Source organism: Myotis nattereri (genome assembly GCF_964212035.1).
Source record: "Myotis nattereri genome assembly, chromosome: 5".
NCBI classification, from domain to species: Eukaryota; Metazoa; Chordata; class Mammalia; order Chiroptera; family Vespertilionidae; genus Myotis; species Myotis nattereri.
The window spans coordinates 106373591-106443650 of record NC_138080.1 but is presented as its reverse complement, the minus strand read 5'-3'; the positions used below and the strand labels follow the sequence as shown (position 1 = coordinate 106443650).

The 70060-nt window shown below is 57.1% G+C and overlaps 1 protein-coding gene across 1 annotated transcript; it reads right to left on the bottom strand.

Annotated features, from left to right (window-relative positions):
• Positions 1-32024: 32024 nt before the first annotated feature.
• MSX2 (msh homeobox 2) lies at positions 32025-36792 on the bottom strand (the record flags this gene model as incomplete). Its single annotated transcript, XM_081090672.1, has 2 exons — positions 32025-32449; positions 36414-36792. The coding sequence occupies 2 exons, from the start codon at positions 36790-36792 to the stop codon at positions 32025-32027; spliced, it is 804 nt and encodes a 267-aa protein (XP_080946798.1).
• Positions 36793-70060: the final 33268 nt, after the last annotated feature.

Here is a 70060-nt window from a genome sequence, read left to right as displayed (position 1 = left end):
CACCTCCGGGACCGTGGACCGGACACGGTGGGCCGCTCCGCGCGCGCTGAGCCCGGGTACAGAGGGCAGGCAGTGGCCAGCTGACAGGGGGAGCGAAGTCACTGCGAACCGGGAAAGCCCGCATCGATTGCAGCGCCTTGTGAGGAAGCCAGATGTGTTTTCTCCTTTGTTTGCTGTTTGTGTTGTTTTTTTGAGGATGAGTCTGGAGAGAAGCTACACTCCAATGAAAATCGCAACAAAAGAGTTTTCTTAAATTATAGCCCGTTATTGTGCTTATTACAACAGCAGGAAGTGCTTGTTGCAACAGTGAGTTGAGTTTTTGAAGTATACACAGAAAAAGTTAGTAAGCCCACCCCCCGGCCCCTGCAGGCCCCTGCCCTTCCACGTGTTTTTCCGGGACGGTCCAAACACATCTGCCCCATCACAGCAGCAGGAGTGACGTGTGGGTGTGCGTACACCGTCAGCCCCATATCCAGGGGTTCCCACCCGCAAATCCAAGCAAGCACGGATCAAAACCACTTTTTACAGTTACATTGGTGCTGGCCTGTGCTATGAGAAGACCCATGGTGGTGGCATCTGAACTGAACAGGTACAGAATTTTTCCTTGTCGCTATTCCAGGGGTGGGCAAACTTTTTGACTCGAGGGCCACAATGGGTTCTTAAACTGGACCGGAGGGCCGGAACAAAAGCATGGATGGAGTGTTTGTGTGAACTAATATAAATTCAAAGTAAACATCATTACATAAAAGGTTACGGTCTTATTTTTTTTTTCGTTTTGTTCATTTCAAACGGGCCGGATCCGGCCCGCAGGCCGTAGTTTGCCCACGGCTGCCCTAAACAATACAGTATAATCACTATTTACGCAGCCTCTACATTGTAGTGGGTTTAGGAAGTAAAACACAATGACTCAGAGTACGCAGAGGGTTGCGTAGGTGATATGCAAATACCGTGGCATTTGATATAAGGGACTTGAGCATCCATGGGTTTTCGGGGTCTGCGGGGACCGGGGTGGGAGGGTCCTAGAATCAGTCCCCACAGATGCCAGAGACAGCTGTATGCAGTGGATTCCTGAAACCACGGGTGGTCCGAGGCCCTACGTGTACGATGTTATTTCCTGCACACATGCCTGTGCGAACGCTTCCAGCTGCTCTTCGGCACCTCTGAGCTGCCAGCATCTTGCATTTGGGGGCCGTTAGTAAGTAAAATAGGGCGACTCGAGCACAGCCCGGTGACACGCACCAGCCCTCTGATAACCGGCGGCTGCCGAGTGCCCGGCCGGCAGGCCGCGTCCCCAGTGCGGGCGGAGGGGTGATTCACATTCGGGGCAGCACATTGCGGGTGAGGCGAGGTCTCATCACGCTTCTGGAATTGCTTCTGGAATTGCCCATGTATTATTCTCGGACTGTGGTTGGCCACAGGCAGCGGAACCCACAGAAAGCAGAACTGCAGATCAGGGGGAGGCCTGTGCGTCTTGTCTTGCTCTGTGCTGGACTCATAAAGTGTGAGTATCTGTACAGACGGAGACGTACACACAGACGTCTCGTCTTGTCCTGCTTTCCGCCAGCAGACGCACCCTCATGCAGGAAGCTGCAACCTGGAGCAACCCGGCAGCCTCAGGGCGGGCCCTCCGCAGCAGGTGGACCTCTCCCCGGCCTCCGTGTCCTCCTTCGTGTTCTGTTTGTTTTGTTTTTTTGAGAATGAGTCTGGAGAGAAGCTACACTGCAACAGCCCCAGGGGGGCCCGCAGGCACGGGCTGCCTCCCAGGTTGCCCCAGGCTCTACCCGGGGGGGGGGGGGGGGGATGATAAGGCACAGGAAGGAGGCCCAGCCAACAAAGTGGGGATCAATCATGGCGTTTGGCTGCTTGGAGATGAGCGAGATGAGCGTTCCTTCTCAGGTGAGCACGCAGACAGCGGGAGTGAGCAGCCAGCTCCTGGCAGGACGGGAGCCCGGAGGCCAGCCTGGGCCAGAGCCCTTCATGGTTTACCTCTCTTTTCTTCTGACTTAGATTCTCGCTTCAGGGGGACATGTCTACCATAGGAGGGACCCGTGACTATGTTCACACGTACGGCGGCGATCCGGGTCTGAGGCTTCCCGTGCGAATCTTGCTGTGCTAAGCGTGTGAGAGGGATTTACCTTTGGGGCTGAATGGGAGCCGGGGTGACACTTGCAAATGGATGTGAATACCGGAGACTTGGCCCTGAGCTCCGGAGAGGCAGGCAGCAGCGCGGGCGCCGTCATTAAGAAGGCATCCGTTCCTTTGCTCTTTTTCAGAAAATTCTGACCAAACGCTCTTCTTTCTCAATGATTTGCAACAGTCATTTTTTGGCCAGACCCTTTTTTAAATTTTTAGTTTATTTAACTAGAAAAAGGGACTCATTTCTCTCACCCGTTACCCCTGCCTCTGGCAACCAGGGATCTGTCCTCTGTGTCAAGCAGTTGTTTGTTTGGTTGTTGTATTTTTAGAGTCCACACACGTGGAATCATAGATCTGTCTTTGCCTGACGTATTCCACTCGGTGTAATGTCCTCGAGGTCCACGCATGTTGTCGCGATTTCCTGATTTCCTCCTTTTTGACGGCGAATCACATTCCATCCATCCCTCCCTCATCGGCTCTGAGGCTGTCTCCATGCCTTGGCGACTGTAATAAGGCTGCAGTGAACATGGGGTGCGGATCACTATCTTTTTGAAATAGTGATCTCATTTTCTTCCGATAAATCCCAGAAATGACAACGCTGGGCCATGCGGTGGTTCTATTTTTAATCTCTTGAGGATGGACCCGTTTCTGAGGCTCCCAGGGCACCGCCCGCCTGACTCCTTGGGGGAGTCTGGGGTGAGGAGGGCGGGGGCCAGTCCGGATTCCCGGGGGACGCGTGGGGCGGGCGGTGCAGAATGTAGCGTGGAGGGCGCCTGCGCCTCCCTGTGAGCACACGCTCTGCTCGCCAAGCCCACGCTCCTGCGGGAAGAGAGACGTGTAAGCCCCACGCCCGGGGGTGAGCGCGGACACGACAGGACCCGGGCGCGACTCAGCCCCGAGGAGGAGCTGCAGCGCGTGGGCATCGCAGGCAACAGGCTCAGCTGAGAAGGTGGGAGCGCAGGCCCGGCCCCTCCAGTGGAGGCTGAGAAAACACGGAGCGAACAAACGGACCAGGACCCGGAGGGGTGAGGCCGAGGGTGAGGCGTGTGGAGGGGTGAAGCTGAGGGTGAGGCGTGTGGAGGGGTGAGGCGTGTGGAGGGGTGAGGCGTGTGGAGGGGTGAGGCGTGTGGAGGGGTGAGGCCGAGGGTGAGGCGTGTGGAGGGGTGAGGCCGAGGGTGAGGCGTGTGGAGGGGTGAGGCCGAGGGTGAGGCGTGTGGAGGGGTGAGGCCAAGGGTGAGGCGTGTGGAGGGGTGAGGCCGAGGGTGAGGCGTGTGGAGGGGTGAGGCCGAGGGTGAGGCGTGTGGAGGGGTGAGGCCGAGGGTGAGGCGTGTGGAGGGGTGAGGCCGAGGGTGAGGCGTGTGGAGGGGTGAGGCGTGTGGAGGGGTGAGGCCGAGGGTGAGGCATGTGGAGGGGTGAGGCTGAGGGTGAGGCGTGTGGAGGGGTGAAGCTGAGGGTGAGGTGTGTGGAGGGGTGAGGCTGAGGGTGAGGCGTGTGGAGGGGTGAGGCGTGTGGAGGGGTGAAGCTGAGGGTGAGGTGTGTGGAGGGGTGAGGCTGAGGGTGAGGCGTGTGGAGGGGTGAGGCTGAGGGTGAGGCGTGTGGAGGGGTGAAGCTGAGGGTGAGGCGTGTGGAGGGGTGAGGCTGAGGGTGAGGCGTGTGGAGGGGTGAGGCTGAGGGTGAGGCGTGTGGAGGGGTGAGGCGTGTGGAGGGGTGAAGCTGAGGGTGAGGCGTGTGGAGGGGTGAAGCTGAGGGTGAGGCGTGTGGAGGGGTGAGGCGTGTGGAGGGGTGAAGCTGAGGGTGAGGCGTGTGGAGGGGTGAGGCCGAGGGTGAGGCGTGTGGAGGGGTGAGGCCGAGGGTGAGGCGTGTGGAGGGGTGAGGCCGAGGGTGAGGCGTGTGGAGGGGTGAGGCGTGTGGAGGGGTGAGGCCGAGGGTGAGGCATGTGGAGGGGTGAGGCTGAGGGTGAGGCGTGTGGAGGGGTGAGGCTGAGGGTGAGGCGTGTGGAGGGGTGAAGCTGAGGGTGAGGTGTGTGGAGGGGTGAGGCTGAGGGTGAGGCGTGTGGAGGGGTGAGGCGTGTGGAGGGGTGAAGCTGAGGGTGAGGTGTGTGGAGGGGTGAGGCTGAGGGTGAGGCGTGTGGAGGGGTGAGGCTGAGGGTGAGGCGTGTGGAGGGGTGAAGCTGAGGGTGAGGCGTGTGGAGGGGTGAGGCTGAGGGTGAGGCGTGTGGAGGGGTGAGGCTGAGGGTGAGGCGTGTGGAGGGGTGAGGCGTGTGGAGGGGTGAAGCTGAGGGTGAGGCGTGTGGAGGGGTGAGGCGTGTGGAGGGGTGAAGCTGAGGGTGAGGTGTGTGGAGGGGTGAGGCTGAGGGTGAGGCGTGTGGAGGGGTGAAGCTGAGGGTGAGGTGTGTGGAGGGGTGAGGCTGAGGGTGAGGCGTGTGGAGGGGTGAGGCTGAGGGTGAGGCGTGTGGAGGGGTGAGGCTGAGGGTGAGGCGTGTGGAGGGGTGAGGCTGAGGGTGAGGTGTGTGGAGGGGTGAGGCTGAGGGTGAGGCGTGTGGAGGGGTGAAGCTGAGGGTGAGGTGTGTGGAGGGGTGAGGCGTGTGGAGGGGTGAGGCGTGCAGAGGTGGTAGAAGGCGGAAGGCCCTGCCTCGGGGGAAGGCGGCCTCATCTCTGTCTGACTACGGACCGAGCTGTCCAGTCCCGGCCGCGCCGGCCCCAGGGGAATCCTAGGCGGCACCTCGCCCGCCCCGCGCTCAGCCCCGGAGGCGGCCTTGCCCCGAAGGTTGTGCGAGGCCCTCACCATCAGCGCGGGGAGCTGTTTCCACTTCCCCGGCAGGAGGGGCGGCCTCGGCGGCCGCAGTGGGACCAGCATGAGTTACACGCCGTAAACTTTTGTGGCTGCTCTCACCTCCGCGGCCTGACACTGAGCAGGCTCACGGGAGGCGGCTCCTCTGGGCAGCGGCACCGGCTGGGAGGGGAGGAGGGAGGAGGTAGAGGGGGTGGGGGGATCCCCGTCAGGGCCGCCTGGCTGGCCTGCGGTCAGGGTGGGCCTGCACCGTCCTGGGGAGCGAAGAGCGTGTGCGACAGAGAGAACCAAGTGGCCGGAGAGGAATGAGGGGACGGACAGGTGTCCCTGGGCGGGGCTCCGTGAGAAAGGACGTGGCGCCCGCTTGCCGTCCTCTGACCCCTTCTGGGCACAGAGCGGGCTCGGAGCGGGCCCTCTTCTCCTCGGAGACCCAGGGCACCCTTCACCCCCATCGGAGGTCACGTGCCCCCCCAGGTCGCAGGGGTTCTCTGCCTCCAGCCACCCTCGCCAGCCATCCATGAGCACCCACATGCCGGCTCCTCTGGGCCCCACGGACACAGCACTGAACGCAGCGGGGCAGCCTCCCCCAAGTCCAGGTAAACACCCCCCAGGTGAGGGTGAGTGGGAGACGGACGGGACCCAGAGATGACAATGCTGGGCCCCATGGTTCTCTGCACCTTCCTTCGCCTCCGCTCCCTCCCTTCCTCTCCCTTCCTCCTCGCCGGCAAGGCGGCCCCGGGGACGCTCCCTCGATGTGGAGTAACTTGCTTCTCCCTGGCACCCGACCCCTAACCCGTGTGCCCAAAGCCAACTACGTGTCCCAGGCTTAGCCTCGGGCCCCACATTTAAGGTGATGACGCAGATTCCAAGGTGGCTGGGATTCTGGGTAGGAAGAAACGTTTCATGTTTAAGGAATCCACACTCAGCTCTGAGGAAAGCTGAGTCAGAAATGTGTGAGCAGCCTGGCAGGCGTGGCTCAGGGGTTGAGCATCGACTGATGAACCAGGAGGTCACGATTCGATTCCCCGTCAGGGCACATGCCTGGGTGGCGGGCTCGATCTCCAGTGTGGGGCGTGCAGGAAGCAGCTGATCAATGATTCTCTCTCATCAATGTTTCTATCTCTCTCTCCCTCTCCCTTCTTCTCTGAAATCAATAAAAATATATTTAAAAAGGAAAAGTGTGAGCAGCTCAACCAGGCAGTTGTGGGTTGCAGGGGTGGGTGGGCCCTCTCATGAGACTGCAGTCAGACATCAGGCAGGGTGACCGTCATCTGAAGGCTCGACCGGGGCTGGGAGATCCATTCCCAGTGAACAGTCACCACGGCTGCTGGTGGGAGGCCTCAGTTGCTCTCCGTGCAGACGCCTCCAGGGGCAGGGTCCCTGGCTTCCTCCAGACGAGTGTCCTGCATCCAGAGGGACCCTGCAGGGCCTGGGATGACCTGGCTTCACAGGTCACACACCTCATTCCCGCCATCTTCTGTTGGCCACACAGACCGGCTCTAATTTAATATCGGAGACGACAGAAGGACGTGAGTGGCAGAGGACAGGCGTCACGGGGCTGGAGGCACCATCTTGGACGCTGGTCACCACAACCGGCTGGGAATCTGTCCGCGTTCTTTTCCTGTTCACTCCCTGTCGATCTGGCTTCCCTGCCATCCCCTCCAACTCTGTAGCTCTGTCCATCAGTTCCTGGAGCTCCTGAAAGTCCTTCTCTTTTCCTTCCTCGCTGTAAGGCTCATCTCCTCCTGCCTCCGACAGTTAGAAATAAATTATACACTTGGTCATAATAAACCGGGGATCTCACACCCACCTCCGTGTAGCCGTGGTGCCATAAATCTATGTAAAACGCCTGCTGCGGCACCTGGCTCACATTAGGCGTGCAGTAAACGCTAATGGCTCTTTTTATTATTGTTATTCTTATGAACTCCATCACCATCAGTACAGTCAGGCCGTTATAAGCCGCCTCGTGCAGAGCCTGGCCGGATCCTCACTCCTGTCCGGAGTGGGGCGGTGGCCGGGTCAGTGAAAATCAGCATTTCCTTTCCCCCACCTTGTGCCTTTCAACACAGGCTGTGACATTCAAAAGAACCCATCCTCTCTGTCTGTCAAAAAGTGTGCGCAGCTCAGATGGGCAGTCATGACTTGGGGGGCCGGGGGGGGGGCGAGGGAGTGTGTCTCATGAGATTGCAAGGTCAGCCTCCCCGGCCTTGAAAAGTAGTCTTGGCTTTTCCTGGCGTCCTTGAGGAGGAAGCAGGGAGGGATGTCTTCCAGGCCAAGCCCATAGCCGCATCTTCTACCAGCTCCCTCCAGGCATCCCACTGGAACATGGAAATAGCCACTATGAACTGGCTGCTTAAAAACACTGTTGCCCTGGCCGGTTTGGCTCAGTGGATAGAGCATCGGCCTGCGGACTGAAGGGTCCTGGGTTCGATTCCAGCCAAAGGCACATACCTTGGTTGCAGGCTCCCCAGCCCTGGTCGGGGTGCATGCAGGAGGCAACCAATCGAAGTGTCTCTCTCACATCGATGTTTCTCTCTGTCTCTCCCTCTCCTTTCTACTCTCTCTAAAAATCAATGGAAAAATATCCTCGGGTGAGAATTAACAAGAAAAAATCACCGAGTCCCACCCAGAGGTGACTTCCCATGTAACACAAGCTCCCCGGTGCCCACTGGGCCATTCTGCTCACGGTCCTGTGTGGGCACCAGCCATGCAGGGGGAGAGGACAGAGGCTGCAGGGAGCCGGGGAGACATCGGCAATGGTTCCCATGGGGGGCTGTGACAAGCGGGGTCACGTCGGGGTTGGGACAGCGTATGATAGAGAGAAGATCCTTCTCAATGACAGCGCTTCAGAAGAGAGCGGATGTGAGTAGCCACCGATTTCAGCGAAGCTCAGGGAAACAGACGAAGTCCTCAAGTGGGCTGGAAAAGCGCGCCTCCCGAGGCTGCACGCGGAGCCCAGCCCGCTCCCCGGGTCTCCTGGAGTCCCACCTGTGCTCCGCTGCGTGTAAGGTTCAGACACCCACGGTGACTTTCATTCCACTTTCCAGATAGCGGCGCCGGCCGGCACACTCCTGTCTCCCTCTATCTGCTGTGACATTCGAGGCCCTGCTTTAGGGCATCCCCGCTGGGGGCGCTCCTGCCGCTCTGGTCTGGAATGTGGGAGTCTCCTTCTCCTGACGCAGTTTCTCAGGGCTGTGCCCTCTGCCCGCCTCCGCCCACGGCGCCCACAGCCACGGCGCTCCCTTCTGCGGGTCTTTGTGGAAGGCCTGCTGCTCAGGGGCCTTCCTGCCTGGGTCTCCTTATGTTCTCGCCTCTCACCTCCCCCGCCGGGCTCAGCAGGGCCCAGTGCCCTGAGTCCACTCCAGGTTCTTCGGAAGAGAAACGTCTTAGGTCCCTCGCCACTTCCCCCCGCCCCCCGCCCCCCGCCCCCGCTTGCAGCCGTTTGCAGACTCCAGGTCCCAGAGGAGCCCGGGGCTGTGTCCCTGTTCTCCAGTTCGGTCCTGGCTCTCGGCCTCGCTGGCTTGTCGTGAGGTGTCTGGCCTTAAGTCCAGCTCTGCGCCCGCGTTCACAGGCCCTGGTACCGGGGCTTCCCTCCTGTCAGTCCCGGTCTGAGCACAGCGCACCCTGCGGGCTGCCCCTGCCCGTCACTTCCCTCTGCGGCATGTCCCAAGGCAGATGCTCCCGGACCAGCCTCTCTCAGCTCGGTCATGGTCTGGCTCCTATCACAGTTTCACCCTGTTTCTATATCTGGCAAAGAAATGGCTTGGAAAGTCAGACCTGGGGGAGACTATTAAACTGAAAATAAATTCCTTATGGGGAACATTTAAGCCTAAGCCGTTACAAATCCCAGCTCTAGGAAGGAGGAGGGCTAAGACCTTCTAATGCCCTGACAGTTTAAACAGTCATTAAAATCCAGCCTGATTCCCAAAGCCACGACTTAAAGTCCTCGCGGGGGGACTTGCGAGAGAGGAAAGCATGGGCTTCTGCGGTGGGGCAGTTATGGGAGGGGGGAGCGGAAAGAAAGGGGGTTGCTCCTTCTCCCAGCTCCACGGAGGCCCATCGGGGCAGCCCACGGGGTCCCCAGCGCCTCACACAGAGCTGTCGGGCTGTGGGAAGGTTCCACTGTGAGCACACGGCCCAGAACAGCTGAGAGCGAAGGGAGAAGGGGACAGCGCAGGAGGGTGACAGGTGTGCGCCTCCGGGCACTGCTGCTGGGAGGCCCCCTGCTAAGGAAGGAGCCAGCCCCCGAGCAGTTCCCTGATTGGAACCTGGAAGGGGCAGAGCTGAGAAGAGCTGCCGTGTGGTGGGCCTCGCCCTGTGCCCGCACCGTCCCCTCACCCCCTGCTCACCCTGCGCAGTCCCTGGAACCACTGAGCCAGTAATGAGCATCAGGGACCCTCGTTTCTGTATCTGTTAAGTGGGGAGAAGAGGAATGAGGAACCCATCTGCCTGGGAGGATTCTGGGAGGGTCAGGGGGGCAGAAAGTGGGTGATCCGCCCAGCCATGCTGGTGCAGGGAGACGAGGAGGTGGAGGGCGGGATGCGGAAGGACTTGGAAGTCGTTGCCCTTGGGGCTCAGTCCCACCCCATTCGACTGAAAGTCATTTTTAGCCAGATCCTGCCCCTCCTCCAACCAGCTGGTACCTACATCCGGGGGCTCTGAGAATGCAAGGACACCCATGCTAAGTGCCCTAGAGGCCGGTGCAGAGCTGGGAGGAGGTCCCCCCCCCCCCCACTGGGGGCCCCTGACCCTTGGGATACTCTCCCCACGTGAGGATACATGGTCAACTGTCGGGACTGTGGGGCTCATCCCCTGGCTTCAAACCTGCGTCCTGTATGCTGAGCGGGCATCTGGGATGCCCAACGGCACGTATATACATCGTCTAAATCCTGTCATCATCTTGGAATTCATATGCACTGTGCCAGTATGTTAACAACCGGCACAAGTTATTTTTTTGAAAAACAAGTTGTCAACGCCAATATTTCAGAGGCAGTGGAGTCAGTGACACTGGGTCCTGGCATTTCTCCTGTTGTTTTCATTGTTGGGGGCGCCTCACACTGGGTGTGGCCAGGCCCTTCCAGGTGCCCCGCCTCCCCCAAGCCCCCAGGCCCCCCGACCCCCAGGCCCCAGGCCCTCCGACCCCCAGGCCCCCCGACCCCCAGGCCCCAGGCCCCCCGACCCCCAGGCCCCCCGACCCCCAGGCCCCCGGCCCCCGAGCCCCCCGGCCCCCGAGCCGCCTGGCCCCCAGGCCCCAGGCCCCCCGACCCCCAGGCCCCCAGACCCCCGGCCCCCGAGCCCCCCGGCCCCCAGGCCCCCCGGCCCCCCGACCCCCAGGCCCCCAGGCCCCCGGCCCCCGAACCCCCCGGCCCCCCGGCCCCCCGACCCCCCGGCCCCCCGGCCCCCAGGTCCCCCCCCCCCCCCCCCCCCCGGCCCGGGCGAGCGAACAAAAATCGCCGTGAGAGGCGGCGGGAGTGGAGCGGAGCTGGGCTGCGGGGCCCGGGGAGGGGAACGCGCCCGCAGCCCGCCGCCGCGCCCTGTCCCCGGGGTGAACTCTCGCTCTCTGCGCCCAGCTCCGGGCGGGCGCGCGGCCGCGGCCCCTCTCCCCGTCCCGTTAGAGAGAAGGGCGCGACGGTGTGGATTTCACAGTCTGAGCGCCGCTGAAAGGGAGAGAATGGAGTCCCCTCACGGCTCTTTTCACGGCCGCGGCTGCGACGCGCCTTCATTCAGGGCATAGGAGCCTTTGTGCGCGGGGGCCGGGCGGAGTTCAAGGGCGCCGCCGCCTGGGAACCGAGCCCCGCCCGCCCGGAGGCGCGCGTCTGTCCACCTGAGAGCGAGCGCCGCGCGCATTTGTCACCCTGGCCCGGCGCCCCGGAGCCGTCCGTTGGGCTGGGAGCTGCGGGCCGTCGGGGTGCGCGGTGGCCCCCGCACGTGTTGCCAATAGAAGCCCAGCCCGCCCTCTGCCCCCCGCCCCCCCCCCCCCCCCCCCGGAGCTCGCGGCGGGGGGCGGCCTGGGGGGGGAGGAGCCCAGGGCCAGCCCGCCCCGCCTGCTTCCCCATCTCTCCTCGCAGGGAGTCTGCGATTCCCAGGGTGTGTGTGGGGGGGGGGGGCAGCAAGGATGTAGACAAAATACTGCAGCCTTCCTTCCTCCGTGGGAATTGTCACCGGGAGACGAAGCTTTAATTTATTTATTCTACTTTATTTTGGGTCTAAAGGAGATGAAATCGGAAAGCTGGCCCGAGCTGCGGGGCCTGCGGTATTGGGTGCTTTGGCTGTGCCTCGTTTGCAAGCTCCCTCTTGTCACTCTCCGCTCGGATGGTTCATGCAGGAAAGCGTGTTGCATCACTTACCCAGTGAGGCGGCCTCATAAAACGCCCCTCAGATACGTTCCCAAAGCAGCCAGAGAATGTGTTCCTGCAGATGCCAACCCGTGTTCCTCGTGAAGGGGTGGGGAGATGGGGCTCTGGGAACACCAGGAAAGGGGGAGGAGGTTATCAGGCAGCTTGGGGGTGAACCCACACTGCCCCTCGCCCCTTGCCCCCCCCCCTCCGTCCTGGTGGGGTTAAAATGCGTGGCTTAACACCCAGTTTTGAATTCAAAGTTAATTCTTTAAAACCATCCTTCAACCTAGCCCAGCGGCAGTGATTGACCTGTGAACCAGGAGTCACGGTTCGATTCCCCATCAGGGCACATGCCCGGGTTGTGGGCTTGATCCCCCATGTGGGGTGTGGAGGAAGCAGCTGATCAATGATTCTCTCTCATCATTGATGTTTCCATCTCTCTCTCCCTTTCCCTTCCTCTCTGAAATCAATAAAAATCTATTTTTTTAAAAAACCAAACCCCTCCTTCAGCCTGGAGGGTGGCCAGTGTTCTCCTTTTGAGATGCCTATTAGAGCAGTCCTTCCTGCAGGAGCTCTGCATGGGGGCAGGGCCTGCAGAGGTTCCCAGGATGGAGGTCCGTGGGCGCCGCACCCACCTGCAGGGGCAGCAGGCCTCTCAGAGCAGGTGCTTCCCTCTCGGGCAGCTGGCAAGGCCCCAGGGCTGCCATGGCGGGCGCTGCTGGGCAGCACGCCTCCTCAGGGCGGCTGAGCACACCCCGGCCTCATGTAGCCCGCGGGCTCGGTCGGGATCCAGTGTTGGTGCCACTGCTGACCCTGTGGCCTCAGACACAGACTGTGCCTCCGTGTCCTCCCCCATAAAATGGGAGTAAAGATACATGCACGTTTCCAGTTGTAATGACCATCAAGTGACGGAATACCTTAGCTCTGGGCCCATTGTTTATTATGCTGTTTGTTGAGCATGCATTCTGTGTTCCATGCTTCATCTGCATCACATCATTCCATCGTCAGTAGCCATCATTGTCCCCATTCCACAGATAAGGAAACTGAGGCTCCAAAAGAAACGAGGAGGTGAAGGAGTTGGCTCTAAGTCTGCAGTGGTTTTAAGGGCCATGATGCAACCCCAAGTCTTCCTGGGAGCAGGGACCTGGGGTGGAGGCCCAGAGTGAGATGCCATAACCCTTTTTAAAGGGGCCTTAAAACCTATATGAACACACTGTGGGTGGCGGAGTGCGACGGAGCCGTGAGGAGGCTTGTCCCGGGCATCCCAGAGGTGCTGGGTTCAAATCCCATCGCCACTCATTACTGAGTGGGTCGCCTTGAGCAAGTTTCTACTCTCAGGGAAGCCTCGGGCTGTTCACTCTTCGCCTCTTCAAGGGGCACAACAAGTAGTTCCTGCCTCCAGGGGTTGTTGCAAAGCTGAGATCAGACAACATGCATCTAATTGGCGGGTGCTATCTGGGAACAGAGCCGCCCACCGGGATTTGGAAGGTGTGCACTCTTCAGTCCCTTCCCCACAGGCCCCGTGTTTTGGATTCCCCGCTGGAGATTTCTGTCTGGCTGATGCATTTACATGTCACTTTCACCGCTACCTCATTTAGCCCTCCCTCGGAGGGCTCCGCCTCTAGTTACAGGCAACGTAGGAAGCATTTCTCCTCTGGTCCCATCCTCTCCCCAGCCTCTCCTGAGCCCTCGTCCTGGGCTAGGTCCTCCCGTGGCACCGACATGGCACCTGGACAGGCCCCTCGTAGCACTCACCCCCTCTGTAATTATCCGCTCCGCTCCTGTCTTCCAAATCTGATCGGGGAGCCATGGAGACGGGCACCTGTGCGTCTTGCTCAGGCCTCCTTGAGCTCAGTCCCCAGCCAGGAGCGCTTCCGGGGCCCAGGCTGTCACCTGGGCACTCTTTTGGAGAAATGGCTGATCTCATGTCTGAGGCAGAAATATGTACAAAATGAGCCTGATCATCTTTTACCAGAAGGCAAAGAGGCTTTCAAAGTTCACTGAAGTGATACTAGAAAGACAGGGGCCAACTTAAAAAAAAAATGAGCTCATGCTCCCCAAGAGGGCCCATATGTGCACAAGAAAAACTGGAATAGATCGAAACACATGGTAGCTAGTTGAAGCCCTGGTCCCACTGACTTTGGGGAAGGCTAGATGACCAACTCGTTCTTCTCAGAAATGGTAACTGAAGAGAAAGGCTGCGAGAGGCCTCCTGCCTTTACTTACTGAGGTGCCTCGGGGCAACCACGTGGTTGATGGAGAGAAGTTTCTCTTTAGGGAAGTATACGGCTAATAAATGAGTGGGAATGACAGAATTAGGATGCCACTATTTCACAACCCAAGATGAAGGAATGGAGTTAAAAACTGACCATCAGCCCTGGCTGGTTTGGCTCAGTGGATAGAGCATCAGTCTGCGGACTGAAAGGTCCCAGGTTTGATTCCGGTCAAGGGCAGGTACCTTGGTTGCGGGCACATCCCCAGTAGGGGGCGTGTAGGAGGCAGCTGATCGATGTTTCTCTCTCATCGATGTTTCTGGCTCTCTATCCCTCTCCCTTCCTCTCTGTAAAAAATCAATAAAATGTATTTTTTTAAAAGAAAAGAATTGGCCATCAACGTTAAATATCACCCAAAGAGAGACCAGCATAATATATATATATATATATATATATATATATATATATATATACATACATACACACACATATACACACACACATATGATATATATATATATATATATATATATATATATATATATATATATAGCATGAAGTGCCCATGGGGGAAGGAGCTCATGCCGCCTACAACATCTTCCAAACGTAGAACGTCGTCGGATTCAGCCCCGAGATCTAACTATTTGTAAGAATGACAGGGACAGGGGAACCTGATCAACGATACTGTAGAGATGCCGATGGTGGGAAAACATACAGACAAAATAACTGATTTCCACCAAAAATATTGGGAGGAAAATAGGAGAGAAGAAGAGAGGGAAGCCTGTACATTAAAAGAAACTTGGAGAGCCTGGCCAGTGTGGCTCAGTGGTTGAGCATCGGCCTATGAACCAGGAGCTCACAGTTCAATTCCCAGTCAAGGCACATGCCCCAGTTTCAGGCTCGATCCCCAGTAAGGGGTGTGCAGGAGGCAGCCGATCAATGATTCTTTTTCATCATTGATGTTTCTATCTCTCTCTCCCTCTCCCTTCCTCTCTGTAGTCAATAAACTATATATATATATATATATATATATATATATATATATATGGCATATGTGTGTGTGTATATGTGTGTGTATGTATGTGTGTGTGTGTATATATATATATATGCCTATTATGCAAATTGTCCCCATGGGAGTTTGACCAGGAGACTGATCACTTGCTATGACATGCACTGACCACCAGGGGGTGGCGCGGAATGAAGGAAGGCCCTGGCCGGCAGCCGGAAGGCCCTGATCGGCCCTGATTGCCAGCCAGGCCTAGGGACCCTACCTGTGCATGAATTTCATGCACCGGGCCTCTAGTATATATAATAAAAAATGAAATAATGGCTTTATTTCAAAAAAATAAAAAACACTTGGAGAGACATATCAACAGATTGCAATGTACAGACCTTATTTCCATATTAATTTTACTCAGTTGTAATTTTTAGAAATTTTGAGACAAGGAGATGGAAATCTTGCCAGGGTATTTAATGACATTAAGGAATTATGGTGAATTTTTAGATAGGATAGTGACATTGTGCTTATGGGTATATTTTAATAACTTTTTTATCTTTTAGAGATAATGGTAAAATGTTTAGTGAGTAAATAATATAATGTCTGAGATTTGCTTCGAAATAGTCCCGGGAAAAGGAGGACGTGGGTGGGAGGAGTTTAGACGCAACAAAGCTGGTCATTGGTGAGGCGCGCAGGGCAAATGCCGTCCTTCAAACTCTTTTTTTTTTTTTTTTTTAAATATATTTTATTGATTTTTTATGGAGAGGAAGGGAGAGGGATAGAGAGTTAGAAACATCGATCAGCTGCCTCCTGCACACCCCCTACTGGGGATGTGCCCGCAACCAAGGTACATGCCCTTGACCAGAATCGAACCCGGGATCCTTGAGTCCGCAGGCCGATGCTCTATCCACTGAGCCAAACCGGTCAGGGCGTCCTTCAAACTCTTGTGCGTGTTTGAAAATTCCTATAATAAAAAGGAAAAGGCCTGCTGGTGTTGGCGCTGCCAGCGAGAACAGATCTGGGGAGTCAGGGAACTCCTCTCCAGGGTTCTGGTGCCCGCTCTCTCCACGTACCCCATGGCTGATTCCATGTAACGAGAGAAAGCGTTTGTGCTCACTCACTGCCCGTTTTATCTGCTGGAACGTGAGCTGCACTGAGGCAGGGACTTCGTCTTCTTCACTGGTCATCCCGAGTGCCCGTCCTTGCGCCTGGCACCGAGGGCGCGATCTGTAATCCTCATTAAATCAGAGAGTCAGGACTATTCCCATTTCACAGGTGAGAACCCTGAGGCAGACAGAGCTGATGGCTTTGCCCGCGATCACATGGCCAGTTAGCGGCGGGGTGAGGACTCACACTCCAGTGTCTCCAAGGCTCCCCTTTTTCGGTTGGGCTCTCAGCCGGGTACAGGAAGCTGAAATGAGGTGCCCTGGCCTGGCTTTTGTAGGTACGGAGTGGTTGTCCTTCTGTAGCTCTTCCGTGTGACAGCAACAGAGCGGAGAGGTGAGGGCGGCAGTCACAGCTCCCCTTCCTTAGGCTGGACACCGCGAGTACTTGACCCCAAAGGACTCATTTAATGTCTCTGACGACCCGGGAGGTGAGCTCTGTTACCCCCGAGAGCACACACATCTGACCCCTGAACCAAACCCTTAATCCCCACATCAGACCCTTTCCCCTCATTAAAGCCATCCTATATAATAAAAGGATAATAGGCAAGTTTACCCTAATGGCATAACGACTGGTCACTATGATGCACACTGACCACCAGGGGGCAGACACTCAACGCAGGAGCTGGCACCTGGTGGTCAGTGTGCTCCCACAGGGGGAGCTCTGCTCAGCCACAAGCCAGGCTGATGGCTGCCAATACAGCGGTGGTGGTGGGAGCCTTTCCCGCCTCCTTGGCAGCACTAAGAATGTCCGACTGATGGCTTAGGCCCTCTCCCCATGGGACATCCCCTGAGGGCTCCCAGGCTGCCAGAGGGATGTCTGACTGCCAACTTAGGCCTGATCCCCTAGGGAGCGGGCCTAAGCAGGCAGGTGGACATGCCCCAAGGGGTCCCAGACTATGAGAGGGCACAGGCTGGGCTGAGGGCCCCCCCTCCCCCCCAGTGCATGAATTTTCATGCACCGGGTCTCTAGTTGAAAATAAAACCATACTGTAGAGTGCAACCAGGGCTGAGGCGTCTGCAGAAGGCAGTAGCCAGGGTAGCAGGTTAACAGGTTACGTTGGATAACTAGGGCCACATTGTGCTCCACTACCTACCAGGGTCCCTTAGTGCCATAAGTCCCTCCTCAGCTGCCAACTCTCTAAAGGCCCCGGGCAGGCCCCTCCCCTCTGTGGGCCTATTTCTCCATATTTCACACCGAGAGAGTCGGACTACAGACGTCCCGAAGGCCACTGCACCCTTTCTTTCTGCACTGAGATCCCGGGGTCCCGCCCAGGGAGCAGGCGTGTCTGGGACGGGTCTCCATCGAGCATTGGAGGCTCATGTCTGACCCTTCAGAGCGGCCTCTTACAAATCACACAGGGTCCCGCATCAGTTCACCTGCAAAGGCCCGATTGCCTGTGTGTGGCTCCTGGAATCAGGGGTGATTGAAAGAAGTCCAGGGGCAAACACAGTGGGTGGGAGAGAGGACGTGGGATGAACGGAGGGCTGCTCTCCCCCGGGCCCCTGGGTGCGGACCCCTGAGTGCAGACCCCTGGGTGCGGACCCCTGGGTGCAGACCCCTGAGTGCAGACCCCTGAGTGCAGACCCCTGGGTGCGGACCCCTGAGTGCAGACCCCTGGGTGCAGACCCCTGGGTGCGGACCCCTGGGTGCAGACCCCTGGGTGCGGGCCCCTGGGTGCAGACCCCTGGGTGCGGACCCCTGGGTGCAGACCCCTGAGTGCAGACCCCTGGGTGCGGACCCCTGAGTGCAGACCCCTGGGTGCAGACCCCTGGGTGCGGGCCCCTGGGTGCGGACCCCAGGGTGCGGGCCCCTGGGTGCGGACCCCTGGGTGCGGGCCCCTGGGTGCGGACCCCTGGGTGCGGGCCCCTGGGTGCGGACCCCTGGGTGCGGGCCCCTGGGTGCGGACCCCTGGGTGCGGACCCCTGGGTGCGGACCCCTGGGTGCGGACCCCTGGGTGCAGACCCCTGGGTGCGGACCCCTGGGTGCGGACCCCTGGGTGCAGACCCCTGGGTGCGGACCCCCGGGCAGTGCCAGGAGGGAGGGATCACAGCACACTGCGCCCTCGGAGGCAGCGGGCAGAAAGGCGCCAGCGGCCGGGAGTGGAGGCGCCCTGGTCCTCAGCTAACACAGGCTTTCCCTGCAGCGGGATGGGTTGGAGGAGCGATTGGCCGTGACTTAGTTCTCTCTTGGACGGACAGTTTAAATGCACGTTGGAGACGCTTTCCAAAGCCGAGGCCCCGAGTGGCAGTCGTTGATCGGGAGCCACGCTGGCCCCTCAGAGGCTCCCGAAGCCCAGGGCCTTGGTCCCGGAGCAGGCACTTCACCCCGACGTTCTCAACGGCCTCCGCCCTGCATCCTCCGGGCTGTCGTCAGACCCATCACAGGCCAAGGGAAAGCGCAGGCCATGTTGCCAGGGGAGGGAGGGAGCGAGGGAGGGAGGCAGGCTGTGGGGAAGGTAGACGAGACTTCTTCTCACCCACGTGATGGTTATTCGGGGCTTCCATGTGGCAGTCACTGTCTGGGCTGCGAGGGAGGAGGTATGGTGCCAGCTAAGTTATTAAAACTGTGACTCACTCTTGCTGGTTTTGCTCAGTGGTTAGAGCGTCAGACGGCAGACTGAAGGGTCCTGGGTTCAAATACGTCAAGGACACGTACCTCAGTTGCAGGCTAGATCCCTGGCCTGAGTCGGGGCGCATGCGGGAGGCAACCAATGGATGCCTCTCTCTCACATAGATGTTTCTCTCTCTCTGTCTCTCCCTCTCCCTTCCACTCTCTCTAAAAAAATAAAAAATAAAAAAAATCTATGGAAAAAGATCCTTGTGTGAGGATTAACCAAACACAAAACAAACAACAAACAATGTGGGAGTTGGGCCCAGTCACACCCACGGGCCTCAGCACGAGAGGTTCCATTTGTCTCCCATGTTGTCCAAACGGCACCAGGGACACGGCTAGGCCCGTCCTTAGTCTGCACCCCAGGCCCCTCCAGCAGGCGGCCCACCAGTCCCGTCGCTACCACTTGGAACCTTCAGCGGGTGCTCGGCGCCCAAGACTAGGACCAGAAACCTCACCTTGAGGTACAAGGCTCTCCACCAGCCCCTGAGGGCTCTCGCCAGGACGGCGTCCTGGGTAGCGTCTTCTATGGTATCTCATTCGATCCTCACACCATCCCGGGGGCGTGCTGCCGTTATCCACATGTTGCACATGAAGAAATCAAGTTCCAGATGGTTAAGTGTCTCTCCCAAGCTGGGCGGAGCAAGGATTTGAACCCAGGAGCGCTGACCCAGAGGCCACAGACTTCTCAATGCCCGTCTTGAGCCCAGGCGCTCCTCCTGGGCATCCGGTCACCTGCCCGGTCCTGTCCATCCTGTTCCATTCGTCTCCTGCTCCCCCTCTATCTGGAAAGCAATGTGAACCTTCAAGACGTGGTTAGAAGTCCGCCAGCTCCAGCCCTGGCATCTCAGTTTTTCATTTCTCGCAGCCCCTGAAGCTCCCGGGTGACTAGCATGCACCTCTGGGCAGTAACTGTGCAACTCCCTGGCTCTCCCCCAGCCAAACTGGAAGCTTCTCGAACACCAGGCCCCAAAGAGCTTGTATAGCCTGGGGATGACACAGACATAAATCCCCAAATAAAAATATAGTTAAAAAGTGAGAAGCAGAAACTCAGATATTTTCACACCAATGTGCATAACAGTGTTAGTCACAAGAGGCAAAAGGCCGAAGCCACCCAAATGTCCATCAGTAGATGGATAGACAAAGTGTGGTCTCTCCATTCAATGGACTGTGATCCAGCTATGAAAAGAAACACACCGACAGCAAGCGTGTCAAACTCAAAGGCAAACACGGGCCAAATACAAGGTCTAAGTGTATGTGGGCCGCAGAAAAACACAAGCTTCCATTGCCACAGAAATGTGGGCTTATTTCTATAGAGACGTGCTGAATTCAAGGGGCCGTAATAAACGAGTAATCATTAACATAAAATAATAGAACATTTTAATAAAAATTAATATTTTTTCTTGAACATTAACTTACCAGACACTAACTGCACAAATTAATAAGCGTAACGCAAATAAACCTATTTTTCTTGTTCTCCGAAAGCGAAATATTTCCTGTTGTGCACACCAAACAAGTCAGTCCAAGACTAATGACGTGGCCATTGGCTGCTGAAATATTCGCTGCTAGTATTAGCGGAGAGAAATGGTGCACCTGTTGTGTAAGGAAAATGAATGCAACACAATTATAGTAATCAGTCATGTGCAAACGCTGTAGTTCGCTATTAATTATTATGTATAACAGGATATTGTAAAAATTAAGTTATGAAATGTTTATGTAAACGTTTCTTACATACTGTTATATTGGCTGGGCCGCAAAAATATTCATTGTGGGCCACATGCGGCCCGCGGGCCATGAGTTTGACATGCTTGCGCTACAACATGGATAAACTTGAGGACATTGTGCTAAATGAAATAAGCTGGTCACAAAAGGACAGATCACAAAAGGCTTACCCGAGGTCCACGGAACAGCCAAGTGTATGGAGACAGAAGGCAGAGGGGCTACCAGGGGCTGGGGGAAGCGGGAGGAGTTAGTGTTTAATAGGCACAGAGCTCAGTTTGAGAAGAAGAAAAAAGTTCTGGGGATGGAAGGGAGAGATGGCTGCACAGCATTATGAATGTACTTAAATGCCAGTAAATTGTACCCTCGAAATGGTTAAAATGGTAAATTTTATGTTATGTGAATTTAACTACAATAAAAACAAAAACCAAGAGCTCATACGGAAAAGAACTGAGTTCTGTAAGAAAGACTAATAGTGAAAAACGCTTTTTCTAAACCAAGTGGAATGGAAAAGAAATCCCAGAGGGGCTACGGGCAGCCCCCCAGTTGGGAGTGCGGCCCCACTTTATCGGCTCTGCGTGCTGTGTGCGGGGGCTTGTGAATGCAGCAGGCCTACAGGAAGCCAGTCTTGCTGACAGAGTCACCACTGTAGCAAGCGCCCAGCACCACCCACCTGCCAGGATTAACCACCAAAGGCTGCACAAATATTACCACATTATCTGCTTCCCCACCAATCTCCCAGGAGAGGGTCTTGCTCAGCCCCTAACTCCTGTGAGAGATGAATCGTGTGTGTTTTCGCTTTAATTTTCTGTTTGGGGCAAAAGTCTCAACTCTTCTGAGAACCCAGAGACCCCTTCTCCATCTGTGAGCCTCTTCTCCTCGTCCGTGTAACGCTACCCGCCTGGGAGAAACGGTGCAGGTGACGTGACAGGCCTCTGCGCCTGTGGAGCGGTGCCTGAGTGTCGCTTCTGACTCGCTGGGTCTGAAAGGGGCTCCAGCCGGCTTCGCAGAAACAGAACCGCCGGGCCTGCCGTCTGTTCAGGCTGGATGGGGTTACCTGGCTCCCTGAAATCCTCCCAATACCCCAATAAATGAACCAACACAATCCGACGCGGCCCTCGATGTCACAAAGTGCTCTTTGTCCACTAATTTCACGTGAGTCATTTTGTTTTAATTTATGATCATATTTCATAACCTACCAGCAAACGGGCTGCCGTGTGTTTGTGAAAAGTGATGAGGTCCTAGTAATGTGAAACCTCTCAGGCCCGGAGCTTGGAAATCTGGGCTCCGAGAAGTGCAGGAGACTGTCAGGCTTTGGGGAAGAGTTTTACAATCTATGAATTAGTAACCTGTGAAGTGTCAGGTTTCTTAATAATGACCTCGAAAATCAAGATGAATTTAAGGAATTCTGACTGCACCCCCAGCTCTGGGCCCTGGGGCCTGCGTTCTTGCGCCCTTGAGAACGTCATAGGCCCGGAGCCCTACGGCGACTTTGAGTTGCGCAGGATAGTCTAGTAAGGATGAGACATTTACTCTGAAATTACTACCTTCTCATTTCCCACCTGATTCCTGGAAGTGCTGGTTTGCTTTAAAACCCTATCACTGGTCTCAAGAAGCTGCAAAGTGGTGACGATGCCTTCATTATGCCTCTGGAACATACATGTGAGGGCCACAGCAGCAGAGACCGGAAGCCCCATATCACAGAAGAGGAAACTGAGGTTCTAACGACAATCCTATATAATAAAAGGCTAATATGCAAATCGACCAAACAGTGGAACAACCAGTCGCTATGACATGCACTGACCACCAGGGGGCAGATGCTCAATGCAGGAGCTGCCCCCTGGTGGTCAGTGCGCTCCCACAGGGGGAGCGCCGCTCAGCCAGAAGCCAGCTCATGGCTGGCAAGTACAGCAGTGGTGGCAGGAGCCTCTCCTGCCTCCACAGCAGCACTAAGGAGTCTGACTGCCAGCTTAGGCCTGCTTTGTGGGGAGCAGGCCTAAGCCATCAGTCAGACATCCCCGAAGGGCTCCCAGACTGCGAGAGGGTGCAGGCTGGGCTGAGGGACCCCCCCACCCCAGAGTGCATGAATTTCATGTGCCGGGCCTCTAGTAAAAGATATTTTTCCAGAGCCTCTCCTTCCAAAGCCGCAGCACCAGACTCCACCCCTCGCACTCCTGGACCCCACCCCTCACACTCACAGAATCAGCCTCTCAAGCTCCTAGACACCCCTTGCACTACTAGACTCCACCCCTCGCACTCCTGTCCCTGAGCCCATTAATCAACCTCTGGACCACACTGTAAAGCAATCTCCAAAGAAGTGTCCCAGGTCCCCCCGGACAATTTTATAACTCAGGAGGGTTTCGTGTAATGCGATGTTTTAAACGTTTTCTGCCCATGAAATGTAAGGACAAGTTGAATTGCTCTGGAGAGTCTGGCTAAGGCACCAGTCGGGGTCGTGAAAGTTTCTTTAATACTCAGCTGTGCCCAGCCATCAGAGACGCGACGGAACCACGGACTTTTTATAGCTGCCTTGATAGCACTACCTGGCCCATCTTGCCAAATGCAAATCGTTTTTATTATCTTGGGAACTGAACCAACTTTTTCAAAGTCTGAACTCATGGCAAACCCATACATTTTAGAACATTTTAAAAAGCAGCAAAACCCAGAGCTCCCAAATGTTCCCGGAACTGTTGTGTCGTTTGGTAAAACCTTCGCCTTCATTCATTCAGTAAGCACTGTGCTTGCTGCGCATGCCCCATTCTCAGCGCTCGAGACACCGTTCAGAACCGAGGACGACAACCTGGGCCTCACAGCGTCCTCTCTCTTACCCGCTGCCGGTCCCTGCCTTGGTTTGCAGGGAGCCACGGTGGCTAGTTTGGACTTAGACCGGGTAACTCGGGCTTCTCACTTGCTGGTCTTTGGCGGAAGAACCAAAACATCAATAAAAGGAGGGCACCACCAGAGCAGTTTATCTGGAAGAGAGTGTGATGGAGTTGGAGACTTGCCTGGGTGCCCAACAAGCTTACTATTTTTACCAAGATAGTATGTTACAAGAGGAATAAAAATAGAAAAGTTTTCTAAAAAAAAAAAAGACCTTTTGCTTGCACTTTCTCTAAGCTTGGGAAAATATTATTTGATCAGATCAAATGCGATGCACATATGCTTTTAATTTGGAGTGGCTGTGGGAGATGGAGATGGATGTATATCATTCGGGACCAGCACCCTCCCCCCCATCCTGGTGTCCTTGACAGCGGCCTCTCTTAGTGAGCTACTACCGTCTAAGGGACACCTGGCTGTCAGGTTGCTCAGAAATCAAGTTCCCAAGGCCTCGTTGAGCTCCGATCAGCTTCACTGAACTACAGATGTAACTTTTAAAAACGATATTATTGTTCCACACAGCAGCTGAGTGACTTTGGGCAGGTCACGTCCACTCTGAGCCTTTTGTGGGATAGATATGGCCACAGCCTTCACCTTAAGACCCCACTGGGTGGTGCGTCCTTCAGCATCCGTCTAGCCCCAGCTGAAGGCATTGGCCTGAAATGTCATTTTGCTTCAGGGGACGGATTCTTACTTTAAATCAGTTCAGAAACCCAGTGGGCCCGAGAACCACCTCTTTCATCCTGGTTTCCACTCCTGTGGGGCGACACAATCCCAAAACTCTGCATGAAACAGTGAGTGCTCCCTGGGGTCCCACTGTCCCCATCCCAGCTCTGCCCTTCGCCAGCTGTGCGACCAGCAATTTAGTTACACTGACTCTCAGGGCCCCGGCGTCCTTCTATATAACGTGGGGGTAGAACAGGGCTGTGCTGCTCCTCGGATTGAAAGGAAGTTCAGTCAAGGACTCGATCCACTGCCTGGGCCGTAGGAAGTGCTCGCTTCCTTCAGGTGTTGTCCAGAGGGATGGACAGCATCCTCGTTTTCTTCTGAGCTGCAGAGAATGTGGATGATTCTGTTCGGAGGATTTCAGAAACAGCCTGGGCCATGACAGGATCAATGTTCAATGTTGTAATATTGAGCCAGAGTCGTCGCTCATTCATTGTATTTACCTTGTTCTGAAAAGCAATGGTTTCTGCTTTCTAGCCCCAGACTTAGCCAGGGATGGCCTGGGGAGGGAGATGTGGGCATTACTGCCCCTGAAAGAGACATTTTCCCGCTCAGCTTTCATCCGTCCCAGACTCAGGGAAATCATGTGCCTTCCCTCTAATCGCTTCTTTCCTTCTAAAACCTAATTTCCTCCGCACTGGCCGCTTCTTGAAAAAGAAATATCAGCCCCTTCTCACCGGGCTGTGGCTCAGTGGCGTCGCGGGAGGGCAGAGATGTCCCTAACCCGGGGAATAATTTAGATCTGCAGGTCTTTCCCCAAAGGCGGAGCCACAGCCCAATGCCCTGTGCCAGCGGCCCACGGGGAAGGGGGGTCGGCGGGGGCAGGAGGAGGGCAATGACGTGGCCGCTGGGAGCCCAGCCTTCAGCCCCCTCCACTGGGATGACTTCACTGCACAGTTGCATTCCGGGAATCCTCAAACCCCAGATCATATTCCCCCCACCCCCTACCCCCACCCCAGGCTTTTTTACGCTTTTTGGCTCCTCTCTATTCCCATCGCTGAACAAAGGGAAATCCAACCGGGAAGACGAGACGGGGTGAGCGGCTGGTGTGGTGGGAAGGAGGAGGGAATACTGCGCAGCCCTCAGACTTGCCCTAAATTGGCCAATTTCACATCAGTAAGTGCCTCGTCCATCACCACCGCCTTTCAGGTGATTTTCTGCGATGGGGTTTCAGGCGGCACTCGGCGTCTTGGGCACAGTCTCTTTACAAAGTCAGGCTTTCCATCATCAAGCCTTCTCAGCCCTGAAATAAAAATAGGCCGAGCTGTGCTACTAAAACAGCCCTTTTTCTATCAGGCCCTGCAACTCAGGAACCCCTCTCAGAGACCTGTATGCTTTGGGGGAGGGGGGAAGAGACAGGGAGAGAGAGAGAGCGCGCGCGCGCGAGCAAGTGAGCGAGCTAGACACACAGACCTCTAATCCAGCGGGGCCTTAACCTCCCCCTGGCTCCACTTCCTGGCTCTGTGACCTTGGGGAAGTCACCTTTCGTTTTCCATGACATGGGGAAATTATTATGCCCCGTATTGCCTTGAGGGCCAAACTCGGATGAGAGTATTTGGGGAACTGGAATATATTTTATAAACACATATGAGGATTAAGAAAGGGGGCAGAATAAAGGCAATCAAAGACTGACTTTAGATGACTCTCATCCATTTCATCTATTTTTTTCTTAATTTAGAAGAGCTCTTAATAATAAAAGCTGATAATAAGTATAACAAAATTCTAGGGGATGCAATATTACAGCACCATTGACCATATTTTCTTTTTAGTGGAATATAAAATGCATGTTGTGATTGGTGGTATCTTCGACAGGACAGGATACATTATATATGTTCAACAGAACTGACCATTGCAAGTGTGTGTGCTGTACCTGGCTTTCTCTGCTTCACATCTTATGGCAACAGTATTGCAGACCGACATAAGCCCTTTGGCCCCGCCCAGTGAGAAGTCCCTGTCCCCCTCTTGTCAGCGTCCAGGTGTGTAGTTATTCCCTCCCCACGCGTGGCAGACCACACACACACACACACACACACACACACACACACACGTGCGCGCGCTCTTCCTAAAGCAGCGGCCACGCTGGCAGGACAGGTGCCTCTGGGCCCACTCAGCAGCTGTGATGCCCACCTGCTGGGCCCCCTCTGGGCAGCTTCTGTGGGAGGTTTCCTCCCCTGCTCTGTGGGTGTGAGCGCACCCCCAGGTCCTGGCCTTCAGGCAGGGACAGGCCAGGGTCTCAGTGTGAGAGCGAGCTTCTCCCCCCCACTCCCACACCCCAAGTTCACGTCCGGGCTCGGACCCCAGTGTCCTCACCTGGAAAAGGGATAACTGGGGATACTTTCCAGGATTGGCACCAGGGAGGGAGGAGCGGCCAGGAGAAGTACCTGCGGAAGGTGCGGGCCAGGTCCGGCTCCCGCCTCTGGGAGGCGCTATTGCCCTGTGCTCTCGGCCGGCGGAACAGCCGGGTCGCCAGGTCCCTTCCCGGCGGGGCGCTGCCTACCTTCGCCACCTCGGACACGTTCTGGAAGGAACCTCGGTCCGTTCCCATAGCGCAAAGGGAGCCGATGGCATCGTCTCCGGCCGGGGGCGAGGCTCCCAGGCGCGGGGAGGTGCAGGTCGCTGCGCCCGGAGCCCGGCCTCGGGCAGCGCCCGTAAAGGGACTGTGATTACCCGCTCGGCTTGCTCCTCGGGGGCGAGGTGTGAGTTTAACGGCGGGGGGCGGGCGGGGGCCGGGGCGCCGGGGCGGCGGGGAGCCGGGCGGCGCGGGCCGCGGTGTCAGCGCGCGCTCCTTGACGGCTGGTATTTGGGGAGTAATTGAGCGCGGCGGCCGGCCCGGGGCGAGAGTGGGCCTCCACGAGCAATTAAATGTGATTAGGCCGAGACCTTCGGGATCCAGCTGCGTGATTGATAACCCGGCCGCATTCCTGCCGGGCCCGCGACTTCAAACGGGCGGCCGGCGGCGGGCGGGGCCGGGGGCCGAGCACGGGGACCCGGCCCTTCCTGGCCCGGCGTTGCCCTTCTCGCCGCGACGCCCACGGCCCCAGGGAGAAACCCGCGGACCTGCCCTCTCCCTGCTCAGGGGTCCCCCGGGCTGGCCCGCCAGGTGCAGCGGGGAGGGCAGGCGCCCAAGGGACGCGGTGGCCAGGAGCCCCCCGCGCCAGGGCGCAGCGCCGGGAGGAGCGAGCAGGGCTGGGCTCCGGAATCCGGCACGAAATCGCTGGAACCGGGGAAGAAAGACTGGGAACAGAGACGGAGTAGGGGGTGGGGAGGAGGTGACAGTGGGAACGAGAATAAATAGAAAACCGAACACTATTCAGAGACGCAAAGGAAGAGCAAAGTGACAGGAAAACAAGAGAAGAAAAGAGCGTAAAAGAAATGAAGACCATGAGCTTGGAAAGGAATTGTCAGACAGTAAGAAGGTGGGAAAGGAAAAGTATAAAAACATATAACGTGGGACAGACATGGGAAAGAATGGACGGAGGGGAAAGAAGAAAGAATGAGAAGGAGCCAGGGGGGTGGAACTGGAGATGAGAATGGGAAGTCAGAGACAAGAATGTGGGAGCGGGAGAGAGAAGCTGGCCTGGGTCCCTGGGTCCCTGAGTCCCTGGGTCCCTGGGTCCCTGGGTCCTTGGGTCCCTGGGTCCCTTTCCCAGTCCCCCTGCCAGTCCCTGCCTGTCCTGGGCAATTCCGTACCCAGAGCCTGGTGCCCGGGAGAGCTGGCATTTGCCCCCAACAGCCTGACTCCAGCCCAAACCGGTGGGCTTCTTCCCCTCCAGGCTGCCAGAGGGGCATCCCTCCTCCAAACCCAGAGTGAGCAGGGGGCTCCCTGCACCCCAAGCCTGCCCCCCCCCCCAAGCCTTCAATCCCAAGTTGGAGGCACTGGGGTTTCCGGGCGTTCGGGCCAGGGAACAGTTTCTGTCTGTGCTGACTCCACAGACAGGGTCAAACAGCGTGAAAGAAATCCGAGGGCGCCGTGGCAGGAGCCGGACTTCTAAACCCCTTCCGCCCCGTAGGCTTCAATATTAAACCCCCAGGAGCCGCAGACACTGTATTAATTAGTGCAACCACCCGTGAAAAGTTGGGTTTGGAGCGGCATTCTTTGCCCTGTGTGAAAAACCGAGTCTAAGAAACAATTGTTCGCTTGGCCTGTTGCCGCTGGTAAATTACATAGCATTAAAAAAATAATGCTTTTCATATTAGGCACTAATTAAAGGTTGGGGCAGCTTTAAAACAAGAGAGGGAGGGGGGAAATCAAAGAAAATATAAAAATGTTCTTTCAAGAGTTATGGGAGGTTAATAAAGTGTGTCTGTTGGAGGGAGCCTACTTTGCCCCCAGCTACAGCCAGGCTGGAGCCGCCGCAATTGGGTCTCAATAAGATAATGATATTCCTTTCTCTGCTATTAAAAGCCTCCCAGTGCAAACTTAAAATGATTTATTTAATTTAGGAAATTATGAGGTGTAACTTCAAAGCCCGAGCCGTTAGTAATGGAAAATACCAGGTTGTTTAAAATTATAATAATAATTGTTTGGGACATCAAAGTGTTTTCATCAACAAATGCAGAGGGTCCGGAGGAGGGAGGAGGGAGGCGGAGGAGGTGGATGGAGTTTGGATTTGATTATTAGGAGCCTTATCGGGGCCGGGTTCAGGATCCCCGCAGCCCGAGCCCTGGGTCTGCTTTGAAGCGGGGCTATTTTGGAAAGTAATTTTCCTGCTTTTTATTTAGTTCCTAGCAGGGCGGAGGGGAGAGGGGCTGGGGGGGGGGGGGGAGAGCCGGGGAGAGGGGTCCAGGACTTGACAGCCGACTTCTCCTCCCAGCCCTCCGACCAGCTTCATTAAAGATGCCCGCAGCATCGCCAAGTGGGAAAAATTGTTTTACTGAACGTTGAAGGGGAAACGGGGTAATCAACTTCACTACCCAGGCCCTGTGATTTCAGAGGGTGGGGTGAGAGAGAGAGAGAGAGAGAGAGAGAGAGAGAGAGAGAGAGAGAGAGATGGGCTCTTTTATGCAGGAGGTTTATGTTTATTCCAAACCCAGCAGTGGAGCGGGAGTGGGGGTGGGGAATGGCCTCTCCAACCCGTGGCAAATGAGCGGCTTTTATGGCGAAGAATGGCCGTGGGAGTTTCATTCGGGCGGGCGAGGTCCCCTCAAAGGCAGGGCCCTCTTTTCAAGCGGGCCAGGCGGGCGGGCAGAGGGTTTGCGTTGTGCCGGAGCCTCTTCCCGCCAGGCCTTCTCGCCTACCTGCAGGCCCTGCCCGCACCCCCTCCTAGACTGAGCCCAGGTCCCAGGAGAGAGGGAAATGGGGTCCTGGGTGGGGACACCCCCCCCCTCGCAGTGAGGGAGGGGGACAGGATGCAGAGAGAGGCCCAGACCTGGGTCCTCAGGGCTTCGGGATGGGGATGGCGGCGGCGGTGCAGGCCCCGCATCAGGTCTGAGGCTCCTGCGTGGCCGCCTTGGCCAACCCGCAGCCCACCACGCGCTGGCCCTGTGCTCAGGGAGCCGCCTCGGCCTCGGGTTCCTCCTCCCGCGACTGTGCAGTCGCTACATGCGGCAGAGAGAACGGCTAGCTCCACACCTAGGGGCTCAGAACAGGGTTTTCCCTCCTTCCTGCCCCTTTGCGGAAAGCAGAGCTGTTTCTGGGAAGCTTTGGATGAAAGCGGGAAGAATGCGGGGGTGAGGGCCTGTGTGCTGGCCTCCAGCAGCCCCTGCAAGGAGGTCCAGGGCCAGGCTGCGGTGTCCTGGGGAGTCAGGGGCCTTCTGCCCGAAGGTTGCTGGTCTGGTCTCTGAAGGCATAACGGGCCCTCCGCCCTCCGTAGCGGGGACCCCAGGACGGCCGAACCAGCTCCCTGGGAGGCTCAGAGGACCCCAGAGCCAGGCAAGGTCCCCCGCAACCTGGCTCAGCCCTCAGCTCAGCGACCCCCCTCCATCAAGAGGTGCCGAGTGCGCGTGTCTGAGCCTGAGCCTTGGGGATGTGGGGCTTCTGTTGTAATGCGCCATCGCCCAGGCGTCTCCCATCCACCCCACAGGCCCAGCAGCACGCAGCCACCGTTCTCCCAGCAGCACTGGGGCTAAGGATCCCCCCCCTCTCCCAGGCAGCCCGGTCTCCCAACTCCCTCCTGGGCTCGGATCCCTGAGGCTGCGGGGTCCCAGTGCCGGGAAGGGAAGCTGGGGAGACGGCTAACTGGGGACCCAAGGAGGCGGCTGATGGCGGACCCTGAAGGGCTTTGGGCTTTGGCAAGCGCATCCCTTAAGCGAGGAAGGCGGACTGGGGCCGGGGTTGGGAGTTGGGGCTGGGGAGGCCCGCCAGAGGGCGAGGTGGCACAGTTGGGAAGGTTTGGGCACTTCCATGGGCTCTGCCAGGAACGGAGCAGGAGCGGAGCCGGTTCGGGCACCTGGTGCCGGGCTGTGAGGCCTGAGGCTCGAGGCCATCCGCAAGAAAATGCGGGCCAAAGCGCCGGTCCCCCAGCGCCAGGTGCCGGCCTCCCACCTTCTGGGTTCCCAGGAGCTTCTCGTCAGACCCCGGGGAGGTGAGGCACTGCAGCCTCCTCACTCACTGGTGCATCGGAAAGTGGCCTTGAAGGTGCCCTCCCCTCAGCCCCCTGCCCACTAGCCACTTGTTTGGATAGGGATGCCTCAGGCCCAGGCCTGACCCCCTTTCTGTATCCAGCGGAGGCTGCAAAGCGAAGGGGACTCCAATGAACCAGTCCCCCTCAAACCACCGGAGAGAGGATTAGTCGGGGACTGTCCGGGGAAGAGGCTGGAATGGGGAAGGGGGCCTCTGTGAGACCCTCCACAGGGCACCAGTCACCACCCCCATTTGCCAGGAGCCATGGGCTCTTCCCTCAGAGCCAATTTGCTGCTGTTTTGATAGATGGTAAATTTCAAGTTCAAGATTTCCCCTTGACCATCTAGAGTGCTCCCATGCTGGCGCCCCTCACCCTGCTCCTTTCTCCCAAGCTCATCTTTCACTGGAGTTTCCAAAACTCCACTTCTTTTCCCAGAGTAACCCAAGCTGCAGGGGAAATATTTCAAAAGATTTTGCTGTTTTCAATGGACCGCCCACTCCCCTCCCCGCTGAATCTAGCCAAAACTCTTGATTGATTCGCATTAAAATAATAAAAATCAACAGCCTTCCTCCCCCCATTTGGGTGGCATTTTTTGAGCAAAGCCCAAGGAAGAACCCAGAGAGATCGCCTCTTGAAATAATTAAATTGGGACAAACTTTACTGCAATAAAACAAATGTTTAATTTAATTCGGAATAAGAGATAAGAAATAACTCTTCAATAAAATATATAAAATTATACAAGACACCCTTTCAAAGGGATGAAGTATACTGGTTGGGGGAAGGTGGGGCGGGGAGATGGATGGGAAGATGAAATACCAGGGAGCTAAGTGGGTTCTTAGCAAGTCAAAACATGGCTTCTCCCTCGGCCCCCAACATGTTAAAAAAGGATATAAATTTTCCTAATACGTTTAGCACATACAATAGGTACACACACAGAGAAAGCAGGATTTTTCTTTCTTTCTGGATCTACTCATTGTCCAAGAATATGTAGCATATAGGTAATGGTTACAAGACATTTATTTAAGCAGAGAATTAACTACACCCCTCCCTCCCCCATCACTTTTGCAACGTGTGAGGACTGACCCAGAGCATTTCACAGAAACCATCAATTCCTCCGGACAATGATCTGAAATGGAGTTAAGCAACAGCCTGGAGGGAAGTACTTCCATTTCCCACTTTACCCCGAGGCTGGCTCAGTCTTCTCAGCCCCCTTTTATTGATCTTACCCCCCCCCCCCCAAAAGGAAACGTTTAAGTGGTAGCAATGTGGCAATGTGCAGGGGGCAAACAGGGCCCAATGTGCAGCCGCTAATTAGTCGAGTGCATGGAAGACTGTACCGTGGCCTATGCCTGTCGCCTGTCGCCGGGAGGAACCTCTCCCTATGGGTGGCCTATGCACTTTGTGTCTAATTCTAATATCTGTTTTCCTTAAGCAACAGCCAGTCATCCCACCCAAATCACTACATTTCAGCAATTTTAGAAAACAATTTGTCTCCCCCTCTAAGAAGAAAAAAAACCCACACAAATGAACGTCAGCAGTCTGTTAGGGTGATATACATAAAAAAGTATATATATAAATTTCGCCTTTCAAAATAACTTGGATTTTGACGTCCGCTGTATAAAAATGCGTTCTGTTTCGTGATATATATTTATGTATAAAAACCATCAGAGCCAATCTTTGTGAGGAGAAGGGGGTGTCTGGGAAATGACGCCAAGAACAGGGAGCTTGGGGTCTCCAGCCCCCAGGACGAATGCGAATGCGGCGGCGGCCGCCAGCCTGGCTGCTCCGGGTGGTGCGTGTGAGGTTGGCAGAGCCGGGCGCTTCCTGGCGAGGGCGGGGGACCCATGGAACAGCCTCGTCCCGTCCCGGAGTCCGCGGGCAGTCGTCCTTAGGAGAGATGGTACATGCCATACCCCACAGGAGTGGCGTAGAGTCCCACGGGCGGGATGGGGAGCACAGGTCTATGGAAAGGGTAGGACGCGCCGTAGAGGGAGGCTGCCTGCAGCGGCGAGTTGATGGGGAAAGGGAGGCTGAAGCCGGAGGGCAGCATGGGCTTTGCGGCCATTTTCAGCTTTTCCAGTTCGGCCTCCTGCAGTCTTTTCGCCTTGGCCCTCCGGTTCTGGAACCAGATTTTGACCTGGGTCTCTGTGAGGTTCAGCGAGCTGGAGAACTCGGCGCGCTCGGCGATGGAGAGGTACTGCTTCTGCCGGAACTTGCGCTCCAGCGCCAGGAGCTGGGACGTGGTGAAGGGCGTGCGCGGCTTCCGGTTGGTCTTGTGCTTGCGCAGGGTGCAGGTGGTGGGGCTCAGGTGTCCTGGGGGCAGAGAGGGAGCGGTTAGCAAGGCCGGGGCCCCCTCTTCATCTTCCGGACTCCTTTGTCAGAGCCAGGTGTGGGTGGGGGGAGGAGGATGGAGGACCATATTTAAACAGATAAATTACTTCATTTAAAAAAATTGATATTTAAATAGATAAATTACTTCATCTTAAAAAATTGAGGCTTTTGCTAAAACGTGTGGGAATTTAATGGTGTAACAGAACTTTATGGGAAATAAACAGCTTCAGAGCAATGGAAATAGAACTCCTGAGAACAGACCTCTCCTAAGTAAGTCAAGGGAGTCAAGTGGTTGGTTCCTAAGATCAAAACCCCATCTCCTCTGAGCTTAATTTCTCCTCGTTAAAATGGGGGGGGGGGGTAGTTCAGTTGGTTAGAGCAGCTTCCTGAAAAGCCAAGGTTTGGGTTGGACCCCTGGTCAGGGCACATACAAGAATTAACCAATGAATGCACAAATAAGGGGAACAACACATCAATGTTTCTCTCCCTCCCTCCCTCTTCTTCTCTTGCTCTAAAACCAGAAATCAATAATGTGGGGAATGGATTCCGAATAGTCCTCACTTCCCGCGGATGCTGACAAAATCGCATATGGGAAAGAAAATGAGAAGGGTCTTCTAAAGGCGGGCGTCTCCCTCTCTGCCCCGGGCGGGCGCGGACGCGTTGGGCTGTATCCGCACACTGGCATCCGCACACTGGCGGAGGCTAACCCTGCAGACAGGGTCTGTGGTAAATTAACAGCATCTTGCTGGGGAGGGGGGGGGCAGCCCCACGCAGTAAACCGCCACAGCTGTCATTCCATCCCGTCTACAGATGATAAAACTTGAACATCACTTTACAGATGTGGGCTGAGCTTTTTGGCCGGGTGCTTCTGGGATATAAACTGCACCAAGAAGGAGAGAAAAATTAGCTCGCCCATAAACGTAAATGTCAGGGGAAATCAGGCTGCCTCGCCTGGGGATGGAGAGCATGTGATGACATCTTAGTCATCCGGCCCATTATGCCATGGTGTGGAGCCAACGTGTAAATGGTTCGTTTGTCGCCAGGGTTCGGAGAGAGGCAATAACAAGCCAAATGAAGGTACGCCAGCAGCATCAGACTCCGTGCCTCACTGGACTCGATGACAAGCCACGGGACTGTCCGGGCACCTCGCAGTCCCAGGGCATCAGCTCACTTAGGGCTTCCTTCCTCCAGGGGAGGGGAAGGGGGAGGGGGAGGGGGAGGCGGGAGGCGCTGGGGGGCAGGTTGCTAAACAATTAACTGGCTGCGTTTGGCTTTTACGAGCTATGCTAATTTTCCAAGTGGAGCCGCAGTTACAATAACTGCAAGGACTCAGGGGGAGAATGTCGCATTTCTTGTTTTGTTACTTTGGTGGCCCAAGAGTTTACACTTCGTACGGGAGGGTGACACAGCACAGGTCCGAGCCCAGCCGCCGCTTCCAGCAAGCAGTGGCCCTGTCCCGGGTGACATGACCAACCATCACGTTAAGTGACTGACAGAAAGAGGTAGTGGGTTCGGCAACCAACCAGAAAGCCAGCATTCTGGGAGGGGTGGGCGAGAAGGACCACAGAGACGTACCTGCAAACGCTAATCCCTAAGTGAACCAGGGCACCCGCTCCTTAACGTACAAATAACCCTAACCACACCGTCGGCGCCTCCAGGACCCGGACGTCCTCAGCCTCGAGAATGGCCGGGCACCGGAGGGCCTGGCGGCAGGGGTTCGGGTCCCCAGCTCCCGGCGTCTCATCGGGATCCTGCGCTAAGTGGGAAAGCAACTCCAGTTCCCGGCACAGTCCCTCCTGGGGGCTGCCTGTGAGTTATGAAATCCGGGAGACGGGGATCGCACACGGGCATCAAAGCCGAAAAGTTGGGACGCTTCCTCTCGGCCCCCCACTCCTCCTCCCACCTCCCTCCCCCATTTTAAACCAAGCAGAGGAAGGATGCGATTATACAAAGCAAAACAGCATTTATCCCACTTCCTCTGAATAACAAAACCAGGCCCGGGCGGGTGGCTCCCTCCCGCCCCAGGCTCCTTCCCTGGGAGCTCCCAGGACCTGGCTCCTACTCCCGCACTCCTGTGGCCTCTGCAGGCCCCAAGCACCAATAACCCACTTTTTGTTTTAAAATGAAGTCCTTTCTGGGAATCTCCAGCTTTTCTTATGGGAAGGTCAGCTCCAGGGCCCAAGGCGGCCTCACTCAGCAGGGAAGCTGGGTTACACTCTGTGGTGAGGCTGTTTACCGAGGTCAGTGGGGGAATGGCCTTCCCAGAACCTGGAGGCCTGAGGAAGTGGGACTTCTGACCTCTGGACATGTCTCCCTGGAAGGCCTGAAGCTGCCTGTGCCGCGGGGCATATGGGCCCAGGCCTAGGAACCCGTGGGGCGCCCTTAAAGTTCCCGAGCCTCTACTTCCCCATCAATAAAATGGGTAAGCTATACTGATCACGCAGTGAGGTTCCGGGCAAGGCATTTTAGAATGTCCAGAGGAGCCCCGTCATTCCGTGGCGCCCCGTTTCTTTCTGTGAAGCCAAGCTGGGTGTGTTGAATCCTCTGAACTCAGCTGCAAAGTCCTCATCTGTTCCCAGGAGGCCGGCTCTGGCCACAGAGATCAGATAAGATAACATGGTTAAAAGTGCTATAAAGCACTGAGCAAACTTGTATTTCAATTCTTTGAGTCCTTAATCTCCACGCCCTTTGAATCTTTTGGAGTTTCTATCAGGGTGGAGAGAGACGCCGGCGGGGACAGCCTCCGACGCCGGGTAGATGGCCCGGTTTTGTTCACAAAATGCTATGCACCTCCAGCCTCCAGGGCTGACGGGTGGAAGTGGAGAGAGAGGCGTCTCCTGACTTTGCATAAAAAGCCCCTCCACAAGCCCCCTCTTGCCCACCTTTCCCAGAGGTACAGCGGGCAGAGAACTCTTAAAGGCCCAGAGAGACAGGTAAAAGTTGTGGGGAATGATTTCCAACCTGCAGAAGGCCCCAGGGCCCCAACATGGATGCTGAAGCTGAAGGCGTCATCCCTCTCCTGGGCCAACTCCCCGCCCGCCTCATTGCAGGAAGCGGGGTGCGGGTGTGAGGACCTCTGCTGGGTCCCTCTGGGGAGAAGGACCCAAGGTCTGGGGCCAGGGCACCCCAAAGCAGCCTGGCTCGGACACCAGGGCCCCGGCCCACTTCGGCCACTGCCAGTCAAGTCAGTCTTCTTAAAATAAAGCCTGGGTGTCTCAGAAAGGGGGCAGCCCCAGGTCCCGCCTCTGCCTGCGCCTCGGGGCTCCAGCGATGACTGGGGTCTGCTGAGCTGGGCGCCCAGGGAAGCCTTTCATGATCACTGAGCCAAGCGGGGCACCCCTCGCTTCAGCCCGAGCCCGCTCCCAGCGAAGCTGGGGACTTCTTCGGCGAGGTGCCGGCGGCGGCGGGGACATCAGCTCCGCATCAGCCTCTGCCGCCTTCCCTTCGCGGGGTGCTGCTTCGACGCCCGCGGGACCCAGGGGAGATCAGGTTGTCCACCCAATATCGGGCTAGATTTCAGCTGGTTCATCGTTAAAAGGAGGGCACACCCCGAGGGGCTGTGAACTTCACACCCCCCCCCTTCACTCCCCAGACCCTGGTGGCAGCGAAACAAAATAAGCGAAGTGGCCGAAGCGCAGGGCCAGGGGCTAGAGAAACCCAAGGAGGCCACCCGCAAACCCAGCGAGGGTTCGCCCGCCCCGGACCAGCGAGTCCGCAGCTGCGCGCGGCCCTCTGCACAGCGAGGGGACCCGGGCCACGCGCTGCGCCAGTGCCCACGGGTGTCCAGGATGCAGCCGGCGCGCGGAACTCGGGGGATACCCGGGGCCCGAACCAGCTGCGCCTGCCCTCCGGGGCGCACGGTGCCGGGGGCTCTCCGAACCCGCTGCCTGGAAACCCGCCCCGGCTCCCTCCAGCACCCGGCGTCCCCGCCCGGGCGCGCACTCACTCGGCGGCGGCGAGTATCTGCCGGGCTCCTGCATCCACGCCGCGCCGTCTTCGGAGTTTTCCGACTTGACCGAGGCGGTCTCGAAGGGCTTGACCAGCGACCCGGGGCTGTGCGCTTCGCGGGCGCCGTGTCCCGGCAGCAGCAGCGGCCGCAGGGTGGCCGCGGCGGAGGCGCTCTCGGCGGGCCGCGGGGACGCCTCCTTGGGCGGCTTCTTGTCCGACATGAGCGCCTCCACGCTGAAGGGCAGGCTGGAGACCTTGACGCGGCGCTCCTCCGCCGCCCCCTCGGCGCCCCCGGGCCCCGGGCCCGGCCCGGCCCCTAGCGCCGGGCCCTCCTCATCCGACGAAAACAGGTCCTTGCCTTTGGACGGAGAAGCCATGACTTCTCTGCCCCACGTAGGTCCCGGCGCGCGACTCGGCTGGCAGCCCGGCGGCGGCGACTCAAACTTTTTGGGGGGGAGACGGGAGGGGCGCGCCGGGAGCCGAGCCTTTCCTCCAAGGGGAAGTGGGAGACTCGGGCCCGCCAATCCGCGCCGGCCCTGGCGTTGACGTCACGAACGCGCGCCTCCCATTGGCTCTGGCGGCAGAGGCTGGTCCTTTCTCCCCTCCCCCCTGTTTGAAATAAATTAGGAGTTAATTACAGGAGCAGTCAGCAGAGTGGTTATTAGGCGATCCCTCAAGGGTTATAATCACGCCAAAGCTGAAAAGTCCAAGGCGTAATTAAGGCCGATTATTTAAAGAGGAAGTTCTCCGAGTCCCATTTCTTCTCTCTTTTGACCCCTCTTTTGAAAAGGCGCCCGGGTCTGTATCACCCCCACCCCCCACCCCCCACCCCCCACGCCGCTGGAACACGTTTCAAGTCTGCAGCTAATATTGCAAAAACATGTAGGAAGCGCCTACTATGCGCCAAAGCTGGGCTACCTGCTCAACTCTAGGGGTCGGCACTGAACCGGGCCAGCCCCCCGGAGCGAAAGGGAGCAGCAATGGGGCGCTCCGCGGAGGAGTTCGCTCTCAGTGAGTGCCAGTGGGCGCCCGCTGTTACCCAAGCGCCTGGCAGAGGAGAGGCCACAGAGAGCCCCAGAGCGGGTCAGGGGCTGCCCTCTCCCGCACAGTCCCGACTGGACAAACGAAGACAGTGCTCCCCACGTCTTCCACGCGAGGAGGAAACCAGTGCACTCTTGGAGTCCCTGGGGTTCCTTTTCCCTGAACCCCCTTGCTGGCGGCTCCTGTGGGCTTTTCCTCCGGCCCAGGCGCATTCTGTGTTCCTGCGTTTGTCTGGGCCTGTGTTTGTCCTGTGCGTTTGGGTGCCAGTGTTTGCCTTGGAGGAGGACAAGGGAAGAACAGGCACGATACGATCTAATGCCTTCCTCCCTCTTGCGAGTCTCAGAGACTCAGGGCTCCCAGGTTGCACACCCCAGGCCTCTGGACCTTTTGGGGAAGCACATTTCACACATTACACCTGGTTTTAAAAGGAAGGAAGGAAAAGAGAGAAAGAGAGAGAGAGATCTCACCCCACGCCCAATTGTACCTGGGTAATTCCATCTCAAGCCTTACTGACAACTGCTTCTGCTTCTCGGCCCCGGGAAGGGGACAGTGAGCTTCACTGACCAGAGGCCTGGGATGTCTGCAGGCCGCTGGGCCAAGACTCCAATGGCTCCTGGGCGGCAGCTGCTTTTACCTGCATCGGAACCATTTTTCCTGCAAGTGAGGAGGGAAACAGAAGTCCCCCAGCTCAGGGCCCTGCACACAGCACCAGTTACCAGAGCCTTGTAAGGAAGGGACATTGTTTGTGGTACTGAAATGGCCAAGGCTTGGAGGCTCCTAGCACTTCAAGTCTTAGAAACTTGACCCCCGACCCACTGCCAGAGCACCTCTCTGATGCCCTGCTTCCTCCCCGGGCCTGTGCACCATCCCCCCCCCCACCACCACCTCTGCCTGGAGTGAAACTGCTGGGTAGGGGAGGCAAACAGGCATTATCCGAATCTCCAAGGAGAAAAACAGCCTGCATGGCTGGCTAATTCGGCGCGATTAGAAACTGTCCTGGAAACTTAAAGACTGAAGAAGTCCTAACCACGGCCTTCTAAACCCTCTGCTCCCTCCCCCACCACGAGGAACAAGCACATTCTTTTCTCTTTTTTTTTCTTCAACAAAGTAGAAAATCAGAGAAAGTTAAACAACAACAACTATGAGAGCTATCTGGGGACGTGTGCATTTCCCCCTGAGTCACATCTGATGATGGTTGGCTTGATATGCATCTCAAATACCGGACAGGTAAAGCCAGATGATGACCTGTGCCTCCAAGAGAGGCGCCCTGCCCGGTGCAGGCTGCATGTCTTGGAAGCAAACCTGAAATTCGTTGAGCCCCCAGGTGCCACAGTGCACCAAAGGCTCTGGCTGTCAGTTGGGCTGTACCCAGCCACCGCTTTCTAGCTCTGCAAACTCCTTGTTCATATTTATCCATTTCCCAGGCTCATTCCTGTGAAATTAAAATAAAAAGCCACAGTGCTGGAGCCCTTTTATTTTGATGGATGAACTTTTCAGGAAAAGGGGAAGCCATGTTCTCCTCCTGGTGTCCAGACAGGAAAAGAAATGCATGAGGCCAGAAATAGGAAAATGGTAGAGATGAAAACAAAACAAAACAAACAAACAAACTCCTGGTGCTGGAAGCCAGGGTGCCAAGCTGCCTGTGAATAGGAGAGATGGCCAGGGGGCAACTAGCCTGCCCAAGGGTCTTCTGCAGCTCCCTCCCCAGCGCCCTGCTGGGTGGGGACATTCAGGAAAGGGACTCACTTCTGCTGGGAAAAGGGTGGGACTTCAGCACAGGGGGAACCCTTTCGGAAGAGCGCTGTCCGCCACTCCTGCGGAGGCTGCGTTTTCCTGGCGTCCTGGCCGGGACCTTGGGCACCTCACTCTGCCCCCGCCCCCCTCAGCCTGCTTCCTAGTCCCTGAAGTAAGAGAGAAGCTCTACCTGAGACGGTTCTTATGGTGATTACATTCAATAGGCTACATAAAGATGTAGGGGAATCAATAGAAAACATTGTATATCCAAAGCGGTAACCATCTATCCACTGCTTTCTCTCGGCCAGCTCCCCAAAACCAGGCGCACCGCCGCCTGCGTGCAGCTCACTGTGGCTTCTTTGTAAAACCTCCCGGGCTGAGAACTTGGGGCGGCTGGGGACGTGCGTCCCTCAGCAGAGTCGGTGCAGCCCGTAGCGGAGGGCCGGCTTTGGCTCTTAGGGGGCACTCCCTAAGGTGGCATACTCGTAGGCGGGAAGGTGGGCTCCCAGCGGGAGCTCAGTCACACCAAGCCTCAGCGCTCCAGGGTGCGTTAGTGCCTGGACCGGTCCCCCTCATCTCATCTGTCCTAACACACCGTTCGGGGCGGGATTATTTTCTCCATGTCCCAGGTGGAAAGCCCAAGGTTAGGACGCACTGAGTGTGCAGCCCCGGGTCACGCAGGTAAGAAGTGGGGGACCCGGGGATGGCCGGGCGCGGCCCAGGCCCCGGCGCGCACATCCGCAGCCTCCACGTTCCGCGCCCCCGGGCTGTTTGCACGCGCCGGGGCCCCGTGTGGAGCAGCGGGCACGCGCACCGCGAGTCCCGGGCGAAAACTCGCCTGCTAACCGTGGAGGACGCACGCGGACCGCAGCGCTAGCAGCGCCCGGACGGAGCGCCGGGTCCCCGCGGCTGGGAGGAGGCGGGGGAGGGGCGGGGGAGGGGGCCGTAGACGGGCCTGGGCTGCGGGCAGGCGCCAGGCGCGGGGAGATGAAAGGCGGGCTCCGGGGAAGGGGCTGCGCCGGGTGACCGGCTCCAGCCGCGCCGGGCGCCCCGCCCCCGCCCCGCCCCGCCCCGGCTGCCCCGGGCAGAGGCGGCTGCCCGCTCCGGAGCCGCGTTAATTGCTCTCGGCCCCGGCACTCAGCCTGCACGGAGCCGGGACAACCTCGCTCCGGGAGGAATGACAATTCGCCCTAATGGGACAACCTCGGTCCCACAGGAGTGACAATTCCTCCTAATGGGCCGCTCGTTAGCGGCCTATCCTCTCGAACCCGGGTATCAGAAGCGGGCAGACTAGCGGGCGCCAACGCCTGCCTGGAATGCCACGGCACAGCCACCCCCGCCCCCAAACCCATCCCTTCGCTGTGTGACCTCGGGCTAAAGGCTGCCCCTCTCTGAGCTCATTTTTCTTACCTGTGTGTGAAGACCAGGAAGGTCAGACTTCGGCGGGGCGGGGCTGCTTGAAGGCGTTTGGGAGGTCCCTTTCTGAGTTAGGGAGGTGGCGGGGAGAAAACAAGCAGCAGGTCCTGCCTGAGGTTCTCTGGGGGATGAATCCCTTGCTTGTGAGGTTCTGGACGATCAAAAAGGTTTTTTACGGTCCCGCCCGCCCGCTGAGGTCAGGACTGCAGACGGGGGCCTTCGCCAAAGCGCGCAGGGTGCACAGACCGCCACGCCTGGGCCTTCATTGGCTCCCGTTTTACAGATGAGCTAGTCCGAGGAGCCGGCTAGAGAGAGGCTGCCTGGGAGCTGCGGTGGGGCGCGCCTACCCGGCATGGTCCCCTGGAAGAAGCCGGGGACCGGACATCCCGGAGAGGGAGGGAGGGGGACAAGGGAGAAGAAATGGGTGGGCACCTGCCAGTCTGAAGCCTGGAGCACAGGGCTCAGGAGGGAAGGCTCCCAGTTCTCCTCCTGCGGTTCTGTATTCAAGTCCAGCCCACTCCCTACCGCTTGCCACCCTCCCTGCACTGGGTGTGTGTGGGGGGGGAGGGGTGCGGGGGGGGGGGTGTCACTGAGCCTTTTCAGAAAACTGGCCCAGTCATGCCTGGTGTGCGGTGTGGCTGGTGAGCGCTACTGAACAGGGATGAGTGGCCCACGTTGTCAGCAGCCCGCCCAGGGGTGGCTGTCACAGACCGGCTCCTGCAGCTGTGCAGGCCGGAGACCAGAGACCCGGCTGAGGCCCTTACTTCCTGTGGGGCTCTGGGCAGGCCAGGCGGTCACTCATTGTCTGCAGGGGTTCCCTTACCTGCAGTGTGAACGTGCCTGGCGTCCAGTACAAGTTCCATAGCATCATCGTTTCTTATATCATCATTGATATTACTCTTCCCTCCCTTTTCAATAGACCCACCTGGCACCACGCATTTCCGGGGTCCAATGACCCAACATTGGACAGTTTGTGGCACGAGACTGTAACCTTTTTAACTCTGTAAAGTGGGAGTAACTACCCATCTCTTGGGAAGGAAGCAGATGGGCAGTTCTGTCCATTGAGGGGACAGCAGGGAGTATCTACTGATCCCAGCCTCTGGGCACAGCTTGCTGGCCGCTCAGGTCCTCCCCCCAACCCCCCCCCCCCCCCCCAGAGGAGTTCCCATTAGCAGGGCCTGGCTCTGATTTGTGCAGAGAGGCTCAAAGGTCCCTGAGAGAGTGTGTCCAGGAGGCTGGCGGCTGCAGCCAGCCAGGGGACCGCGCCCTGCCTGTCACAGGTCCCGCCCCATACTGACCCTCAGCCCTGGTCAGTGTGTCCCCCTGCAGAACCAGGACAACCTCCCGTGCTGGGCTGGGCTGGGCTGGGCTGGGCTGGGCTGGGCGAGGGGAGGTTTGCATGGGGGTCGGTAACTGTCAGCTCCCTCTCCATCCTCAAGCAGCCCTGGGACTGAGGCCTCGGCCTGGCTTCTCCTTCCGAGGAGAAAGCTGCAGCTTCAGACCTGATAAGAGGTATCGCCTAGTAAATACCTGGCAGGAATTCCCATCAGGGTCTGATTCTAAAATGGACGTATCTTGCCCGAGGCCGCAGTTGTGCAGGTGGACGGGGATCTGGAACCGCTCACAGCCAGGGGCGCTGCCATCTCCCTTCTCCCAACTACAGGCGGGCTGTGGAGCCCGGCCCGTCACAGCCCGGCCCCTGGAGAGTGGAGGCCTACAGTTGAGCAGGAATCTGGCAGACCCCTGGGCGGGGGCAGAGGGAGAAAGGGAACTTGGGGAGCGGCCTAAGGGGCATGATTATGTTTTTCTTGAAGGAAAACAGGCTCTCTTCCCGGGGCCCTGCCCTCAGGCCTGCGAGGGAGGAGCCAGGTTTGCTTACCTGGAGGATGAAGACAATTAGAAGCAATTATTCTGAATTTTGTTAGTCCTTTCTAGGGGAGGGGTTGGGACACTGGAGCTGAGGTGGGGGGTGGGTGGGGGGGGATGGAGGGGAGGGGCGTGGGGAGAGGCGGGCCCAGGCCCCAGCCAGCCCTGGGAGGTGGCCGGGTCCCCAAGGGCAGGAAGACGCACCCCGCAGTGACCCCAAAACTGCGCCACTAGGGCTGCAGGCCTGCACAGCCTTGCCCAGCGCTCACACGGGGCGGGCGGATAGGCCTGCTCTCCCGTCCTCCCTGCCGCTACCGCAGTCCATCATCCCATTCCCCACAGGAGGTAACTTCAGCTCAGAGAGGGGCGCCATTGGTGCGAAGTCGCAGAGGGAGTCAGTCCGTGAGCACTTTGCTTCTGTCCCTCAGACACCCTGCGCCTCCAGCTCGGGGACCCTCTGGTGTGGAGACCTGGCCTCCCTCCCACCCCACCCCACCCCACTGAGGGCTGACTTCAGGGTCTGAGGTTTGTCCTGCGCCCACAGAACCGCGTCTAGAAGAGGCCAGGCCCAGTGAGGGGCTCCGTAAACATTGGCTGAGTAAATGGATGAGTCAGGATGGAGAAGGGACAATGCAAGACGGAGGGGAGACCGCGGGGCCTCCTGCCGAAGGCTGCCTCCCCAGGGACCCGATGCGCCCTGACCTGTGAGGGGGTCTCTGCTCCTAACAGTCAGGCGGGATTCTCGCGGGGAGGGGGCAGGCTTCTAAGTCTGTCCACAAGGTAGAACCGCGCTCCTGTTGCCCCAAACTCCTACCTCCCTGGGCTTTCAGTTAACCTTCACACTCCCCACAACAATGACACTGCACAGAGGGAGATGGGGGGGTCGCCGGCCCAAGGTCATGCAGCATCTAAGTGACCCAGGTGGCATTTGACCCCCGGGGGGCTGACTCCAACCCCAGCGGGTTTGCCTGCATGTCCCCCTCCCTCCACCCCACCCCCACCCCCCTCCGTGTCCACCCTCTGGGCCTGAGGGTCCTCTCTCCTCTCTACCCGCTTCACCGCTCTCCGCTCCCCTCACTCAGGAACGTCCTGGTTTTGCTGCATCTCCCAGATTTCCTGTGTTTATAGAAAAAATGAGCTAAATGTGTTTAGGAAATATAAACAGATCCCCCTTCCTCACAGCCCTGGGTGCCTGCTGCTGGCAGGCCTTGTCCTGTCCATGGCAGGGCTGGCATTGAACCGCGCCCCCCCCCCGCCCCCCGTGGCGGTGCTGTTATTACCCCCACGCCCTGCAGGGGCCTGAGTCTCAGACACGGGACACCCAGGAAATGGCATTTCTCTTTTCACTGTGTGTGTGCAGATGCCATCCTGGCCCACTCCCCCTCCATCCCTGGAGTAGGAGGACGAATTAGGCCGCGAGTGGGGCCTGCCTGCCTAGAGTGGCAGCACTGTCCCTGCCTGGACAGCCGTGTGACTGGCTTTGATGGAACAGGCTCTCCTCCGTGTCCCCACCTTCCCACAGCTCAGACGCCTGCAGGTGGCTCTGTGGTCTTCGTGGGGAGGGAGGAGAAAAACCTGGGCCACAGCTGAGAAGCAAGGCCTGACCCCACATGTCACTCACTCGCTCTCTGGGGGACCCCACGCAGGCCCGTCCCCTCTCAGCGTCCCTTCTTTCCCTCCCTGGCCAAATGGGGGGGGGGGGGAGTGTCCTTGCATACATGTCTCTCCTACTTCTGTGGTCCCATCAGAAAGGGTGAGTGAGCAAACTTCAGTCTGCTCCCACGTCTGCCCACTGCTGACCGAGGCTCCAGGAAGGCAGAGGGTGGACGGGTCACAGGAGGGGGGGGCTGGTGAGCACCCAGTCTCATCCTGGGCCAGGTGTGCACCCCGGGGCGCGCTCCCACTTCCCTGAGCAACGCCTGAGAGTGGGATTGAGGGAGACTGTGGACCTAGAATGTGCTGAGTCGTGAGTCCCCGCCTGTCCCTGGTGCTGCCTCCTGTGTCGAGAGGAGTCTGACTCAGCAGGTGCAGGCCTGGGAGGCACCTGGTGGATAATTGTTAATGAGACAATTAGCGCGAACACTGCTGGGTGGACCAGTGCAAAGAGGCTTATGGAAATCTGCTTGCTAAGATCCTGGGCGCCTCTGGGCAGCACAGGGAGCTTGGGGTGGTGGTGGGGGGGGGGGGCGGTGGCACAGGCCCTGGCAGCACAGGGAGCTCTGCTGGAAGGTGGCACAGGCCTTCCTGCTGAAACCAGGGTAGGTCCAGGCCTGGGCGCGAAGTCACACTGAGGCACATGACCAGGAAGTTAACGTTTCAGCCACCTGTGAACCCTCCCATTACACTCAGGAGCCTGGCTGGGTACAACTCAACGCCGGCCAAGGATGGCTGACCCGCGGGCAGCAGCGTCCCGCCAGCAGGTCACCCTGACCTGGCATCCCTGCCACCTACTCTCAGAGGCCACCCCTCCGCTCGATAGAGAGCGCTGTGATGAGAGCTTTGTTTTAAAGCGAGGGTTTCTTTGAAGTTACACATTAGTTATTAATACCAGCGCGTTGCTAGGATAAGGCCCGCAATCCTGAGGACTGTTCCTCCACAAGCGGACAATGGTGCTGGCGGGCGCCTGGGACTCGGGAGCCGATTGACCAGAGACAACACTGCACTTCCAGCAGCACAGACTCCGTCTGGAATCCCGCTCCCGCCTCCTTGCTGGGCTGCCTCAGGCAGGTCACTGCCCCTCTCTGGACCTTGGACCCCTTATCCGTAAAGCAGCGGGGCAGGGACCCTGCCAGCCTCTGGGTTTGCAGGACTGCGCTGTGATAGGGAGAGGGCCTGCGGGGGGGGGGGGGGGCGCGCAGCGGGGGGTATGGGTAATAGACAAGGGGTGCAGAGCTTGTCAGAGCAGCAGCTCTTCCCCTGGACGCGGCCACCTGCCAGCTCAGCAGTCACTGCAAATCCGTCCCTTGTTGAAGAGCTCACCTCCAGTATCTGACATGCACGCGCCCCTCCCTGGAGGACCTGGGGAGACTCCCGGCACATAGCTAGGCTCTGTCGGCAAAATCAACGCCTGTGAGTCGCAGGGAGCAGAAAATGGCTTCCTTCATTCTCTTCAAAAGGGTCAAACATGTTGCATGATCTGTCCTTTTCTTCTTCCGCTGGCTTCCCTCTTCGTCTTTCTCCATTTCTCCCCATTTTCCCCACCTCTCCCCCTTTTTCTTATTTCTCACCCTTTCCCCATCTCTCCCCCTTGTCCCCCGGCAGCTGTGGGCTGGTCACTGTCCACCCGGAGCATGTGCTGCCCAGGCAGGTCCTGCCCTCCAGTCCTCGCTCTAGTGGGAGGGTGGCCCTGTCACGTGCCCAGTTACTCCAGCAGCCGTCACAGGCGCTGCCCGAGCCAGATCCTTCCTGCAGAATTACCCTCTTCCACGCTCGCAGTGTTGGCCTGAAGACAGTGTGGTACACATCGGAGTAAGTTTCCAATATTTAAAAATCAGGAGACTCGCTGGCCGGCATGGCTCGGTGGTTGAGTGTGGACCTATGAACCAGGGGGTCAAGGTTCGATTCCCAGGCAGGGCACATGCCTGGGTTTTGGGCTCGATCCCCAGTGTGGGGCTTGCAGGAGGCAGCCGATCAATGATTCTCTCTCGTCACGGTTGTTTCTATGTCTCTCTCCCTCTCCCTTCCTCTCTGAAATCCTATCTAATAAAAGGGTAATATGCAAATTAACCATCACTCTGCAACAAAGATGGCAGCGCCCATAATGGCCGGGGTGGGACGCTGGTGGCATCGACCCAGCAATGTGAGCCCAGCGTTCGCTCCTTGGCTGCATGGAGGGAGGGGAGGTACCTCTGGCCAGAGGCCGGGGTGAGGGACGCTGGCATTGTTGCACGCTGGGCTGAGGGAACCCCCCCGCCCTCCCACTGTGCACGAATTTCGTGCACTGGGCCGCTAGTCAATAATAATATATTTTTTTAAAAACCAGGAGACTTTGCATTGAAAGCTGGGATTCTGGCTTCGCCGGGTCAGTCTGCAGAGTGGCCTAGGTATCTTCTATGAAACTCTCCTTTGGGAGTTTCAAATGCAATTAATAGCCGCCATAACCAGTAAACCAAACCACAGGTGTGCGAGCAACTCATCATCTCCCCCTCCTTTTCTGTTTTGCCATCCACATGGCTAGGATTCACAAGCATGACTGGAATGAGCATCTCCTGTGCATCCTGAGGTGCTCTCATTGTACACGATCACCAAACAGCTGCCTGAGTGCAGCAGAGCGGACACTGACGGTGTCTGTGTGTGACTCTGTGTATCTGTCAAGTTCCTCTCGCCTTCCCCCTTCGCCTGTCTCCGTCTCTCCCCCTTTTCCCCGGGCAGCTGTGGGCTGGTCAGTGTCCGCCTCGTCCACACCGTGGTCGTCTCAGGGAGGCACTGGCTGTACCCCCTGCTCCTTCCTCCCACAGCCGGGATGCTTACAGCTCAGGGAGCGCTTTCCTGATGACGGACATCAGCTCCCCCAAGCTTCGCTGCTGCCAACGCTTCTTGAGAACAAAATCCTTGCGAACCTTCCTATCGCCTCTTATTTCTAGGTTTCATTCCCAAAACTCCGATTGCTGGAGACAAGAATGTGTATTTTTATCTGAACCGACAGTGCTGGTCCTTGTGCAAAACCCTGTATCCGTGACCCTGCAGCAGCAGCACCCACCTCATGCCCGCCACCCCCCCCTCCGCCCCCCCCCCCGCCCCCAGCCCCACTCTGCCAGACACGGAGAGCCTGACTCTGCTTGCATTTCTGCAGGGAGTGTGTTTTGATCAGGGGAGCAATGGCGTCTGTACTCTCTGGGACACTCCCTGTGGAGGCGTGCTGGAAGGAGGGGAACGTGCTGGAAAGTGGGGGGCAGGTGGGATTCTGGAAGCGATAGGACCGTGAGGAGGCCGCTGCGAGGCTCTGTGGAGGGAGGAGCAGCGCTGGGAGTGGAAGGCGGGAGGGGTGGAGAGGCAGGTCCGGGAGAAGGAGAGATGCTGGGAACACATCCTGGGGCCAGAGGCAGGGCCTGCTGCAGCTCAGGTCCCTCCCCCTGCTGCTCGTCATGTTCCTTGGTGACAAGACACCCACACCTCCTGCTCCCCAAGCTGCAGTGCAACAGCCTGGCATGTCCGGAACCCTGGGCCGAGGCAGCGGGCTCGGAGCTGAAGGCCGGGGAGTGAGCAGGGCCAGGAGGGACAGGCCCGCTGTGGGCAGGGCCAGCCTCGGTCCGCCTCAGCCTCTCAGCCAAATCGGTGCGAGGACAATCAGCAGCACTGTCTCCCCTGATCCTCACTGACTTGCTTTTTAACCTACACAGCGCCTGGCAGCCGGTGTGCCCCGAGCAAAGGCTGGGGTTTCTAGAAAAGGGCTAGGCTGGCCCGGCTGCTCAGCCCGGGTTCAGGTTCTGGCTCGTGCTCTTGGGACGCCCTGGGGAGTTCGTGCCAGCTCCCTCTGCCCCCTCTTTGCCCTGTCGTTCTCTCCTGTTCCTCCCAACCCAGGACTGCACAGCACACTCCTTTTCTTACCTGTAAGGCCCCAGGGCAACCCTAGTGTCCAGGGACGGGCCCACTTTGTTCCGAGGGTTTCCCCAACCCCGTGGCGAGCGAGGCGGCACTCCAAGGCCCGGAGAACCTGAGATTGCCATCAGTACAGGACGGCCCAGCCAGCTGGCGTGTTTGCTGAGCCCTTAAATGGCCAAGAGTGTGGTCAGTTTCTGTCCATAATGGGCCCATCTGACTGTATAACTAGGCCCATTCTCCACGGAGCAGACTGTGGGCCAGCCCGCCCGGGCGCTGAGATTTTGACCTTTACCTGGCCTCCTAAGTGGCTTTTGAGCCGTCACGTGGATGTCCAGCCTCAAGGACATCGAATCGAAGTGTTGAGCAATCCCGGGTGTGGAGTCAAATGTGAGGGGCAAATGGAAATGGGTTACCCGGTCCGGCTTGTTCACCCAGTTTTCTCTTGGAAGAAGGGGGTCCTCAGCTCTGTGCGGGACGTGGGTGCACGGAGGGGGGAGGGGGGGTGGGGGGGCGGGCGGGCAGGGGAAGAATGTAGGTTTTGAGACAGAAATGGGCTCTGTGACCTTGGTCAAGTCACTTAACCTCTCCAACCTCAGCTTCCTCATCTGTAGAATGGGGTGGCATGAGCGCTGACCTCAGAGGGTTGTTGGGAGGGTCATTGATGAAGGACAGCAAGCCCCTGTCACAGTTCTGGGCACTGAATAATAGTTGGAGGTGACAGTTTTTGAAAACCATCAATTGAGTGACTCACCTAGACCAGCTGACTCTGAAGAGGAGGAGGGGTGATGAGACCTATTTTCCTGCTCCCACCCCACTTCGGTTCTGGGATTGGCTCTTGGTTACCTAGGTGACACCACCAGTGGAAGCCAGGCAGAGGCCCCGGGGCATGCGCGGCGCAGAAAGAGCCACCTTGACGGGTTGCTGAGGCCCTAGTTTTGGCCCGTGACTGTCAGAGGTTGTTGCGTGGCAGGGGGCTGCGGTGTGTGTGTGTGTGTGTGTGTGTGTGTGTGTTAATTTTCATGGTGCAAGGGAGCTCTCAACCAATGGTATCACTTTAAAGCAGAAATAATTTTTCTTAGATTAAAAATAAATTTAGCCCCGCCATGGTGGCCCAGTGGTTGAGCGTCGACCTATGAACCCGGAGGTCACGGTTCCATTCCCTGTCAGGGCACACGCCAGGGTTGCGGGCTCCATCCCCTGTGTGGGGTGTGCAGGAGGCAGCTGATCCATGATTCACTCTCATCATTGATGTTTCTATCTCTCTCCCTCCCCCTTCCTCTCTGAAATCAATAAAATACATTTTAAAAACAACTAGAAAACAAAAGCTGGTTGGCGTGGAGGGGAAGGCAGCTCCCTGCCTGGTTGTGAACGAAGTAAACAAATCCGTGAAAGCGGGGCAGCAGCTCCGCATTTGGGGCTGACCTCCCGTTTTCCATGAGTTTCCATTCCAGGGGGAATGCGGGCCACACGTGGGCAGGAAAAAATATGCAGACGGAGGGTCATTAGGGTGTCGGGGTCGTGGGATATTCTGTGAGTTTGTTTTCCAAATCTTCTTGAATGTTCCTTGACTTTTACAATAATAATTTAAAAAAAAAAAAAGGTTTCAGAAAATCGACTCAAAGTTGCATTTGGCTGGAACTGACTGACTCTGCTGGTGTGATTTCCCTGGACATCCTTCAGGGAAGGGCTGCAGTGGCTGTTATTTTCATCCCTCCGTTTCCCTCAGCACTATTGTGTATCTGTTCTGCACCCACAGCCTGGTGAGGCTTGGGGTGTCCGTTTCGCCCTGGTTCCCTGACCGCCGGTGGATGGTAAGGCCCGGAGGTCACAGGGCACCATCACAGCCTCGACCTTCGCCTCCTACGCGCAGGAGGGGACACTGAGGCTGGAGGGGCGCGCCATCTGCCCAGGCTTCCTCGGCTGTTATCAGGGTGACGCCGGCTTCGAGTCGCAGTCCCCTCCGTGTAGGCCTGTTCTCCCGTCACGGGAATAATTCCCTTTCCTGGAGGGACTCCTTCAGGCGTCTCTGGCAACGCGAGGATCAAGACGGTGGTGCCCACACCCATCGCCTCTGAGAATCTGCGGGACCCTCCACGCTGGCAAAGGGCCAAGACGGGGGGCTGGGGGGGGAGCCCTCTGCCCCCCTCCCTCCTCCGCTCCCAGCCACTTTATTGCGCAGAAAACCCAAGTGCCGTAAAAGTGATCTGAACAGAAAACAAATAGAGACCTGGTTCGGGAAGGAAAGCCAGATTCCTGATTGCCAACAACACGGCATCTTTCCATAAATATTTACCTCACCCGAGTCTTCCCCCTGTTTTCTTTCTTCCCCTGACAAGAAAGGAACGTCCCCTCCCGCAGCCGCGCGGCCCGCTGGACGGCGGTCGGGCCTGTGGGAAGGCATGTTTTTCTGGGGTTTATTACTCGGTTGTAAAAATGGGCTCCAGGCAAAAGCTTGGCATATTAAGTCTCATCTCAGAGGTAATTGGTGGGGATTTTTTTAAAAAAACAACCCTTTTTCCTTTTTACAGACCATGGTGGAGAGGGAAGCAGAAAGGTCAAGAATTTACAGTAGAAACGGTGGGTTCCCCAGGGTTTGCCTCGTCCGTTTGTTCTGTATTATTTTCACCTCCTCCAGCCGCATACCTGGGGGCACAGTGACAGCGGCTCTGACCGCGGGCGCTGGCCATCCTCCCTCAGCAAGTCTTTACTGAGGGCCTACTATGCGCGCTGTCCTGGGCTCTGGGGCCGCCGTGGAGGCGAGAAGATCCACCGGGCGAGGTTCCCGCGGGATCTGCTCGCGCACAAACCCCGTGTGTTGCCAGGCGGACAGCCTTCATTCCGCAGTGAGTGTAGGAGCAGAGGAGGAGCAGTGAGGGTGCACGCTCGGCCTGGGAGGGCCCCCCCAGGAGCCCACACTTACGCCAAGACTTGGAGGCCGACGGGAGACTCGTGCCAAGTCCAGGGAAGAGACGTCAGGGAGAGGGGAGCATGCGCGCAGGCCGGCAGGGGCATGGCCTCCATGGAATGCGGGTGCTGGGAGATGACACTCCACACCCACTGGGCACAGGCCGATCTGGAAGAGGGATCTTAGCTTTTCTCCTGGGTGCACGGGGAGGGTGCCCCGTGGGACAGGAAATGGTGGAACTGTTTCTGGAAGAGCCCCGGCCTCTGTGAGGAGGATGGTTGCGGGGGGCGGTGGGCACCGTGGAAGCAGGACCCACGCAGGAGGCGACTGCAGTTGCCCGGATGTGGCTGTTGCGGGGCTGGTCAGAGATGGAGGGAAGGGCGTGGATCTGAGGTGGTTTAAGGGAGGACTGGGCATGACCTGCTTGGGGGCGGGAGGGGGGAAGGAGGGAGGACTCAGGGATGAGCAGGGGGGAGGTGGCCGGCGGAGTCAGGGTTGGAGAAAGACCAGGGGAGGGAAGGAAGGCAGGGAGCGGGGGTGGGAGGGACTCCTGGCTCCTGGCCGGGCCTGCTGGGGGTCCTGCTGCTGAGCCATGTGAAGAGGGGCAGAGGGAGGAGCTGCGCCGCCCGTGGCCGGACTCTGCAATCACCCGGCTGGGCCCTGGCCCACCCTCCGCCCGGCCTGGCCCCGTCCCAGCTCGGCCACTTTCCAGCTGGGCACCTGCGGCCAGGGCCTCGCTGTGCCTCAGTCTCCTCGTCTCAGAAATGAGTGAGAGTGGGGTCTGCCTGGCGGGGTGTGAGGTCGCTGAGCTCGGTGTGCTCAGAGCAGCGGGGGGACATGCGTCTGAGGCCCGGCCGGGCGCTTGCTCTCTGCGAGGGCTGGCGCTTGGGCAGAGGGATAGAGACAGCCCTGTGGCGAGTGCGCCGGGGACGGAGAGGGGCCTGGGAGCCAGAGGGCGCAGAGATTAGATGCTGGGTGGGCAGGAGGCACCTGGCGGGGCCACATCAGCTCAGCAGGCTTTGGCAGGAGGAGCGTTGGGGGTCCCCATTCTGGATCTAGGGAGCCGTAGGGGACCCCGTGGGGGGCCAGGCCGTGGTGCTGAGAAACCCAGTGTTTGGAGCAGGGCCGAGCGTCGCAGGAGAGGCGGCCGCCCGGGGGGCCCAGGGCCCCGCGCGCTGGGGCAGGGCTGGGGGCTTTCTTCCAAGTGAGGTGGCGACGTGATTGCCATGTTTCCGGCAGGAGGAGAGACGCTGACTTCTGTATTTTTAAAAGGTCGCTTGGGCCACCCTGGGAACCGGGCGTGTGCTGGGGCAGGGGCGGTGCGTGCGTGGAGTCAGAGGAACTGTGTGGGGACGGGCTGGCTCTCCAGAGAGGACGTTGGAAGGGAACCCGGGTTCTCCTCTGCCAGGTGCTGGAGTTCATTACAAATGCGGTCGGCTCTGTCGCTCCCTCTCAACCCGTCCAGGGCGCCCCGGGGCCCTGAGGAGGACCCGCATCTCCCGCATACCTGCACACCTGTGCCCGCACCTGTGTGCTCAGAGCAGCAGGTGGACATGGGGCCGGGGCTCAGTTCTCCGCGTGCACCTGCCCCTTCCTCCAGGGCAGCGCCCTGCTCTGGCCCCTCCTGGACCCCGGCAGCCCCTAACAGGGCGGGGCTGGCCGTCTGAACACGCCCGCTGAAGTGATTAAAATGGAGCAGTGAGTAAGGCCTTTTCAAAACTCTCCAACACCAGAGGCCAAAATGGAAAAGATTGAGAACCTAGTTATATCTACGTGGAGAATTATGTTTAAAAAAAAAAATTCAAGCCAAACTGCAAAGACAATTGGCAACATAAACGCCAAAGGACATTTTTATTTGCTTTCTGAGAGCCTGAAACACATGAACGAATTCTAATTGCCTGGGAAATAGAAAAAGGGGGTCCTTGGCCGTTCGCAGACATGGCAACATGAAGAGCCAGCACCTCCGAAGGCAAGCCCGGCTCTTTCCTGACGGAAGCACCGCGGCAGGTGTCTGCGATCCCAGCCCCGGGCACTTCCAGCCCGTGCCCGTCAGATGGGGGTTCTGTGCCTCTGCTCAGGACGCCGTTCACAAAGCAACGAACATGCACCATCGTGTCCATCCCCACAGGACCTCCCCCGGCAGGAAGCGCAGGGGGACTAGCCCCAGGTTATAGAGCAGCGGTTCTCAACCTGTGGGTCGCGACCCCTTTGGGGTCGAACGACCCTTTCACAGGGGTCGCCTAAGACCATCAGAAAACACATATATAATTACATATTGTTTTTGTGATTAATCACTATGCTTTAATGATGTTCAATTTGTAACAATGAAAATATATCCGGCATAGCAGATATTGACATGACGATTCATAACAGTAGCAACATTACAGTTATGAAGTAGCAACGAAAATAATTTTATGGTTGGGGGTCACCACAACATGAGGAAGTGCATTAAAGGGTCGCGGCATCAGGAAGGTTGAGAACCACTGTTATAGATGAAGAAGGGGCGGCCCAGAGAGGAGGAAGTAACCGGCCTGTGTTCTTAAAAGCAACAGTAACAATGTCTGTGTCATGACGTGCAGCTTTCAAAAGGCGGCCTGGCTTTGGCCATGACACCGGCTCCAGGAGGTGAGCAGGCCTGGTGTCGTTACTGTGATTAACAGCAGCAGCAGCAGTCTTCTTCGTGTTACAGCAAAGCGAGGCTCAGAGAGGTTAAGAAAGAGGATGAGGGCCCAGCTCAGATCGGGACGCAGGTAAAGACAGAGACTGGCTGACAGCAGCTGCCCTCTCACTGCAACAGGACTTGTTTCCCATTTCTACCTGGGACCACAGGGAAAGGGGCAGCTGAAGGAAAGGGCTGTGTCAGGATGCTGCCTTCTTCCCTTTCTTCTCCCTCTTTTTTCTAAACACTTCCATGCCTTGTAGTTCTTTTGCTTTCTCTTCTTTTTCTACTACCCTCCATTTTCCATATCAGCTGGATCCAGAGGGCACAGCTTACTCCTCCTCGGACATCGACACCACCATCAACCACGGCCCTGATGGACCCTTTGATGGCAGCCCTTCAACTTGCTGACGCTTCGGGAAGCCTGTCGCCAGTGATGCCGCCCGCTAGCCAGACCAACAAAGACAATCAAACCAACAACTTGAGGACAGCTGTAATCCCTTGACTGAAGAGGCCGGCAACCTTCTACAGGAATGGGGCTCCTTGTGCAATCCATCCACTATGTTTATAGTTATGCTCACTGTCATTGCTTGCCAGTCTTCTCCCGAGTTTTAAACGGCCCAATCTGAGAGGTGGCCACTGATTTGCATGCACTATCATTTAAAAAATAAAAAAGGGGGAATTTGCCGGAAGCCGGTCCATCCTTGCTGCTTGACACAGTCGCTGCAGGAAAGAAACATCTGCACAGCATATGTTTCAAGGGACCTGGCGTATACAGCATACTGTTCTTAATATGTTTGCTCCCCTTAGCGCTGTGTGTTTTAACCAGGGTCACCTCTCCGAGAAAGGTTGTTTCCCCAGGTAGGGATTTTTCCCTGAAGTTAGGGAGGGGATGAAACTCCTTAACTAAGTGCCAGGCGGGTAGTTAATCACTTTAACTACAAACAATCATGCTTAAGCTACATAATCTTTACTCCCTGGAATGGAGATAAGAAACGTCCTAACCTTTGTAATAGAAATTGACAGGATTAAAATCAACTGGTATTAATACTGATGTAACAAGACAATAAACACCAGAACCTCTCTGGAGATCCAGACCAGAACTTGGCTGGAGATCCTGGCTAGGCTGCTGATCAACTGAAAAAAAAAAAAAAAAAAAAAAAAGAGGATGAGGAATGAGCATTTATACGGCAGACACTGAGCGAGTGCCGCAGCTGTGTTACTTCGCGGACTACTTCTCATACCCCTCAGGGAAATATTGGCAAAGGCTGTCTATCCATCCTTCCTTCCATCCATCCATCCATCATCCATCCAACAAATGGTTGCAGAGCCTGCTGTGGACCTGGTACAGGTCTAGGCACAGGGAATCCAGCCGTGAACAAAAGACCATTCTTGCCTCACGAGCTTATATTCCTTTCAGTGTGGGTGGAACAGGGTATAGACAAACAAGCAAGCACGTACGATAGCAGAGGGCACTCCAGGCACAGAGGAAACACAAAGCAGCATCAGGCAACAGACAGGGGGCAGCTCACATACATGCTCAGGTTGGCAGGTCTGCTACGGTGGCACGGAGTGGAGATCTGAACAGAGCGAGTGGGGAGAGATTTCTGTGGAAGGATGAGGCAACCACAGCCCCAGAGGCAACCTGTGTTTCTCGAGGGTGTAAAATCCGCCGGAATTTTCAAATGTTCCTTCATCAGATCCTTACGACCATAGCAGGTGGTGTTGGGGAAATTGAGGCTGAAAGGGTAAGTGGCCGGTCCACAGACTCCCTGCTAATAAGTTGCAGATTTAAGACGGGAACCTGCCCCTGCCTGGCACCAGGCTGGTACTCCTGACTGACCCGTGTCCTTGGTGCCAAGGCTCGGAAGGAGTGAGGGCTTGGAGGCAGCAAGGGGAGGACGGGGCCCTCGAGGGCCTTGAAGGCTGGGCTAAGAACTAGGGCGTCATCTCTAGGGGGTGGAAAGCCACGGGGGGGGGGGGGGGACAGTTAAGTAGGAGCGAGGCAGCAGCAGGTCTGTGTTTCATTTCCAGGGAGCACTCAGCTTGTAAAGGGAGGGAGGTGAGCCCCAAAGCTGGAGGGGGTGGGGGTTACAGAGGTCTTGACACTTTGTTTCTGCCCCTCACTACTTCCATCCCTTAGTTAACAAAGTCGCAGCTGTGTGAGCACAAGGCGGCATTTTGATGATTGTATTTAAATAGAATTGGGTGCTTTTGTGATTTGATTTCATGCATTTAAAAACATTATTCTGAGAAGGCCACAGGCTTGGGCAACCACCAGCAGGGCCCAGGGGCACAGGGAAGGGGCAGGGCTCCTGAAGGGGCCGGCTGCGCCCTGGCTGCCTTTGCCTCCTTGTCTGTGCTGCTTCTTTCTCTAAGAGGCAGTAGACTGGCTGGAGGCTCCCGGAGGCCCAGGTCTGATCTCCTGCAATTCTTTAGGCTCCGGGTTCATGGCTAGGGCTCAGGAAATGTTATTCCCATTTGGATTTGATGTCGGCATTTAAAAACCAAGGCTTTTCACACCCTTCTGAGCTTCTGACTTCTGTAGAATCAGAGGCCTGGCCTTCTGGGCCTCCCCTGCTCCCCGGCGCAGTGGCTGGAGTTTAGGAGCAGCCACCCTGTGGACAGCTGCCACCCTCCAGCCCGCCACAGCTCCTGGCACCCTGCTGGGGACACATTCCCCTGGGACTCCCAAGGCATCTGGGGTGCTGGTGCCCAGGTGGGGGGCCTGTTGGGGGGCACAAACTTAACAGAGAGCAGTGGTTCCCTGAGCCGGTCCCAGCTGCACCCCCTAAGGACACGCAGTGTGGGCCAAGTCCCAGGGGGAGGTCACAAGGCAGGTCACCGGGAGCCACAGACAGCTCAGGTCTCCCTGGTCCCACTGCTCTTCTCGTTTCACTGCACTCACTCACTGAAAATCTTCCAGCAGCTTCTCATTGCTCCAAGGATGAAATCCAGGCTTGGAGAATATGCTGGGCTCCTGCCGGCCCCCCCCAACCCCCCCCCCGCCCCGCCAGGTCCCCCACGCTCCCGTCATTCTCAGCATCCGGGAGAAATGTCACCTCCTGGGAGGGGAGGGTCCCCTGTCCCCCCTCAGGTGCCCTGACCACCCTCCAGAGCAGCACCCTTGCCCCCACCCGCACACATTCTCTCTTGCTGTCCTGCTTTCTATGCCTCTAAGGCAGCGGTTCTCAACCTGTGGGTCGCGACCCCTTTGGCAGTCGAACGACCCTTTCACAGGGGTCGCCTAAGACCATCCTGCATAGCAGATATTTACATTACGATTCATAACAGTAGCAACATGACAGTTATGAAGTAGCAACAAAAATAATTTTATGGTTGGGTCATAACATGAGGAACTGTATTTAAAGGGCCAGAAGGTTGAGAACCACTGCTCTAAGGCCTTACGATCATCCAAATGTATGTTCCCGTGCTTCCTGCCCTCCTCCCACCAGCCTTCGCCATGCACACATCACGATGGCACAGCGCTTCCCTCACACCTGACGCCGCTGGCCCATCGCAGCCTCCGGTGACCGCCATCGGGTAAACATGTGGGCTGGGGGCTGGGCTGGGGGGCCTTGTGCCCTCGTGGTCCTGCACCTGCTTCTCTCCTCCTCCACCCCTCCCCGGGGGTCGGTCTGGAACAGGGGCCTGTGCCGGTGACCACTTGGGAACTTGGCAATTTTTAAAAAGCTGCCTTCTGAGCCTTTGTTAAAATAGTCCTGCAGCAGAAGATGGTGCCTTCCTGCGCGTCATTGTACACGTCCCAGGGATAAAGAGCGCTGACCCCACGGGACCATTTGTAAGAGTGAAATGTGTCAGGCGCACGTCCCCCCGGGACCCCAGCGCATAGTAGGTGCTTGGCTGGCGCTGAGCTCCTCCTCGCGCTTCCCGCCCCCCCTCCGGGAGCTGGGGAAAGGCGTCAATCACCGGATAATTCATGCAGCATGATGTGCCTTTATTACTCCACGCTGAGCAGGGCCCTACTGTCCAATGAGGGCCAGCGGAGGGATGGCTTTTATCTCTCCAGCGGCTCTGGAGCGCGGGGGGAGGGGCAGCTCCCAGGGCTTCCTCCTGAAAACGAACAGGGCCTCTCGGGCCTGAATGGCTGTCCTCCATCAAAGCCCTGGACCTCCTCGAGCAGCAGGGCTCCGCCCTGAGCCCGGGCCCAGCTAATGAAGCATTGAATGGAGAGAGTGACCCCGAACTGGCCGAGGGGGTCCCCGCTGGGCCCGGGCCCGCGCCTGCTGCCTCGTGGAGAATCCAGAGGTCACGTGTCATTAGTCAGTGTCCCCCGGGCGCCCCTTCAAAGTCCCCCACAAAGGGGAGGGCCCCGTCGGTGTCCAGCCCGCAGACCGTGTTCTCCTGGCTTCTCCTTCTGCTCCCACCGCCCGAGCCCGGGAGCGGCCTGGACCCGGCAGTTTCACGCTTTGGGAGAAGAAAAGGCCGGGACCCTGCCTCCCCGTTGAGGCCGTGTCTCCGGAAGCCATGGCTCTAAGTCCCGAGATCCGGTCCCATGAACGCGTCTTGTTCCATCCTCATCTCAAAACCCTTCTCCATGTTCCCAGCAGTTCCCGGGGCCTGTCTCTCCTCCGTGTGGCCAAGGCCGGGGACCTCTGTAGAGACGGTGGGATGCTGCTCTCAGCGAGCTCCGGCAACGTTCCTTCCACTCGGTGACTCAGTTTCCTCTCCGTGCAGGCCGGGCGGCGTCCAGGCCCCGAGGGAGGGGGCCGGCTGACCTCCTTAGGGCCGAGAGCACGTTAGAGCCATCGCCGGCCCTTCCTCTCATGGGAGAGCCGTCTTACTTCCTTTCTGATCGCTGAGCCCAGCACTCACAGCCGCGGCCAACATGTGGTTGCAAACACGCTAACCTTTCATCCATCAGCCAGGGATCGCTGCGATGGCATTCCTGGGTTTATAGGGAGTTTGATGTACATTCTGTGAAGTAATTAAGGGGTCACGTCATACCTCATCGGAAAATGCCAATTGCAAAGGCAAGTCTGGACGCGCGTGTGTGCGTGTGTGTGTGCGTGAACACGCGTGTGGGGAGTGTGTGTGTAACATCATGCACACGCATTAGCAGGGAAAGCCGGAACCACCTGGTGTCACAATGACCCTGGACAAGTCCTGAGCTCGCACACAGCCCTGTGCGTGGGGCCTGTGTGTTTATAGTGAAAAACTTGCTCAGGCTGAAGGAAGGCAGGGGTGCCCGGCACAGGGTCAAACTCCTACCACTTTGGGCATCAGGGAGGGGCGTGGCTGGGAGTTAGAGGCCGGGCTTCAGCTCCTTGCACCCTGCAGTCCTGCTCCCGCCGCGCTGGGTGCTCGGAGGTGCCACTGTCTATCCTATCTCCGTGTTAGTTATTGTAGAGGCGAGTGCAGCCGTTTTATTGGGATCAGGTCTGATTCATCAAATGGCAAGGGATCTCTGCGATGCATTCACAGTTCCTTTAAAAAAATTTAATGAATTAGTTGGGGTGACATTGGTTAACAAAATTATATATGTTTCAGGCGTACAATTCTATAATACATCATCTGTATATAGTATTTTTAAAAGTAATTATTGTTGAAAGTATTACATATGTCCCCCTTCTCCCCCCCACACTGGCCCCCCCCAGGCCACCCCTGCAGCCTGCCCTGAATGCAGTACGTTCACACCCCAAGCCAGGTCCCCTCCCATCACCACTTGTCCCCCCCCGCTTCACCCTCTTCCACCTCCCCCACCCCCTCCCTCTGGCAAGCACCTTACTGTTGTCTGACTATGAGTTGTTGTTTTTTCTTAATTCCTTCACCTTTTCCACTCCCCCTCAGCCCCTCCCCTCTGACAGCTGCCAGTCTTGTCTCTGTAGCTATGGGTCTGTTTCTACTTTGTTTGTCGGTTTATTTTGTTCATTAGATTCCACATATGGGTGAGATCATACGGTATTTCCGCTTCTGGGAATATATCTGAAGAAACCCGAAACACAAAGTCAAAAGCATATATGCACCCTATGTCCACTGCAGCGTTATTTACTGTAGCCGGGTGCCTGTCGGTAGACGAGTGGGTAAAAAGGCTGTGGGGCAGTCACACCGTGGAGTATTACTCAGCCGTGAAAAGGATGGGAGTCTTGCCTTTGAGACGGCAAGGATGGGCCTGGAGAGCAGCACGCTAAGTGAAACAGGCCCGGCAGAGAGAGACGCACCCTGTTTAAGTCTGTCCGGTTAAAATCGAGCCTGAGTGAGTCCGATGCCCTTGTACTGTGACCTCCACAGTCACCATTTCCCACACATCACGGAGCGCTGGGTGGTGCAGCCCCATGTGCACTGACACTCCCACATCCCATGTGTCTCATTGGAGAGCAGCCCGTGAGCACAGACCGGCAGCGCGGCTGCACAGCTCAGTGGGATGACAGGGAACCAGCCTGCAGTGCGGGGGGGGGGGGGGGGGTAGGTGAGGAAGGAGGTGTGTGTGTGGGGCAGACTCTGAGCCCAGTGGAGAGCTCCAGGCAGGGCCTCCAAGACCATGGCCCCTCCCTCCAGGGGAGGAATTCCTGGAGAGGGAGCAGGGCTGCCTCCTGTCCTGGCTGTCCTGGCACGGTGGCCAGCACCTAGCACAGAGCAGGCTATGGAAGAGGAGCCTGGCCAGAGCTTATAAATGGGGGTGGGGGGTAGGAGAGGGCGGGAAGTGGGGGATGGCGGGGTGCCGGCTCTCCCTTCTCTGCACCCCTCGGACCCCCACCCCCAGGCCCCGGCCACGCCCCAGAGCACCCCCACCCCCAGGCCCCGGCCACACTGCAGGCATTCAGGACTTCTCCTGGCCTGAGAAACTGGTTTGCCTGCCCACAAACCGACCCTGGTTTCCTGATGCCTCAGTTTCCCCGTCTATAAGGTGGGCTTTTCGATGCTTCCGACCTCATGGAGCTGCTGTGAGAAGGGAAGGAGGAGCGAGTGCAAAGTGCTCGGGAGAGAGCCTGGCCCAGAAGTCATGGCTGGTTCCAGGCTGCTTTTAATTATTGTTTTTGTTCTCCAATCCTGTTTGTTATTTTTATTTTATTACTGTTTATTATTTCATCTCTTATGATAATGTATATATTTTTGGTACTGGTGTTGAGTCCATGTCTTATTTTTATGATGATAATTAGCTGTTCTGACGATGGTTTCATTTTACCCGCCTGGGCTACTTATGTCACACAGAGTAAGGTCTGCAGGCCCTGGCCCGTGTGGCTCAGCAGTTGAGCATCGTCTCATGCACTTAAAGGTCGCGGGTTTGATTCCTGTGGGCTCAGTCCCTGGGAGGCAGCAGATTGATGTTTCTCTCTCTCTCTCTCCCCTTCTCCCTTCTCTCTCTCTCTCTAAACATCAATAAAAACATCTTTTCAAAAAGAACCTGATATGCAGGAGGATGGGTATTTGCTGACCCCGACAATGCAGGTGTGGATCTAGTGAACGCTGCTTCAACATCTTCACCTCTCCTCGCTGTGCCTCTGTGCTGGAGGATGTAGACATTCATTTCTTTATCTGATTTTTTTAAAATCACAAAACAAGGGGCGTCAAAAAGCAGTGTGTCTCCTCCGGCTCCGCTTAGACATGGTGAGGACACAGCTGCCAAGAACAGGGCCGGCGCCACCGGCTTGGTGTTCCTGTCACGTGGGCAGTGGCAGTGTTTCCTCTGAGGGCCTGGGTGAGGCATGAGCGGGACACTGTACTGAGCAGGAGTTCATGAATGCCAGCCAGTCTTGGGGCCTCAATTTCTTCATCGTTGAAATGGGTGTGCGGACACGCCCTGCCTGGACCCCAGGAGGACTGGGGCTCCCCAGTGGTGAGGAAAGTGTCTTAGCTGTTGCAGAACTACCAACTCCCCCTCCTTCCTACTGGGAACCCCAGAGAGCCCCCCTCAGAGGGAAAGCTGGCTCGGCCTGGCCCACTGCGGAGGCTCCTGGAGTTCCTGCCTGGCCAGCAGAGTGGAGTGAGGAGCTCAGAGAGAGGAGAGGAGGTGCCCACCCTCGGGGGAGCAGAGGAGACAGGGAAGGGGGGCAGGGGGGTTGGGGGGGGTGGTGGTGGGTGGAGGGGGCAGAGGAGAAGGCAGGCTTCTTTTAAGTTTTCCCTTGGGGACTGACATTTTATTAGCACAGAGATAAGTAACGTCAGATAAGAGCCTCTGGTTTTACATCTGGGCTGCAGGAACATCGCCTGGGAGGGAAACGTGATGTTTCTTGCCGGTGAATCCCAGGCAGGGAGGGGGCGGCAGGACCAGCAGTGCCCCGGGCGGCTTTCCTGCTCGGTGGGAAGCAAGTTTTGACAACAGCACCGCTAATTGATTAAATGTCCTCATCAGAGATTACAGCGCAGAGGGCCATCGCATCCTCATTTGTGGCAGGAGGGGCGGGGCGGGCCTTCCCTGCCTTTCATGCTCTCTATCCCCTTTTTACATCTCAAAGCACAGGAGGCCCCAGTAGATGCTCCGGGACCCTGAGACTCAATCACTCTCTGTTCTTCTTAAATAATGTTTACTACCAACTACCTCGTGCAACTGCCTTCAGTTTTCTGGGTTTGATTAGAATTTGAAAGTGCAGCCGAACCAAGCACCGGACTTTGGAGCTGTCTGAATCCAAGTCACACAATTCTTTATCTGTCGGGCGGCAGATGCTGGGTGCATGGGTTGCTGGTCGGGAGAGAGCAATGCTTTGCTGGATATCACAGACCAGCCAACCTAAAACCTAAAGGGAGTCATCTCCTGACTACAGAGTTACACATGGAGAGGGATGTGCCCGCTGACTCTGCCTGGGAGGTTCAGAACAGGTTCCACAGAGGAGGGCACAGTGGAGTTGGGTTTTGAAGGTTGAATAGGAGTTTTCTAGCTGGAGACGAGAGGAAGGGAATTTCAAGCAGATGGAATGTTTGAGTAATGGTGAGTCAACAGCATGGCTGAGATAGAGAGAAGTGACGGAAAGAGGCTAGAAAGACAGGTTGGGCCAGGTTGTGAAAGTGCTAGAAGGTGAAGGAGATTTGGTTTTTATCCTGAGGGCAGAGAGGAGCCACAGAAGGTTGCAAGCAGGAAAAGTGACATAGTTAGATGTGCTTGTGGAGATGGTCACATTGGGGCAGATTGCCCTGGAAACAGGAAGGTGGAGGAAGCCCAGGCAAAAAACACTGTTTTCTGTTGTGTGTTCCGGGTTCCCCAAGTCCCTGTTGGCAGAGTTGGGGTGCTGGCAAGGACCTCCTGCTTTGAGGCCTCTCACCCCAGATTCCCCTTGGAGAGGTGCACGCTGGGTTTGATTACAATGCGCCTTGCAGTGTGGCCTGTATTTGATGAACCATTTGAAATTGCTTTGGGTTTCTTTTGTGGTCAAAATGGTCACACATTGATGATTTTATCTGGTTCACCTTCATAGTCACCTAAGATTGGCCACGACCTACATGCCGGTCCCCAGGAAATGGGTCCCTGCAGCCTCCACTTGAAGGAGCCAGCGCTATGCTAAGTGTGGGGGCTGAGCCCTTACCTGCAAGAGGCTGTTTCTTTAAAGGTATGATAACTGCATGGTGCGCACACCGTACAAAGCAGCGCTGTCTGTTAGATATACAACTTGAACTGTTTACTGTTAAAATATGTTTGATATTTGCTTCCAAACAGTCCAGGGCAGGGCGGGGCCGGTGGGAGGCGACGGAGGTATAGAATAAGCAAGACCGGCCTGGCGAGATGTTTGCTGAAGCTGCCGGGGACCTGGGGACGCCTGGTCCTAGTCTGCTCACCTTTATCTGGGTTTGGCAAGTTTCTATAATAACCTGCTTTTGAAAATGCAAGAGATAGAAGAGCTGTTGCCATTTGTGGAAAAGGTGGTGATGCACACACCATGTCACAGCGTGTGTTCACCTGTGGCCAGTTTGTACCGTAGCCTTTATCCTTTATGTACCCCCATAAAACAGTCTAGTGCAGCGGTTCTCCACCTTGGCTGCACATTAGAATCACCTGGGAATCTTTTTAAAATCCTGATTTCTGGACCTCATCCTCCAGAAATTCTGTTTCCTTGTTATGGGGTGGGGCCACAACATTAGTAACAAAGAAACAATTTCCAGAGGCTCCCAGGGGAGGTGTCCAGGAGTGAGGTCCCTTCCAGCTGCTGTGTCGCCCCCCCCCCCTCGGGTCCCCCACCGTCCACCTTAATCAGAGTCACCGGTAATCACTCTATCCCCCGTCACTGTGCCGCTACCCTCAGATCCCGGCCCTTCCTCCAGGGATGGCCCCACGCAGCCATCCTGACGCAGGTTACCTTCTGGGGTGCAGGCGGAGAGGACCCCGCAGTTACCTTCTGGGGTGGGGCGGGGAGGACCCCGCCGGCTCACGTGCGTAAATGGCTGTCAGGCCAGAGGCTGGGTTACTCTCCCGCGTAGGAGCGGGGCCTCTGGGCAGTGTGTGCGGGACCCCAGCGCGCGCCAAACCTGGGCTGGGGCTGCTTTCTCACCAGCAGGCCCGCCCCCTCGGGCCGATCTTCCCGCCTCACCCCCGGGTCTCTCGGGCCCGCGGGGAGCGGCTCCGCATCCGACCCCGAAGCTGACGCCTCTGGAAGCCAACAGTGAGGGTCAGATGCCGGGCAGCCGCGTGCGAGTGACGCACCATTTTCTTTATCTTTTTTTATGAGATGTCATTTAAAAAATATATTTTTATTGATTTCAGAGAGGAAGGGGAGGGAGTGAGAGGGAAACATCAATGATGAGTCACTGACACGCTGCCTCCTGCACACCAAACACTGGGGATCGAGCACACCACCCGCGCATGTTCCCCGACCGGAAATGAACCGTGACCTTCCGGTTCAGAGGTCGGCGCTCAACCACTGAGGCTCACGGGATGGGAGACGCCATTTTCTTTCCCTCCGTCAGGAGCCAGGCGGAGTAGGTGGGGAGCCCCTGGGCGAAGGGGAGTTGGAGGCGCGTCCGAGGAGCAGGGGCGCCAGGAAGAGGACAGTGGCCTCAGGCCCGGAGCGGACCGGGAGGCGGGAAGGTAAGGGCACCTGTGTGCCTGGCGCCCGCGGCTGGGGGGGGCGGCCTTGAAGGGGCTCCGGTGGGGGCTGGCGGGGCGGGTGCGCGGACACAGGAGGCTGCGTCAGCGGGGAGTGAGGGCTGGGGGTGGGGGCAGCTGCGGGAGGCTGGGGCCGGCGGGGACTCCTCACCTCGCTACTCCGCTCGCCTTTGTGTCTTCGGTGTTGGGCGCTCTGCCGCCGCCTGTGCCTCCAGCAGCGCGTCGCCTGCGCACGTGCGGCCCGTGTGTCTGCGCGGTGAGAGGCTGTGCGCATGCGCGCGGGTTCACGCGTTGTTTCCGGGAGCCGGGCCGGAGCCGGGGGCCGGAGCTGGGGGTGGGTGCTGTGTGGAGTTGAGTCGCGTCTGTAATGACGGATTTCTTGTCAGAGAAGGGGCGGCAGCAAACCCCACAGGTGATGTGTGGGGCCTGGGAGGTTCCCCACGATTCTTGACGGATTTACTGTGTTTTACACACTTTCCCCAGCAGAGCAAGGCCTGCTGAGCACAGGTGTGGCACCGGGGCCTGCGGGAGAGAACTCAGTGTGAAGTTCAGGTTCTGCTGGGAGAACCAGGGGACCCGGCCGGACAGGTGGGCAGGGGTCTCCGTGCGGCTTCAGTGCCCAGGCCTCCCCCTGCCCAGGCCTATCCCTCTCCCGGCTTCAGCAGACACAGCCTTTAGGAAGGAGCGTGGCCCCAGCGGGAAGGGGGTCCCTGCAGGCAGCAGGGAAGGGAGAGAGCCCGAGGCCGCGTAGAGGAAGCCCTGGCAGTGGTTTGGGCCGGAGAAGTGGGCCCAGCGCCGTGGCAGCTGCAGGGGGAGTGGAAAGAGGGGCGCTCTCTGGACCTTTCCAAGGCCTTATGCACCCCGTGAGCACCGAAGCGGGGCGGCGGGAGGGGATGGCAGGTTAGCAGAGGCCTGACCGACTCCCACGTGGGAGGCGCATGTTGCCCAGATGGTGGCGGCAGCTGGGCCGGAGGCTGGGCCTCCGCACCCAAGTCAGGTCCCAGCGGGTGAGGAGAGGGTGGCCTTGCCATGGAGGTTCCCCCTCAGCAGGAGCCCTGGGCCCGGCCCTGGGCCCTTCCCACCCCTGGCCAAGCCCGTGGATCCCCTCATGCCCTTGTCAAAAATGGTGCCGTGGTGCAGAAACAGACGGGTTTCTGGGATTGTTTCAGTCGAATCGCGTTATTTGCTTTCTTGGCCTTGAGGGGATTCCAAGGGAAAGCGACTGAAGTCGGGGCCACAAACAGCTTCCTCTGATTTCCAGGCCTGGTGCTAAGGCGGAGCTTCTTAGGCTCCTGGCGCCCACGGGGAAGGGGGCATCAGGACGGGGCGGTGAGGGGCTCTGCTTCTGTGTGGTTTTCTCCCAAAGCCCCGTGAGGAGGAGACGCGGTTAAGGAAGGCTTTTAGCGGTGCTGGTGGCCAGGCCCAGCTGCCCCCTGGAGGGAGCACCAACCAAGGGCGGGATCAGGTGTTGATGGGCAAGAAAGAGATGGCGACCAAGTCTAACAGGGGAGGGATGCCAGGGGGAGGGATGATGTCAGAGAACTGACGGCTTAGATCACAGACTCCAGAGGCAATGAAGCTCCATCAGAAGAACCGAGGGGAAGAAGGTGGCATTGCGGGAGGCTGGGCTTTGGAGAAAGCTGACGATTCCAGCCCTGGCAGCTTCCTGCCTGTGTGCCCTCAGGACATCTCTGCATCCCCCGGGGCTCAGAGTGTCTGGAAAGCACGAGTGGTAGGAATCTGCAGGGTTTCTTGCCCTTTAAGAAAGTCTGTAGAGCCCTAGCCAGTGTTGTCCAGTGGGTAGAGCGTTGGCCTGCAGACTGAAGGGTCCCGGGTTTGATCTGGTCAAGGGCACGTACAGTACCTCGGTTGCAGCTCCTCCCTGGCCCAGGCCCTGGTCTGAGCGCGTGCAGGAAGCAACCAATGGATGTTTGTCTCACATCGATATTTCTCTTCGTCTTTCCCTCGCTCTCCAACTCTCTCTAAAATCACTGGAAAAATATCTCCGTGTGAGGATTAAAAAGAAAAGAAGTCCACAGAGCGCCCAGCCCTGGGTACCGCTGGCGGGAGGCGGGCAGCAACATGACCACGTCCCCCTCCTGGCCAGGAGGACAGTCGCCGGCGCCACTTTGGGGCCGGGGCCGGCGGCCGTGTTCACACGTTGTAGGTGTTCATTGAAGGTTTGCGGATTGATCCGAGGGCAATTCCCAATTCCTCCTGTGCGTACATAGTTCTGGGCTTTGGGGAATGTCAATCAAGGCCAGGCGTAGTCCCCTCAAGGTTGGTTCCGTGAGGAGTGGCGAGAGCTGTTCTGAGCCAAGGGCGCTGGAGTAGAGGATGTATTGGTCCACGGGTCCCAGGGAGACGTTGCTGTGCTGGCCCTTGGCCTGGGAGCTTTATCTTGACGCCATCGGCAGTGCTCAGCCCATCACTGTCCCCACCGGCTCTGGAAGAAGATGGAGCATTAGTCCTATTTCTACCCGGCAGCCCCCGAGGCCCAGAGAGACGAGAAACAAAGGCCGTGTCACCCACAACCATGGGATTCAAAAGCATATCTGTGCAGATCTGATCTCTCCTAACTCCTCCAGCTGCTTCCTGGGCATCGCCAGCTGTGAGTTCATCATCTCTGTCTCCGGCATCCCCCATCTCAATGGTTGCCACCACCATCCATCTGGCCACCGGATCAGACTCATTCGTGAAACTGACAAATGCCGATGGAGTGCCCGCTTCTAGGGGTTGGGGCTGCAGTAGAGAATGGGGCTGAGCAGGGAATTAGCTCCCTGGGACTCACCTTCCAGGAGGAGAAGCATGACTAGCCCCCACTCCAACCCCCTCCCCTCACCCCCCCGACTTTTCCTTTCTATTCTGCCTCCTAAATAGGCTTCGTACTAGTTCTCTTCTGTCATATCCAGTGCTATTATCAGAGCTCTCCTTTCATCAGCTACACTACGGCCGTCGCTGTTTGTCTTGCCTTGGGCTCCTCGTCAATGCCCCCTTTCTGCCCGCCCCACACCGCTCTTAGAGCGATCTTCCTAGAATCCAAAGCTGATCATGTCACTGTTTAAAATGGCACCTGGTTTGCTATTTTCTGATGGAATCAATTCTATGCCACTAGTCTCGTGGCCTTTAACCTCAACTGCCGCTCTGAGCTCACAGTGTTTCTGCTGGTAGAAAAGCTTCCAGAACCTTGTGGGTCTCCTGTGTATGCAATGGGAATTCACTTCCTTGGAGAAGAGACTCCTCCGGTGATTCTTCTGGGATAATTCCATCTTTATTCCTGGCTTCTGCGGTGATAGCTGAGGGGATCCATCAGTCACATACTTATCTTTTCAAAGACCCCTTTGTTTCACTATATACTCTGATCTTTTTTCCCCCCTTCAATTATGTTTTTTATTACTCTAGCTGGTTTGGCTCAGCTAGCATTGGCCTGCAGACCGAAGGGTCCCGGGTTCAATTCCCATCAAGGGCACTTGAAGGCTCCTCTCTGTCCTGGGCCCTGTTGGGGCTTGTGCAGGAAGGAGGCAACCAATCGATGTGTTTCTCTCACATCGATATTGCTCTCTGGTTCTCCCTTTGTCTTCCACTCTCTCTAAAAATCAATGAAAAAGTATCCGTGGGTAAGGATTAATATATATATTTTATTGATTTTTAGAAGGAGAGGAAGGAAGAGGAATAGAGAGATAGAAACGTCTCTGGGAGAGAAACATCGACCAGCTGCCTCCTGCACGCCTCCTACTGGGAATCGAGCCCGCGGCCCGGGCATGCGCCCTGGCCAGGAATCAAACCCGTGACCCCTTGGTTCATGGGTCGACGCTCAACCACTGAGCCATGCCGGCCAGGCAACTCTGATCTTTTGATACTTCTGAGACATTAACCAAAATTTAGACACATCGTTGGGCTTACACATTGCAGTAACTTGACACAGATTTGTGGAATGAATGAGAAGCATTATTCCTACCCCCAAAGGGTTCATGGTCCAGGAGGAAAGTCAAACACATTCTTATAGCACAGTGGGAGGAGTGAGTGCTCTGGGAGAGGGAGGTACAGAGGCGGGTGGAGGTGACTCCTAGGACGTAAAAGACTTGCCCACGGGCGCTCCTACCTGCCATCGGGGGCAGAGCTTTCCTGGAAGCACCTAGCCAACCTCCTGTTTTGTCTTTTGATCACGGGGTCACCTTGGTATGTGACTGCTGACAAAAGAGAATTAACTCGCTGTGATTGGCTTAGAGCACAGGCCCGCACAGCTCTTTGTAAAGGGCTGGATAGTAAGTATTTTGAGCTCTGTGGGCCACATGTCTGTGCGGCAACTGCACTAGTTGCTATCGTAGCAGGAAAACAGCCACGGCTGACAGTACACAAACACACAGGAGGTGGAGCTTCGGGTTCTCAAACAAGCACTCAGACCCTCGATTGAACCTAAACTCCATACCAACAGCACAGGCTGTTTTAGTGTAAGTATGTCTGATGCCATATCTGGGACATACTGATAGAAAGAGAAGTACTCCGTGTTCATCTGAGATTTAGATTTAATACATCCTGTGTCTTACCTGACACCCAGAGGGGTGGCTGCCATGGCAACCTCCTGGTGTTGGCCTGGAAGCATTCCTGCTTTTAGCACTATGTCCAGAGTACAGGGGGCACTCTAGTCCCTGGCAGACAGGGACAGTCAGTCACCCTACTTTTGCAATTTGAATTTCATCTATTTTCATATTTATTTCACAATTTTTCTTCTTTTGATACTTTCCAACCATTTCAAAGTATTTTTTAGAAACAACACATTTTTTAGCTCATAGGCTATGAAAATACAGGCCATGGGCCAGATTTGGCTTGTGGTCACTAGTTTGCTGATCCTTGGCTTAGACCATTCGTGATACATCCCCTGGAGATAAACATGTTGCTATTCAAACAAAACTAGGGTTCTGTGAACAAGGAGAGCAGAGGGTGGGTGTTGGGAGGGAGCTGAGGGTGTCAGTGATTGGACACCCCCTTTTCTGAAGGCCTGTGTCTTTTTCTCCATGACTGCCATTGCCTACAGATCCCTGGCCCTTCCCTCTCAGGCATCTCCGCCACCTCACAAACAAACCAGGCTGTTCTAGACATGGAGACGAACAATGCCGTCCCCTTTCTTCCTTGTGAATTGTGATTTGAGTGGTCTCTTTCCCTCTCTGGCTCGTAGCTTTCCCAGCTGCCTCCCCTCCAACTGACCAAGCGAGACAAGAGGCTCTCTCTGGTCTTTCCAGGTGTTGTGTGGGTTTTTTGTTTGTTTTTGTATACTTTTATTGATTTCAGGGAGGAAGGGAGAGGGAGATAGAAACATCAGTGATGAGTGAGAATCATGGATCGGCTGCCTCCTGCATGCCCCCTAGTGGGGACCGAGCCCACAACCTGGGCGTGTGCCCTAACCAGGAATCGAACCGTGACCTCTTGGTTCACAGGTCAATGCTCAACCACTGAGCCCTGCCGGCTGGGCAAGGGGCATTGCATTTCATG